Here is a 72,089-nt window from a genome sequence, read left to right on the forward strand (position 1 = left end):
ACATCATGAACCTTTAAGTTTGTAGGTAACTTTAGCTTGTAGGCTTGGTCACTCACAACTTTAACGATCTCGAATGGTCCACAATACCTTGGGCTTAGCTTCTTGTATCTGCCTAGTGATAAGTTGCTTTTCTTTGGTCGGACTCGCAGAAAAACCTTATCTCCTTCTTTGAAATTCTTTCCGAACGGTTCTTTTCTACATAAAGCTTTTGTCTATCCTGAGCTACCTAAATGTCTTGGCGAATAGCTTTAGTCTGAGGTTCCATATCTTCTAACATCTTTGTAGAGGCTTCTACCCCGATGGTTGAATCTGAGAAGTTCAGTGGGGCTAAACATTCCTGTCCATAAAGAGCTTTGAAGGGTGACATTCCAATGCTTCTGTGTTCGGAAGAATTATAAGCATATTCTACCAAAGGAAGATCTTGTAACCACTTCTTTGGCTCTTGCAAACAATAGGCCCTGAGAATGTCCTCAATGACTTGATTAACTCTTTCAATTTTCCCATCTGTCTACGGAGATACGATGTACTGAAGGCTAATTGTGACCCAATAGATTGGAAAAGAGAAGTCCAAAATTTTGATGTAAACTTGGCATCTCTATCACTGACGATACACTTGGGTAAACCATGTAACCTAAAAATTTCCTTGATGAATACCCAGCTAATATTTGAAGCAGTAAAGGTTCTCTTTACGGGTATTAGATGAGCCACTTTTGTGAGCATATCAACAACGACAAAAACAAAGTCATGTCATCCTGTAGAAGGTAATCGTGTAACAAAGTCCATACTGATGCATTCCCATTTCATATGGGGTATGTCAAGAGGTTGAAGTTGTCCTGGTAACTTGATTCTTTTGGCTTTTATCCGCTGACAGGAAAGACATTGCCTCACATAGCAAAGTATGTCTCCTTTCATCCCGGACCAAAAATAACTCCTCCTAACAGGATGAAGAGTCTTAGCATAACCTGGATTTCCATATGTAGGGCTATCGTGTGCTTCATACAGAATAGTCTTCTTTAAAGATGGGTCTCTGGGTACACAGAGTCTTTGTCTATAGTAAAGACATCCTCCCATAAGAGAGTAATATTTAGCTTCAGGCATCTTATTCTGCTGGACTAATGATACTATACGTTGGTATTCTGGATCTACCAAAGATGCTTCTTTAATTCTATCCCAGATAGGGTTATTTGGAATAGAGATAGCTCCGAGAAAAGATTTTTGGCTAAGTCCATCTGCAACTGCATTTTCCTTCCCTGGTCTATACTTTATGTCAAGATCATATTCTTGTAAACGCTCTATCCATCACCGTTGTCGCATATTGAGAATAGGTCTAGTAGAAATCCAACTTAAGCTCTTGTGGTCTGTCACTAGCTGAAACTTGCATCCGAGAAGATAATGTCTCCATAGCTTCAGCGCATGTATAACCGCTAAAAGTTCCAAATCATGAGTAGGATAATTCTTCTCATGATCCCTCAGCTTTCGTGAAGTATAAGCCACCGGTCTTCCTTCTTGAGTAAGAACTCCGCCTAAAGCAAATTTTCTAGCATCGGTCGCTACTTCAAATTCCTTATTGAAATCTGGAGGCTTAGGATAGGAGCTGAGACCAAGAATTCTTTTATATTAGCTTAGCAAAAATTGGACTCGGGCTCAATCTTCCATTCGATCCTCATTCCTTTCTTCAAGAGTTCCGTCAAAGGTGCAGCAATACATGCATTGTCTTTGACAAAAATCCTGTACCATCCCGTTATCCCAAGAAATCCTCTTTCTTCGCTGACGGTGGATGGTTGGGGCCAATCAACGATATCCTTGACTTTATCTGGGTCCACGAAAATCCCTTTGGTCGATATGAAAAATCCAAGATAATTGACCTTTGGTGAGCAAAAGGTACACTTGCTCGCTTTAGCGTAAAGTTCGTGTTCTCGAAGAAGATCGAGTACTTTACAAACATGTTTTTCAGATCTACCTCGTTCTTAGAATAGATCAGAATGTCATCAAAGAAAACCAAGACAAAATCATCCAGATAGGGTCTAAAAATATCCTACATAAGTCGATTGGAGCTTGCAAGAGCATTTGTTAGACCAAAAGACATTACTGTGAATTCGTAGTGTCCATACCTAGTGTTGAAAGCTGTCTTTGGAATATCTGATTCCTTGACTCTGATTTGGTAATATCCTTACCTTAGATCAATCTTTGTAAACATTTTGGTGCCATGGAGTCTGTCCAAGAGTTCGTCAATCCTTAGAATTGGATACTTGTTTTTGACAGTTACCTGGTTCAGTCCACGGTAATCTATGCATCGCCTTAAGGTTCCATCCTTCTTCTTCTGAAAAAGAACTGGTGCACCCCAAGGAGAAGTACCGGGTCGAATGAATCCTTGCTCAATGAGTTGCCTAAGTTGTTCCTTGAGTTTGATAGACTCTGGAAGTGACATTTTATAGTGTTTCTTTGAGATAGGTGCACATCCAAGAATAGTCTCAATCTCATGATCTACCTCTCTATGTGGCAGAAGATTCGTAAGGTCTTCAGGGAATACATCATCATACTCCCTCAACCAGTTTGGTCGAAGTTTGGTCGAAGTTTGGTATCTGATTGGTCCACCTTGTTGAGCTTTACCGCATAAATTTGCTGCCCCTTTCTCAGTCCCTTCAAAAGTCTGCTGGCCTTAACTAGAGTAGCCCTAGGTCTCCCATTTTCCCCCTGGATTAAAACATCATTACCCAAGTTATCTGTAAAAGTAAAGTTCTCTTGTGCAGAATGGATGTGGGCCTGATTTTGCTTTAGCTAGTCCATCCCTAGTATCTCATCAAAGAATCCTAAGGGTAGGGCTCGAAATTGGGCAGAAGTTGGGTGTCCCCCTAAATCAAAGTCGATTTTTCTTGCAGAGTGTTGATATACTACTTCCTTGTCGTTTGCTAACTCTACAACTAGTTTGCTTGTTGGATACTTATCTAGCTTTTGCTTCCTCACGCATCTGGGTGAAAGAAATGAAAAAGTACTACCACAATCTATAAGGAAGTTAACTTGTTCACCTCTGAGAGATCCTGGCATATGAATGACTGCGTATTGCTCGCAACCATTGGGGTTGTCAATTGCAGCATGCAAGGTTGCTCTCTCCACTACTTCATCTCCCACAGTTGGTTGTACCACTGAAGCATTCACTATGGCGGTAGCTCCATGCCCTCGCCCTTTCTTCATCCTTCCACGTCCTCCTCTTCCATTAGATTGGCCAGAGGCTTTCCAATCAACGAGCAAAGAAACCCGAGCGAAGCCAATTTTCGAGCAAATATGAGCAACACCCTTGAAAAATTGATCCAAGCATAAGGTATATTGAAGAAAATACTTATGTGATTTTAAACTCGATCAAATTATCCAGTACACAAATGGGTCATACATTTAAAATTACCAGAAAGTAGCTGCCATAATAAAATCCCAAGTCATAGAAGTACATATAAAGTGGTTAATTACGGATGCATAAAAAACAATAAAAAGGGTTATAACTAACAAACTTCCAGTAAGTCTATGAGAAGTAGACAAAATAACCTTGTAAAATTGAGAAACCTCATGCAGATCAAGAGCATAAGCATGCTTTCCTATATCATTTTCTTTGGACTCAAGCTTTACATGCTCTATGACAAAGTGAGAGGATGCAGAGAGAAATCTCCGCCATCAATGCTAAAATATTGCTTGATAGTGTCAACTTTGATCTCCTTCATGTGACTATCAAACATAAGCACTAGTCTCTGACCTCTTTGAGGGCCATACACAGTAATGTGTGCTCATTGCACACAACATTTTTTGAGCATAAAGCTGCAAACAAATATACAAGTATTATAGAGGTGGGCATGGATACTATGGCATTTTGCACAAAAGACATTGTGATAATCATTACACAACCAAAACATTAAAGAAACACTTGTCGAGTACCACATAACATAAACAATGTTTAAGATTTATAGTGACAATTACATCAAAATAGTAGAAAGTGCATGAAGCCAACAAACTCGTCAAGGAGAAAAATCCCTTGCAAAATCACCATCATATCCATAATTTAGGAAATCAAACCTAACATTTGTTTGATTTTTTTCAAGAAAACACTAAAGCTCATCTAGTTGTCACATGTGAATACATTGCAAAGGTAGGGTTTTGTTCCTGGACAAGCACTCTTTGTGTAGACCTCTCTATTCAAAATACTCTCTTTGTCTACCCATTTGTTCAATGCTTCTTTCCCATCTTGCTTCACTTGTCTTCATCTTGCCTAGCGTAGTAGGCCTTCTCTAATTATAGCTCTGAGCTCTTCAGTAGTGTCGCTCGGCCCATCATAGCCCACCTCCGCTTAGCTTTTTTTATTTTTTATTTTTAATCACAATAACCTCCTCTCCTTTTTAACCAAAATAGCCAAGGAGGCACAAAGTTAATAATCGCATGTGTGATACAACCTTCAGGTTGGAACTAACGTAGGATCACAATTATTTACAAGTAGACAATAATCGTGAGCTTACAACCGGCTTGACCAAGCACGCGATAGATCGAGGCGATAGAACTCCACATGTACATGCGCTTATTCGGAGGACAAACTCACAAGCAATTATTATCTCCAAGGGTTAATAATCGCATATACTGCAATCCCAAAGGCGATTATTAATGGCCATTGTTAATAATCGTTGATGCAGGTGTAGCCGGGTAGGAGGGGAAGCAAGGACGCTACTCACTGGGTGTGCACACCCTGCTTCTGAAGCCTTTGGGCACCTTTAGCGGACTTAGCAGCTCAGCGAACTCAAACCCTAACTGTTGTGCTCCGTCTGCTGCATCCTCATTCTACCTCAGACGCCATGCTCAGCGAACGCATAGTGATACTCTGTTCTGCGCGATTCTTCAAGCTATGCTTACCTTTCTCTTCCTGTGCTTACCTGCGTCAAGCCATGAAGCAGCAAAGCGCCAGCACTTAATCTAAAATTTTAGAAAAAGTTTGGTACCAAACTAGTGTTAAAACATTTGTTGTCACACTAAAGTATTAAAGAAATGCAACAATGAATTCTTTAGATTACAATATATTCCAAAATACTAAAGATCAAAAGTGATGGAGAGAAAAAACACTTGGCAACATCAAGTAGGAAATAGAAAAAAACAAAGTGAAATTAAATGGGGGGAAAATTGTGCCTGCCCAGTACCCAATACCCCTTTTTAAAGAGAGAGATAAACAAATGTCAACACACTCTTACAGGGACCTACAAAAAAATCCAACGCTTTACTAAAGACTACAGGCTAACGATACAAACAAAACATATCTATCAAAGACCCCATCGGCGGATATATATCCACTTAAAATAGCCAGAGGGCTAGAAGTCGTTGAACATCATGAGAAATTGTATATTGGAGCGTGGAACAGACTAAGTCTTACGCGGGGTCTTGACTCCGGGGAAGTGAAGTGTCGTGGGGGGAGTGAATTGTCGTGGGAAGCAAGACATGTTTCTGAATGCAATTATAAATGGAGCGCCATAGGGAGTAGGATGGATGAAGAGCAGGCTGATAATCCCCTTGTTCAATATGGCTATGCAATTGCAGCTTATGTTTCTACTACTAGTATTAGTGCAGGGAGCCTATTCTCTGTCCATAACATGCACGATCAGCTCTACATCCTCCACCAGCCTGGCTACAAACGTTACCACCACCAGCGGGTGGTTCTCCTGCTGCTCCACTCAAGAGCCCACCATCATTCTCGGCGGTTGCTCTATGGATGCCACCTTTTCGCCTACCATCACCACCACAGGCGTTGCTACTGAATCTACCTACTCTTGTTATTTCGTGGATACCTCAGAAAACAGCACGCCCGCACACTTGCTTGAGGAAACCATTGATTGTAGAGGGCTCGTCTCCATCGCCAGCTCTACCGCCACACCAGCCTCCATCTCCATTGATGGCAACAACTCCTGCTCTCTCAACGCCACCATCACTACTGATAACACCACGAAAGGGTTCCTCGACCTTCAATATGTCGAAGCTTTGCACTGTGTAAGCACTAATTCCACCAATATCGCTGGTGGGCAATCCCCTAAAGCCAGTACCCCGACCAGCTTCTGCTCTCTTGTGTCTACATTGAAGGACGGCCCTACTACCCTCCTTACATCGCAGGCTACCACCAATTGCACCACCGTTGTCAAAACTGCTATTAGCTCCTCCTCTCGTCTCGTTCAAAAATCTTACGGCGTTTGCTTCCTCAACAGTACTATTACCCTTGTCAACACGACTCATAAGGAGGCTTTGCTCATGGCGGTAAGCTCTCCCTTTTAGCTTAAACGTTTGATTCGTAAAGCAAAGCCCATGCCTACGAATGACATGGAGCATCTACGGTTATGGTCAAGATTGCCGCCTATCCCTGCTTGTACAAATCAATGTTCATATGCGCTAGTTCTAGTGACTCTCTACAATAAAGATCCTCCTAAGTAACTTGGTTAGTTTGTTACCACAATTATCAAAGTTCCGTATTTGGTGCTTCCTTCTTTTTCTCTCTTTAAGATGAACTTTTTCTATCGTGTATCCTTGGATCTTACCATGTATCTTAATGTTCATCTAGTGTTTTATCTAGTCTTGAGAGCTTCCTCCTCACTTTGTTAGTAGTGGAATCTCTTTAATTTTATCCAAAAAAAGAAAATATATTTTCTTCATTTCTTGAGGGTCCTTTTTTCATCCCTCTTTTACTCTCAACTAGAGTTGGTGATAGATCTCTTACTTGGGTGGACTCTAAATTTCTTCCCTTCCTAGTTTTGATGCTGCTTTAAAAGGGTGGTACAATATCAGATGTACCCAGTTTTGGCAGTTGGACACTAGGTGTGGCATTTAACATAGCCCAAACACTTGTTGATGTGTAGTCACCACTATATATGTGCATGTATGGCCAATTATGATTGAGAAGCTAGACAAAACCTTTAGTTGACTCAAAAATGTAAAAATCCTAACTTTGGCACATTCAAAACCCTTAGATCAACACTATAGATGAACTAAAGAAATCTAATCAATTGAAATGGTGAAAGATTTGCTCACCGTGCTTATTTTGAGTCAAAACCTTTTCTATGAGCAACTTGTAACTAGTGCTAGAGGATCTATCAAATCCATAAGAAAAAATATAGTTTTATTATTTTTATTTTTTTTTGCGAAATTATCTTTATTACTTCGTTAGCGTAGAAGGCAGTTTCAAAAATCTGGTTGGAGGTTTGTCCACGTGTCAAGGATTTCCAAGGGCTCCATCGTTTTTATGAATTGCACGTACGCATCACCTTTATGTAGCTTCTCTCGCATGTGTCACCTTCATCGACATCGATAGCAAGAGCACAACCACATTGCCATGGCCGGCTGGAACAAGTTGGACATAGTGCAGTACACATCTCTCTCTCTCTCTCTCTCTCTCTCTCTCTCTCTCTCACACACACACACACACACACACACACACACACACACACACACACACATATACACACACACTTGCCCAACTTTCACAAGACTAGTGGCCTTCTCGTGCAATGTTCGTGCCTTTGTAGGTGTGAAGGTGTGGTAAGGAAGCTTTGCAACAATTGGAGCGGAAGTATAGACGTGTATAATCTGACTTAGACATGAATCTGATGTCATCGTCATCATCCTTGTCTTCATTCCTATCATCATCCTCATCTTTATTGATTATTGTTGCTTCCATCTCGATCAGCTAGCAGCATCTCCATCATCATCTCAACAATCTTTAGAGTTTCCACTATGATCGCTATAGCCACCATTCCACTCTCTCTCTCTCTCTCTCTCTCTCTCTCTCTCTCTCTCTCTCACTCAAAGGTTATTTTGTGAAACTTGTATACCGATTAGTGGATTTACAACAGCTTATACAAAGGCAACAATTTCTTATTCATGATGATATTGTTAGTCAGGGATTGTTTTAAAAAAATGTAATGCTTGGTACTGCCTTGGCCGACATGTGTGCCAAATTTGGAAGGGCCACAGTGCCCTCAGTTGTTTTCAGTAGATACAAAGCAAGGGCATCTCTCCAAATGTAATCACCTATGCTTTCGTCTTAAAGGCATGTGGCACTATTTGGAATCTCGTCTTTTCAAGTGCATTGATTGTGGGATATGCCCAACACGACAGGGCTAGGAAGATCTGGCTGGCCCTTTTCAAGATGCGAAGCGAGAACATTTCTCCTGATGTAATTATCTATGCTTACATCTTGAAAGCATGTGGCACTACGTAGGAGCAACGATCACGTGTGCGAGCTTTTTGTCCGGAATGTCATCTCTTGAAACACACTGATTGCAGGATATGTTCAACACAGAAATCTCTGCAAAGCAAGAGCATTTCTCTAGATGCAATCACCTATGCTTTCATCTTGAAGAAATGTGGTACTATGCAGAACGCCAATATGGGCAACATAATTCACGATGATATTGTTAGTCTAGGGCTGTTAAATAAATCATCGTTGTATATGATAGATGTACGCATGTTTTGAGACAAGCGCCTCAACCTCAACACATATCACAAACTCTCAGCTTGAAGCTTGAAAATGGCACCTTTGTCCATCAAAATTTCTGACTAAATGATCCGCTTCTCTACTCCAACAGTCTAAAACTTTCCCTGAAAATTCCTTTGGCTCTCGTGCTCTGTAGCATCCTAACATAGACTCAACCAAATCTAACCATTCACCGCAATGTAAATACTCTTCCTATGTCCAACTTCAGTCTTAGTCTTCCTCTTGGTATATATGAGAACCCAACGTGACTTACTTTGGAATTTTCGGCCTCCAATTTCCCTCACAAAATCGTTACTGGTTTACGTAGATTCAAGCTCAAACTCAGACTTATGGTTTTGCATGGAGGAGTCGGTGTGAATGATTAAACGAGTTAGAGTTCTTCGCAAAGTTGTTGGAAGATGTTGAGATGGGTAAAAGCCTTGGGCTGTTTTCAACAGATGCAAAGCAAGGGCATCTCTCCAGATGCAATCACCTATGCTTTCGTCCTGAAGGCATGAGGCAATGCCTTGATATCCGGAATATTGTCTCTTCAAGTGCATGATCGCAGATTTATGCAATAGGGACAGGGAAAAGATGTTATGGTTGGCTATTGGAATGTCGTCTCTTTAAGTGCATTGATTGCAGGATATGCCCAATAGGGACAAAGCCAAGAAGCCCTAGCTGGTTGTCTCTAACATGCAAAGTGAGGACATTTCTCCTGATGTAATCACGTATGCTTGCATCTTGCAGGCATGTGGCACTACGTAGGGGCAACGATCACATATGCGAGATGTGGTGCTCTCGAGAAAGCACCAAAAAGTGCTTGAAGAGTTTTTTGTCCAGAATGTCATCTCTTGGCACGCACTAATTGTGGGATATGCTCAACACAAAAAGCTCTGGGCAATTTTCACCAAATGCAAAGAAATTTGGAAGACGCCGAGATGGGCAAAAGAACTCATGATGATATTGTTACTCAACGTATGTCGAAAAAAAAATGTTATGCTTGCACTAACTTAAATTCTGTAGGGCCAGGAATCCCTGGGCTATTTTCTACAAATGCGAAGCAAGGACATCGCTCCAGTTGCGATCACATATGCTTTTGTCTCGAAGGTAGGTGGCACTATGCAAGATTCCCAACTTCAGTCTTAGTCTTCCTCCTGGTATATATCGAAACCCAATCCTTACTTGCTGTGCGACTTTTGGTCTCCAATTTTCCAACTTAAGTTACAGATTTAAGTAGATCCAAGCTCAAAATCCGACTTACGTTTTTTCACATGGAGGAGTTGGTGCCAATGATCAAATGAGTTAGAGTTCTTCGCAAAGTTGTTGGAGGATGCTGAGATGGGCAAAAGTCGTGGGCTGTTTCCAACAGATGCAAAGCTAGGGCATCCCTCCAGATGCAATCACCTATGCTTTCATCTTGAAGGCATGTGGCACTGTTGCATTGATGTCCGGAATTTGTCTCTTCAAGCGTAACGATTGCAAGATATGCACAACAGGGACGAGGCCAAGATGATGTGATTGGTTGTCGGAATGTCATCTCTTCAAGTGCATTGATTGTGGGATATGCCCAACAGGGATAGGGCCAAGGCCAAGAAGCTCTGGCTTGTTTTTTGGAGCTTGCAAAGCGAGGAAATTTCTCCTAATCTAATCACTTATGCTTGCATCTTGAAGGCATGTGGCACTACGTAGGAGCAATGATCACATACGCGAGATGTGATGCTCTCGAGAAAGCACCAAAAAGTGCTTGAGGAAATTTCTGTCCAAAATTTCGTCTCTTGGAATACACTGATTGCGGGGTATGCTCAACATAAATGGATCTGTGCTGTTTTCACCAAATGTCAAGGAATTTGAAAGATGCCGAGATGGGAAAAAGAACTTACAATGATATTGTTAACGGCTGTCGAAAACTAAATATTATGCTTGCACTATGTATGCCAAATTCTGTAGGGCACGAAGCTTTGGGCTGTTTTTAGCCATCGGAAGCAAGGAGATCGCTCTAGATGCAATCACCTATGCTTTCGTCTTGAAGGTAGGTGGAACTATGCAAGATGCTGATATGGGCAACAAAATTCACGATGATATTGTAAGTAAGGGGCTCCTGAAAAGGGATTGTTATAAAAATCTTTATGCTTTGCATTGTTGTGGTCGACATGTATGCCGAATCTGGCAGGGTCAGGAAGCCATGTGCTAATCTTTAGTAGATACAAAGCGAGGACATCGCTCCAGATGCAATCACCTATACTTTCCTCTTAAATTCATGTGGCACTATGCAAGACGCTAATGTGGGCAACAAAATTCATGATAATATCTTTAGTAAGGGACTCTTGAAAAAAGAAGTTGTGCTTGGCATTGTCTAGGACGACATGTACGCCAAATATGGTGTCCTTCATAATCCTAGAATTGCTTGAGGAGCTTCTTGTACGAAATGTCGCCTCTTGACACGCACTGAAGAACACCATGTTTGGCATATATGCCATCCAAACAAGGTGTACTAGAAGCTCAGAAGAGGGCAGAGGAGATGAAGCTGGTGGTGAGAGAGGCATGTCAAGAGGAAGGATATGCGGAATAGGGGTACGGCTAGGAAGATGTGGAGTACTTCAGAAAGCATAGTAAGTTCTTGAGGGGCTGAAGCAAGCGCATCTCTCTAGATGCAATCACCTATTCTTGCATCTTGAAGGCATGTGGAAATTTGAAAGATGCTAAAGCCCTGGGTTGTTTTCAACAGATGCAAAGCAAGGGCATTTCTCGAGATGCAAATCACCTATGCCGGCACCTTGCAAGCTTGTGGCATTACACAAGACGAGAGAATTCACAGTGAAATTACTAGTGAGGGGCTATTAGAGAAAGATTATGCCTTATAAATTCTAACTCTACTTTTGGCTCTTTTGCGAGGTACACAACTCAAAATTGATGCATCACGAACTTAATGTATTAGAGATGATACAAATTAAGAGAAGAAAACATGATGTGGTGAAACGTAACAAGCTCTCTCTCTCTCTCTCTCTCTCTCTCTCTCTCTCTCTCTCTCTCTCTCTCTCTCTCTCTCTCTCTCTCTCTCTCTCTCTCCCCATCCATTTTCTTCTCAAGGGATATATACTCTTGTTGAATCTTCAAATGACAACCACACTCACACAAATGACAAGAACGCACACAATAGAGCAAGATTGAATCAAAGAATTAATATGATAAAAAAGCTAGGGACATGTTTAGCCATATCAAAATTGGGACATGAAGATCATGGTGTTGTAAACATAAGATTATGTGGAAAACAAAGCACAAGCTCTTTCTCTGTCTCTCTCTCTCTTTCTCTCTTGAATAGCATGTCTTGAGTTCAATTCTCCTCATTGGATAGATCTTTAACACTAGAATGGTAACCTAACATGACATAAAAGTGTCCTTTCAGGGTTTTGGGAAAAAATTCCAAACCATAGTAGATCCACTCATTTTGCAAAATCCTTTCATGAGCTTATAGTTCAATAAGTACTACATAAAGAAAAAATGAGAAACTTGCAATTTTTCTCATCCCTTGGTCACTACAAGCCTCCAAAGTTGATGGACCAGTGCATTTTGCCCAAAACAACAATTTCTTACGGTTGATTGCATATAAATAAGAGTGGAGATTTTTGTAGGACATGAGATAAACTGCCCGGTTAACTTCAATGGGTTGGTGACCAGAACATATGGTTGCTTTTACCTCACTAACTTTTTTTTGGGCAAAAAAATTTGTTACAAAAAAGTTGCATTTTTGCCATTCTGCGGACCTATCATCAAAGTTTCTATAGTCACGCTCAATACAGATACTATATACATGTTTTCTTAATTCCCTTTGGGCCTCTAGATTCAAAAGGAGCCATGGAGCATGTCAAAAGGATAATCGATCCCTTACAATTGGAACCTTGGGGGCAATGATAAACTGCTAAATACAGCAAACATGAAAAAACTGGGTTTAGCATTATGGCCTCTAGAAACCCATAGAAACTACTCAATATCTAGCCAAGTTTGTAGTCTATGATTAGATATGGTCACTACCTACAAAATACACACAATTGGCCTAAGAAACTAGCAATATTGATAAAGTTATACTTGCTACTCTAAAATGTATCATATTCTTCAGCAAATCAAAAAACTCAACCATCATCATATACTATGCTATATAGCATATTAGGTCTCCCAAAACTCAAGGAAGATTAGCTTTATGTTACACATTACACTTACACAATCAAAATTGAATTTGGATATCAAGAAAGCCACCAAAAAAATCATAAAGGTGCTAATTTTGCCCAAAAAACAGGATCATGCAATTCTTGTAAATTGGTCATAACTTTCAATTTTAACACTTAGCTCTCCCTACAAGCATCAAAACATGTTGAGAACTATGAAGGCCTAACCTCTAGCCATCTAAACCTCACAAACATGAAGTTTAGAGTGGTATAGTTGCCAAAAATTGAAAAAAAAGCCAAAAACAAGAGCCGTTTTTTCACACAGTTTAGGTTCAAAAATGTTGTGCAAGAGTAAGGTTAATGGTGAGATCAATACCAAAAACAAAATGCTAAGTTTTTTTCAGCTCATAAGGCAACTTGTGGATATATAGCACCTAGAGATTCATTGTCATACTCTTCAAATAATTCAAGAAAAATGGTCACTTAACAGGACACAAAAGTGTCCAAGGACATAAAAGTGTCCTGTTACCGTTCTAGTGTTAAGGTCTCTTGGGATAGTTTCCTACGATGTTAAAATACTCTTCTTCTTCTTCTTCTTCTTCTCTCTCTCTCTCTCTCTCTCTCTCTCTCTCTCTCTCTCTCTCTCTCTCTCTCTCTCTCTCTCTCTCTCTCTCTCTCCCCCTCTCCCCAAGATTTTCTCTTCTGGGTTCTTGATTTCTCGGACCCTTCGACTCAATTCAATTCCATACAAATGTGGCTAATGAAGCACTCTAGTTATTTTAAGAGGCTAAGGTTTTGTTTTACGAAAGATCTACTAAAACCTAACCGTTGAAGTTTGGATTTTTTGACATGACCACACTCCTTGTAAGTGTATCTTTCAAATCACCATAGGATCTTGCAAAATGAGCTTTGTATCTACACATATCTTGTGTAAAAAACTAGAAGTATAATCAACTAAGTATTTTAATTAGGATAATTCATAAAAATTACATACATGGTCAAGAATTCAAAATAAGCTCCTCAATATGTGCTTACCTAATGTGCACGATAACTTTTGCAATATATGAGCAATACTCACGCTCAAGTCTTTATTGGGATCACAATGCTGTAGTACATGATAGGCTAGACCAGGAGAGTCTTCATGCAAATAAAGTACTTTTTTGTGACATTAATTAAAAATCAAGGCTTTCCAATGTATTCTTGGCCATGTATATTGTGTGGGCATTGATTCTTGGCCCTCGAAAGTGAGCACAATAATGGTAGCATGACATACTACTTCTAGTTTGTGATGTTATTTGTGATGAAGTAACACCTGACCCGTTCTACCCTTAGGATCGCTAAAACCTTTGATAACAATAACATTTTTAGGTAGTTGATATTAGGTATTAGTGTTTAGAATTAGTATATATTGATTGTGATCACGGTGATAATAGTGATGCCAACACTTACGATCTATATCATAAGTACCAATGTTGATTCAGATGTTATCCGCAAAAATGTTTTGGAGGTGGTAGATTGGGTTGCATTTGTATGCGCGTATAATAAATTTTATACGTATTATGATTATACGCGAATATCCCGTATTATACGCGAAAATCCATATTAGTTTTTTTTATCAATTTTTTTTTTGGATCTAAAGATTTGTAGATCAAAAAGCTAAATCACTATAAATGCTATGCGTGTATGCTTTGCTCCATTCAAGCACACACTTTCTTCTCTATTAGAGATGTAAAGGTTTTAGCTAAAAATTAAAAAATTTTATATAATAATTTAGTCCTCATAAATAGATTTTAAGACCAAAAAAATAAAAATTAAGATAAATACATTTTACAAATTAAAAGAAAAGATGAACCTAAATATAAATTAGATGAATAAAATCTCGGTTCAACTAGTCATTTTCTTTAAAAAATCATTCTTAGAGCCAAGTCACACTCGGGGTTAGCAGAGCCAACAAGATAATTTTCTTGCCAGTTTTAAGCATGTTCATGTTGTGATACAGGAAATCCGAGACCTCTTGCAATGCTGCTAGCACTACGGATTTGTGAGGTGATAAGGGAAAGACCCATGTCACCTTTACGTTGACCTTAGTAGTCCGCATTTGGGGCATGTCTGGATCAATTGAGACCAAAAATGCATTGATGACGTTAAGAGACTCTTGTACAAGCCATCCTTTGGTCATGGTACCCTTACAGCGAGCCCTTTGGCAAACAAACCCCTTTGAAGTCTTCATAAATCTCTCCAAGAAGAACATCCATCTACTATGGACTACCTCAACAATTGCAACTTCATCGACCACATGCACAAGTATATACATTTGGATGGTAAGAATGTTTGTTGGATAATACTTCTCCACCATGCACACTACTTCAACATCATTTAAGCGTGCTCAATCGATGTTGTCTTCTCTTATCTCTTTTGAACTCATCCAGCATACCAACTCACTGATTTTGTAGATTGTTCTTCTAATGTCATCTGTCAAACAATCCTTTATGGAAATTGGTAAGATAAACTATAAAAATTTGTGCCAATCGTGGGACTTAAGACCACTAAGATTGTCATCTCTCCTAAAAGCCATTTTCAAACATCACATGCATCCAGTGGGAGTCTTGAATGAAGATATAGTCTTCTTCACTTGTTGCTCTTCTTCACGACTCAAAACCCATGGTCCTTTTGGTATAGCAAACTTCCCATTGGGTTTAGTTCGAGGCCACATCTTTGGCATTGGACCCACAGCCTACACGTCATCTCTTTGGGCCTTGCTCTCCCTTTTTCCAGTGATGGTTTTCCATATGATCTCCCCCACATTTTTAAAGATGTGCATTGGGTCGAGCAGATGATTAATCTGCAGGTCACTCCAATACCGAAGTTCATGGAAAATAGAAAATATTTTCATTCTAGGTGGCATGAAATCTCCCCTCTCTAGCCACATGTTTTTCCAATCGCTTTCTTTTAGTGGATGCATGTCATGTTTGCATATGTTTGGTCCACGTAGCTCATGTTCTTCAAGAAAATATCTACCATGCTCCTCGCCATAAATTGTCTTTCTCAAATGCTCAGAGTTACAGAAGCCAAGTCGAGGACCACATTTCGGACATGCATAATTATCCGAGTAGCTCTTAAGCCTGAAAAAGCACAAATTTAAAATATAAAAGCGTTGGCATATCCAGAACAACATGATGTGTGTGAGGGTTTCAAAGGAACTTACCTGAACACTCACCAAAGCCTGATCAATCGTGCATGGTCCACATGACAATGCATTGTACATGTACATTCCGTCATCAGATTGGTTGGGAAATATCAACCACATTGATTCTTGTCCACAAGATTTGGAGCTCCTCTATAAGTGGTGCTAGATAGACATCCATGTTCTTTGCTTTGTACTTTCCTGGGACGATCAGTGAAAACAACAAATGGCCCTTCTTGATAGCTAGCCATGGTGGAAGATTATAAGTAACTAGAAAAATAGGGCACGTGCTCCATGACCAACTCCATAATCCGAATGGGTTTACTCCGTCCATTGCCAGACCAAAGCAGATACATCAAGGCTCATTCTTAAATGTAGACCAACTTTCCTCTATGTGATTCTATGCACGAGAGTTAGCAGGTACCCACATCACATCATCTGTCGATCTAGTATTTGAGCACCATGTCATCAAAGCGGCTATAGAATTGCACTTGAACATGCTCTTTATTCTTGGAATGATAGGAAAATGTCGAAGGACTTTGCAGGGATAAATTTTCCTTGTGTTCCTCTCTATACCTATTTGATCCACAATTGGGACACTGTTCCAAATTTTCATACTTATTGCAAAAAAGTATACAATCATTAGGACATGCATGTATTTTGTGATAATTTAAACCCAAATAGTAAGAAGCTTTTTAGCGGATGAATGGGTAGGGGGCATGTGATTCCCTTGGCAAGATTTGCTCGTTGAGCAACCTATCGTTACATGAACACATCATCCCCTTGATGTATTGAATTGTAGCTTGCAATTGAACATGCTTAGGATACAATGCATTTACCTGAAAAGCTCTGTGATGGAGGTGTCGGACCACCACCCGTAGACAGACTACAAATTAAGCATTTCCAAAGCCGTACGGAGAACTAAGATTTTTGCACCATTGTAAAGCGGCATACATGCAAGAGTTTGCATCATCTCTCCCTCTTTATCATTGCTATCATGCCGTCGATATGGATGGGATGGCTGAGGTTGGTTGGTAGTATTGCCTTGAATTATGTTGTCTTCTATGTTTTCAATGATGGGATCCATGTCAAAGAACGCGTCTAACATCTGCTCCATCTCTGTTTCTTGAAATGCCACATCAAGTATTGGTCATCTCTTCAAAGACATCGGATTCACAATTTTAAATCCCGCCTACCTACCCGATATTGTCGAGGTCATTGAATTTTGTGTGTGTATTCCCTGTTGCACTCATGCAACTATGAATCCGGTGCGGATACCCTTGCATATGTATTCCGGCCACCACCACTAGATATTGTGTGCCTTCATGCTGAAGTTGCCTATAGAACCCTGGCCCCCCTTGTATAGGCCAATTGCATGAGCATGCAGTCATGCATGACTGCATCGAGGAAAACAATTGAAGGCCACAGCGTGGGACGGGCAGCTAGTATTGGACGGCGCCCAACTGAAGACGACCAAAAAACGAAAAAGAGAGAGAGAAAAAATGAAAAGACCTGCAACCGCCATGGAAGCTTTGCGTGGAGGGAGAAAATTCGCTAACGAGGACTTCTGCTGCAAATTGGGACTCGGCCCTGTGTCAAAAACTGGTGGTCTACGCCTTGCGCTCCCATCGAATCCGCCTGCGGTGAAGGTTGAGCTTTGCTCCCTCCCCGCTGCAAGCGGCCTTACACACGGGTTCTCCAAGCATGATAGGGTTCCCTCCCGCGGTCCTCTTTGGTTCTGCAAGGGCAGTTTACCACAACCATTGACATAGCCTTGAAACTCATGTCCTCCATTGCCAAGACAAAAGTCATGCTTCGACATCCTAACCCTCCCGAACGAGAGAGAGAGAGAGAGAGAGAGAGAGAGAGAGAGAGAGAGAGAGAGAGAGAGAGAGAGAGAGAGAGAGAGAGAGAGAGAGAGAGAGAGATATGCACAAGCCATGCAAGACCCCCTTCCTCCATAGCTCTCCTCCCCTGAGCTCTAATACCAATGTTAGACAAGGGGAACTAGAACCTAGGAGTCCACCACCCAACCACCCACTATATAGCATGGCCCCTAACCCTTTGCCCTAGTTGGACTCCCTTTCCACATTGCCTAGCCCGGCCTTGCCTTTGTCTAGTCCAGCCTTGCCGGTGTCCTGACACATCGCATTTCCTCTAGGATACATGGTAACTTATTGCACCATATCAATCAAGGTCACACTTAGTAAAATATTCTAATCGCCTCGAAGTCCTTAAATTAAATAGAATAGACAATTGAAGATAAGATGAGAGAAAAATGAGAGAAAGAATAACGAATAAATTAATCCAATTTCTATATCACAAAACTTTGGGTTTTTGAAAAGTCTACAAGTGTCTCGAAAGCTTCTAATAAATATTAATGGCTCTGACATAATACACTCGATAATATCCATTGTGACATCCTTCCACCAATGGATCATTGTTATCCCATTCCTTGAGTATATCGGATGGGTGATCCCAAAAATCCTTTTGATCTCTCGCTGGAACATTTCTTCATTGGCATGTGAGTCATAACATTCTTGAGTAAGGAATTTTTTTGTTAGAAGTACCCCCACTTTGGTGTGAACAATCACCTTTCTGTACCCAAAGTAATTATCAAAGTAGGCATATTCTTTTGGAAACACATCCGATGTGTCCCATCCAACTGAGATGTGTATATTTGCACAATTTGCAAGGCATTGAGATCAGCTGTAGGAATTGTATAAAATTTTAACATGGTGAGGATTGTAGACTAGTGAATTTCCAAATAATTCAAAGAACAACTTCTAAGGTACAAGGCTAAAGGAATGTCAGTCGTTGGTTTTGCATTGACGGATCCATACATTAAACATAACAATGCCGAAGCATCCTGTAGCCATTACTAGAGGAAGTGTGTTCCTGGCCATCCGCGTTTTCTTTGTCGGTCTTAGGATAAGTTCATAAGCATTTATGTACAATATTTGATTAGTTACAACAATCTCCATTCCCAACTTGGATTGTATCCACTCGATACTTCCAACAACATGCGAGGATTTATGCTCAGATGGTCTAAACTTGGGATTCCCTGCAACATAATGATACCAAGCTCAGAAGGTATTAGGTACAATAAAATCCGTATACATCAACCTTTTCTTATCTTCCCCATTAATGTGGTAGTGACAAGCCTTTGCACTTCCACTGTAGTGTGGAAATGCTCTTCCACCATAAGGCGGGAGAGTATATCCGCCCATATCCCTCGAGGTAAGATGTGAGTCATCTACACATACACCCCATCACTCAAGTTAGTTAGAATGATAAAACCAAGATTCAAACTCAAATATTATATCCTCAAAACAGTATGTGTTATATCAAAATAAAATTATAACTGCAGAAGAACAAAAAGGTACATAGTGTTTCTACGGAGATACATAAATACGAAAGGGTCCTATGAACCAATTCTTGGTTCCTACAATCAAGGTCCTACCCCTATATTTGTTCACATCCCGAGTATCAAATTTTAGCACTTCAACTTGTGCATTGAAATTCATGTCTTCCTTTTCGTACCATTCCTCTCCTCGTGATATATCCGTGGGTGGTAATCCATTAAAGCAATTTACAAGAGCATGCCATTCATTTACATTAACTCTGTAGAAATATCTACTCGATTTCACTGCCATTGGTTGTGCTTGGTCAGTCACTAATGCACCTTGGTTTCTCGTAGTCATCCAAGGTAACAATAACATTGTGAGGGTTGTATTTGACAATAGGTCCATAGACTCTATTGAACCAATCCTGGGGTACATAATAGAATCAATTTCTGCCATTTGAATTCTTCCATACTCTGATTATGACCTTCTCACAAAATCCGTATCTTTGGTTTAGCATAAAAACCTTCTTACTAATTATGAGTTCATGACTTGGTATGTCCAAAAGAGAACATTTGTTAAGGTAGAGAACATATCCTTGCACTTTAACATCGCCTTCTTGGATCTTTTCCTTTACCCAAAGCTGTGGATTGGTCATAAACCTATCAGGCACTTGTGTTCGATGTTCAGTTTGAGCTTCAACATATAACTCTGATGCTACATAAGTGCTGGGTACGAGGAAATCTCTAGTCCCCTTTGAAACTTAAACCACTTCAATTCCCCAATGGAGACTGAATCCAACCGCATAATTGAAAAAGACTCTTTGCACAAAGTCACTCGGGAGTTCATCTAGACAATTTAGAAGATCCATTTAAAGCAAGACACGGAGAGAGAAACTTAATACACATGTGAACCAAAATTGAGTCTACGCTTCTTTTATTCTTCAAATTTTCATATTTATGATTTCATTAAAATATATGGGTTTCTTGGAGCTAATTCTCCAAATATTCTTTTAACTCTCATAAGAGGGTATTCTCTCAGACCTCCTACACGCAATAGTGTGGTCTGTAGTTATCCACTAGCTTCTCTTTTCCTATGACAGCTTCAAGAGATTCAAACTTCTTAGCAACTTCGGAAATCCTTAACATTTGGGAACGCATTGCCAAGTAATAGAACATGTCATGTAGACCTAACCATATTTTGAGTTGAAGTAGTCTGAGGTTGGCAAACCAATCCCTTGGACTGTAGTCAATATAGATGCAGAATTTACGGAAGGGTTCTTGGTGACGGATAAGGTAACTACGGTCACCACTCTTCCAACAAGTTGTGCTTCCTTGCATGCCAAAGACTTTGGTCCCAATTTCTAAGTAAAAGAGTTCCTGTTCATCCCTGGACAACGGTGTCACTATATGGACAACCATGTCACCTTATTGTTAAACACTATGGCCAAAACCTCATTTCCCCTGGCTAAAGCATTCAGACGTCACTTTGGGAGCCATTTGGTACTACAAAACAAACACCATTCTTTGAACACTTCAACCATAACTCAAACCAAACACTTCCACTCAAGAGGACAAGTCAAACAAGTATCACCAACCAATGTCACTTATAGATGCATCATGAATACAGTATATTTTCTTGAATAGCATGCTTGAATGCGTGCACAACGCATAACTAACTGGACTAGTATCATGATCGCTTTAGGCTATTTCCATAACTTTAAGCATTGTCTCTAGTATCAGGTGAGAGATACTCCTCCCTGGGGGTCTATGCACAATATATACAATTTACAGGCTTTTACACAATTTTCAGTATACATCAAAGTTTTGGAAGCATTTGCATAGGGGAGGAGTTCTCAGCACCCGACCAAGCATGGAGTTTAGGCCATGAGACAAACTACATACATCCATACGTAGCTAGCGACTAGTGCTACCCCTAAATGGGTGTTATGAAAATGAAAGCGTACTCAAGAAAAAATGTGACATTGTGGAAGGTGAATATATGTGTACACTACGTTGCGGGAAGAGAGAGAGAGAGAATATAGTGGAGGATAAAATAGAGTGCATAGAGACATCAGAAAATGACAATAGAGAATCTTTAAATGCGCTGTCTAAATGAAACAGGAAACCATGTATTAATGCAATGACAAAATCTGGGTATACCATAGCATAGAAAAGTTTATGACAAAATAACTAGTAGAGCACCAGACGTTGTGTAGGGATCGACCGGTCCCCCTATCGACATTCACTCGACTACAAACAGAAAGAATTTCACTTCGCCACACCTCCAACCTACCCAAGCCAGACATAAGCTGAACTCGTTTCGCCTCCCTCCATGAACCCGAGCTCTGAAAGGATCCCAAGTAACAGTAGGTGGTGGTAAAATATCAACACCAACCATACCAATTTAGGCACCATGCCTCTTCGAAGCCCAACACCGGGTGTTTAGGAAAACCTAAGGCTAAATCCCCGACGCGTTAGCCGTGTAAGTCATTCAACCCTCGATGCACTAACCGTGTAGATGAGCCCAACAAAAAGAAGAAGACCTAGGCAGCAACCCCGATCTAGAAAAGCCCTAGGGCAACAACCCTTTAGTCTAAGGTTAAGCGATGTAGGTGATCCTAGTCTTGTAGCGACACTGCCATGAGAAACATAACACATGAGTCCAATCACAATAGCACTTTCCATATGCACAAACAATCTTTTCCAAGCAGTTAGACTGTACATGGTCTCTACCCTTACACACCTATCGTAAACCATCTAGATCACTTCATGATCCAATCCCAAAACCATAAACCATAAACCAATCACTTCACAGGGGTGAGCACTCCACCCAACTTGGGTGAGGCATGACCAGTCCTACATAACCACTTTAGAACATAACATGGCTGCAAAATTTTTGGCATCATAACCATATCCAGAAAAAAGCAATGAGCCACACAAAATTCTACCATAAAATCACAACCATAATCCATGAGGGAATCTCAGTCCTTAACCATAAATCATAATCACACTGAATTAACTTCCACACTTAGAGTTTGACATATCCTCTGCAATCAATCAGAGTTCATACACATAGGACTCTTAAGACATGATTCTTTTATGCATAAAAAGAGTCCTACAAGCAACGAATCATGATATAAAAATTTAATTTTGACAACATCCAACCATGCAAAGTTGATGCATCACGTCTGCACTTTACCTCCATAGCACATAGAGCTAGTTTTAATCTAGAAAGGTGGAAAGAAATCATAACCATGCATATGAGGCATCCATATCAATCCATAAGTTTCCATATATCATATGATAACATTTCATCACCATAAACATGCTGCAAAATAGCTCCGACCTTTAGGTCAACCATAAATCATAACTTCACACATATGCAAAAACAACTTTCTGGTATTTTTGGGAACGTGCATAACATGAAAATGAAAGTATTTGACCTCAAATTAATGAATCAAGCTCAGCTCCATAATATATACTATCACCCTATCACATCACTTCACCCATATGGTACTCACACAACAAACGGTAACCCCAAAAGAAAGTCACTTTAATCATATCTGCCTATGTGGTTCGGTATGTCTAACCATATACCTTTACATAAGTTTATGGGCATATAATAACTGAAATAAATTCACCAAAAAAAGCATAAATCATACATAAACAGCTTGGTTAACACTAGAATGGTAACAGGACACTTTTATGTCCTTGGACACTTTTGTGTCCTGTTAAGTGACCGTTTTGCTTGAATTATTTGACGAGTATGATACCAAAGTTTGATACCATAATTTTGCACCTTCCCTCAAGACCAAAGGAAAGGCCCTTAACTTAGTAGCTTCGTCATCCCTTCCCGATACCAGAAAGGCCATTTCCAAATTATCCAAAAAGTCTGGAGCAACCTCCCCAGGATTACCATAAAAATTAGGGAAGGCCATAAGTGAGAGAGTAAACAATTACACAAACAGCTCCAATTTATTTTAAAATAGAGTATGGTAATTACAATTTGGAGTTTTAGCACAACTTAGCTAAAAATAAGATGAAGATCGACACATCAAAGGAATGGTAATAGTCCAGTAAGGGTAGAATGACAGGATGAGGAGAGCGCAACATTTCCCCAAGTCTCTCGGCTCCAAACAACAGGGATATTCTTTGCTGATAAAAGATTTTTCTATCAATACAAATATTCACACGGATATGACGCACAAAATGGAAAGAAAACATGCGGGGATCATCATTCTCATTATTGGCATCCATACTTACACACAAGAGCCTAGCTTAGTTGCACCACCTTGGGACCAATGAGCCTGATCAGCCACAGAAGGTCAGCACCTCGAATCACTTCGACTCTTCCTGATGCATCTGTGAAGACGTAAGGCGTGATGGCAACACTTTGTACAATGCTGAGCCTTTTAGCAAGCAACAATTGGATGCTATTACCATAATCAGCATCACGAATGAAAGTGACACCATTAATGTGCAGCACATCATCAACTAAGATAGTTTCCTTAGATTGAGATAGCTTCTTGAAAATTAGCAGCAAAGGTAGGGCAGGGAGGCTTTTCACCCGGTCTCCAAAGCACTTAGGACAATATCCAAAGTGATCTTCACGCGGACAAGAGGTTGGCTTGGGATTGGTGGTGTCTGGATTCACAAAGTGCACTGGGAGCACTCGCAGACGGGCGACAATCTTGTAGGCAAGCCTTCGCCTCTTTGCTTCAGGAGGATTTAGGGGTGAGAGTCGTGGTTGCAAGTTGGAGGTTGAAGTTTGTTGCTCACTAGCCTTTTTCTTGCTTGTAGTGGTCATGTAATCCCTTATTAATGAGATTAAGCCAAATGTTACCTTACGCTTGAGCACGCGCTGCGGCCTTGGGCTACTTAGGTGTAGAGGTGATCTTCCTCCTCTTAATCGGCTCCTCAGAAAAGAGAGGTCTGGTGATGCTTTCTCTTCCCTTAATGTGTGTCACAGTACCTTCGTGTATGTTGATGTAGAATATTTCAAGCTCGTGTGTGTTGGAGGTTTCTAGAGCACTCATAGGTTGAGAGGAGAGGTATATCAAGCTCTTCTTCTTACTCTCCTTCGTTGGCGACGATCACGAACAAGGCATGTAGAAGTACTTACTTCTTGAATTTCACTGCAACCTGGTAACAAGACCTCGATGAAAGCTTTTAAGGCCTCTAAAGCCTCCTCCTCTTCTCTTCTCCAATTTGCAAACTCCTCACGCCATTCGTCCATGTTGTAGATTGCACATCTTCATTGCTTGTGGACTGAAGGTCTGTGTAGCCCTCCTCCGTGGGGGCACCAAAATGATAGCGGGAAAAAGAGCAGTGCAATCGGGTGGCCTCTGTACTCGTGCATACTCCACAAACCACGCCTCATGCAAACAAGCAAAGAACAAAACAAAGGGGGGGCACCACCCTAAATTAAGAGGTTTAGGGACCTCACACATAGTGCACATAGGCAAGTGAGACTTCTGGCATTATCATGGCATCAAAACATATGGCAAAACACATAGAAACGAAGTTTAGGGACCTTATGTAGCATATATATACACAAGACATCAGCTTAACAATACAACGGCATCTGATCATACATAACAAGGATATAGAGAAGCAAGCCAAGGATGGCATAATCCCTTGTCAAAAAAAACAATCAACCCAGCAAGGAGGTATGATCCTACTAGCAACACATCAATACCTTAGAGAATGATGGCGAGGATGGTGGCCATGGAGCATGAGAGAAGACTCCTTATTTAGGTTTTAGGGCTAGTAATGTAGCATACTAGAGGGAGAGAGAGAGAGAGAGGGAGAGAGAGTAGAGCTCCATCCATAGCTCCTCGTTGTGAGCAATGTCGTCATAGCTTCATTGCTTGGTGAAGTGGGTGAAGTGTTTTTTTGAGTGAGAGAAGGCCTCTTTATATAGGTTTTTGAGAGGGTTTAGGATTAGGGATAAACATGCTTAAATCCGCTGATTGGGGTTACTTTTTTCTTAGGGTGGTCAACAGATTGAGGTCACCTGATATGTCACCATCAAGATATTCTCTAGAGTGATGTGAGAGGGGAGGGTGAATGCTGATTTTTCTGATTGTGACACATGGGGATAAGGCCTTGACTAGCATTTAAGAGCAGGTAAGGTGGCTGTTGAAACTGGAGGTTCTGCACATGTCAGGGGGGGACTGCTGGGTCCTCCTGAATATCAAATTCTCAAAAAAATCTCAACCATGGCTTCTTTTGACATGTGTTCTTTGAAAAAATCAGCATGTCTCTTTTCAACTCAAAAGTCTTTATCCCTGTTGACTCACCTTTACCATAAGATTTTCCCCTTTTCTCCTCCTGTAACTGCATTGTTGATGCCCAATCACTGCTTCTAGTAACAGTGAACTGTTACCTACCAAATACTTATGGTGCAGTAAAAAATATTTACCATGGGTAAAAAAGTTACTGTAGGTAAAAAGTGATTTGTATTTACCATGTAGGTGAAAAATATTTATTGTAGGTAGAAAATATTTACTGTGGTAAAAAATATTTACTGTCGGTAAAAAAGTGAAAACGGAGTATGTTGTGCTGTAAGTCCACACGAACATCCTCATGTAAATTTCACTAGAAACTCACACCTAGAATGGGCTATTCTGTAAGATATAGGTTGTAGGCATGCATAAGAGCTCGTTCCCACGTATCTTCTGTCCATGGCACTTTTTACTCTTTGGTGCTTGTGAAGTAGATTTTTCTTCTCTTTCGAGATCCCTTGGACTAGAGTATCCTCATCTCCCCAACAACTGACTGTGCCTTTATTGCATCTTCAGAAGGGGTCCTAAAAACCATGCATCATATAGCCCTCCCCCTTAAGCTAGAGGTATTTGATGCCTCTAGCTGTAGGTTGTGCTACAATAGGGTTCTCTTGAATACTTACCTACCTGGTACCAATTGAATTTTCCATGTTAGTGCTTTCTTGGCTGATGCACCCTGTTTAGTCCTTTCTGATGAATAATTGTATCCATCCATGACTAACAACTGGTCTCCTAGACCCTTGAAAGCCATACCCCATCCATTGTCAATATCCTCTTTCACTGGTAGCATTCTCTTTTTTTCTTTTTTTCTTTTTTTCTTCTCTTTTTTTCTTCTCTTTTTTTCCTTTTTCCTTTTTTTTTTTTTTTTTGAAACGACTATGTACATGATTGTTACCTTAGTTGGAGCTCAATTATGATGAGCTCTCCTCTGAACCATCCTTAGCATTGATTTCACCAGCATATGGCTGTGAAAGACAACATTGGTAGGCCTTCAATCGCCAACCATTTACCGGGGTCTGATGTACCTTACCATCTAGGTCACGTAGTTGGTAACTACCATTTGAGAACTTCTGTATCACTACAAAAGGGCCTTCCCACTTAAGCAAGAACTTACCATCCTTCCTGCGATCAAAGCGATTGTCGTATCTGAGCACTAAAGAACCTTCCTTGATACCTTTCTTGACAAGGTTGCGATTGAACTTCTTTCGTTTCTTCTCTGCCTGGGCTACATGGTACTTCACTGCTGACTCTCGATCTAGCCCTAACCTCTCCAAATCGATGATTCTTCCTTCCACATGCTTCTCTTGACTATCCTCTTGATGTGCTTTTAGAACTCGGAGGCTCGCTAGCTCCACTTCTATAGGCAATAGTGCCTCTTGCCCGTAAACCAAGTGAAAAGGTGTATACCCCAAGGATGTTTTAAAGGATGTTCTGTAGGCCCAAAGTGTTGCATCTAGGTGTTTGTCCCATGTCTTAGGATGTAAATGCACTTGCTTAGTGATGATTTTACATATAAGACCATTTACCTTTTCCACAAGACCATTGCACTGAGGGTAGTATGGTGTAGAGTGCCTGCGCTTGATTTTTAACTTGCTCATCAATTGCCCCACTAAATCAGCTCGAAATCCCGGTCCCCTATCGGAGAGAATCTCCAAAGGTGTGCCAAAACGGCAACAAAGGCATTCAAAAATGAAATCACTCACGTCCTTGGCTGTAATGCGCTTTGTGGGACGAGCTTCTGCCCATCTGGTCATGTATTCCACCCCCATAATGATGTATTCCTTCCCTGATTGAGTGCAAGGTAGTGGCCCTATTGCATCTATCCCCCATTTTTCAAATGGCCCATAGGTTTTGATTGGATGCTGATTTTCATGGGTAAGACGCCTTGGTCCAGCTTTTTGGCAAACCTCACATGTGCGGCACCAATGTTGTACATCTCGATGGAGGCTTGGCCACGTGAACCCTGCTTGTAAAATCTTTCTGCTAGTAATCTCTTGTTCAAATTGGCCACCACACACACCTTCATGACAACTAAACAAAATATCCTTTATCTCTTGGGATGCAGGAACTCTCCTTAAGACAACATCTTTCCCTCTACAATACAAGTCCTCATTCACTAAGCTATAGCTGGTAGCCTTTTTTGCCAACCACCTATGTTCACTTTTACTCATACCAGAGGGTGCTTCACAATGCTCAAGAAAGTAAAGTAAATCATGCAGCTCCTCCTTTCCCTGGTATAAAGGACTTTTCACAAGGATAGCACCTACTATGAGAGTTTGTAGTTCTTCACCTGCTAAGGCATCTGCTTCTCGATTTTGATCTCTAGGTACAAAGTGCACTCGAACTTCTTTAAAACCCTTCAACAAGGCCTTTGCTTCCCTCATCTTAACAGACAATTTGTCATTTTTACAGGCCCATACACCAACCATTTGCTTAACAATCAACATGGAGTCACCAAAAACATTTAGCTTTGTGATGCCCTGAGAAAGACAACATTGCAACCCTAAAACAAGGGCATGGTACTCAACCTCATTGTTAGAATGAACCTCTTTTAGATGAAACCCTTTTGCAAAGATCTTCTCCTTCTCTGGACCTAATACTACTATGCCTGCTGATGCCTTGTCTTTGGTCCTCTTGTAAGCCCCATCAAAATATAGACTGTGTGCTCCCAGTAGAACTTCAGGCTCCGGGATAGGTGGTACCTTACTAGGTGCCTCTTTCTTGGCCTTCTCATAACACCTTTGTGTGAGGACATTTACCAAACAAGCATGGGTGGAATCCTCTACTTGTAGTGTGTAGTCAAACTCTTGAAGCTGCACCACCCACTTTGCTATTCTTTGAGACAATTCCATGTGTTCTAGGGCATATGGAAAAACCTCCTCAGTTGTGATCACCACAAATTGTCTCGGAAGTAAGTAAGCCCGAAACTTCTCCACTGCAAACTTAAGAGCTAGCACCAATTGCTCCGTTGCGCTGAAACCCTTTTCAGCAGCTATCATCACTCTACTAGAGAAGTAGACTGGTCTCATGAGAGATGTCTTTGGGTCTTTTTGCATCAAGACAGCTTCTGGACCTACACTAGGATTTACATAGAATAATTCACCCCATGTGGGTTGTAGGACGATAGGCAATGAGCTCAAAATGGTTTTAACTTCTTGAAAGCACCTTTCACCCTCCTCACTCCATGTCAATGTAGTGTGTTTAGTGAGCTGCTGCAAAGGATAGATTGCCTGATAAAGGAGATGTATGAATCGTCCCATGTAGCGAACCTTTTGAATGAAGGAGACTAGTTGCTTCACGTTTGAAGGAGTAGGTAAAGCTAACAATGTCTTTACCTTTTCAGGGTCAGCCTCAATACCCTCTTGAGACACAGCATGGCCTAGTAGAGTGACCTTGCTCTCACCTATGTGGCACTTGTCTTTATTCAATTGCCCACCCAATTGGGCCAGACGGGTGAAACCTTCATCAACCTTGGACAGATGTACTTCCCTAGAGCTGTAAATGCAAAAATCATCAATGAAGACTCGTATGGACTTACCAAAGTAAGGTTGAAACACCAAGTTCATAAACCTCTGGAAAGTAGCTAGGGCATTAGTTAAACCAAAAGGCATAACTCTGTAAGCAAAACACCCCCAAGGTGTTATGAAGGTAGTCTTTCTTTGGTCTTCATCTGCAATTCTGATTTGGAAGTAGCCTGAGTACCCATCACACACTCTGTACCTTTCATGACCAGCCACTTCATTTAGTATTTCATATTGAAAAGGCAAAGGAAAATGGTCCCTTTTTGTGGCTGCGTTTAGAGGCTTGTAATCCACACATACCCTCCACTTCCCATTTTTCTTTGGTGCTACCACAACTGGAGACACCCACTCAGAATCTTCCACTGGGTAGATAAATCCTACCTTGAGTAATCTTTTTACTTCTTTTAAGAGTGCATCTTGTTGCACTAGCCCTAATCTCCTTAGCCTTTGCACCACTGGTTTGACACCTTCCTTTAATTGGATATGGTGTTGGGTTACTGTCACTCCTTTAATGTGCTCGTAATCAGTTATAAAGAGGCCAGCATACTTCTTTAGTACCTGCAAATAGGGTTCTCTCTCTTCTTCTAGTAGGTCCTTAGCTAGCATCTCCTCTAAGCATGTGGCTTATTCCTTGTTTAGAGAGTCTTGACCACCTTCTCCTTTTGGGTTTCGCAGTATTATACCCATGACTTCCAAAGAGCTAGCATCCTCCTTAGATGACTCATCCTCAGATGAAGAGTAGCTGCTTGTGCTCCATTCATCCATAGAAGCACTACAAGAGGCTATTCATATTAGCGACGCTCACACAGCGACGCTCAAAAAAACAATTCCCGACGTCGCTATGAGCGTCGCAAATTTCTTTGTAAATTTGCGATGCTCATAGCGACGCCGGCTGGGCTAAAAAAATAACCGAGCGCGCCCAAAAACTCAGATCTCAGATCTGAGTTTTTCGGCGCCCTCAAGCAAGGAGCAGGTAACGCTCTCCCTCACTCTCTCTCTCTCTCTCTCTCTCTCTCTCTCTTTTTCTTCTCCACACACACACACACACACACACGAGGAGAGGAAGGAGAGCCAGGTATGCTCCTTCCCTCTCCTCATTCTCATGTTCCCTTCCCCTCTTTCTCTCTCCCTCTCTCTCTCTCTCTCACACACACACATACACACACATAGTGTTTTTGAGAGAGAGAGAGAGAGAGAGAGAGAGAGAGAGAGAGAGAGAGAGAGAGAGTACAAACAAAAACAAAAACGCACACACACATACATAAACAAAGAATGCACACACACATTGAGAGAGAAAAAGAGAGAGAGAGCATGCATAAACAAAAAACGCACGCATTGAGAGAGGAAAAGAGAGAGAGAACATGCATAAACAAAAAACGCACACATTGAGAGAGGAAAAGAGAGAGAAAACATGCATACGATCCAAAAAAACGCACACACATTGAGAGAGAAAGAGAGAGAAACTAATTTAACGTCGTAGGAAACTAATTAAAATTAAAAGACCTAAAGATCTAGCCGACGAGGAGTTGAACTCAAGACCTATTATTCAAGAGGGAAATGGCATAATCAATCTATCATACTTGGCATGGGTGATAGAAAGGTTATACCATTTATCTCTTTTTATTGGCACACACATCCACACACGCGCACACACACAAGAAGAAGAGAGTTATAACGTTGTAGGAAACTATCTTAAAAGACGTTAAAGATTAGGTTATATGTAGACTTACATTAAATTAGATTTAGGTTTATTTTTAACTAGATTTACGTTTATTTACGCTAGATTTAGATTTACGTTATATTAGATTAGATTTAGGTCTCCATAGACTGCGATGCCTGCATGAAGCGGGTGAAGAAACCCCTCAATGGAATATAGGGTATTGCTGCCTTCACTCATGGTGGGCTCCGTCGATCCAAAAGTACTGGTGAAATGTCTTCAGAAGATAGGGAAGAAGGTGGATCTTCAGGGCGGCAAGAGTCACTACATCCCCGACACAATGACCATCTAGACAACCTCTAGTCATTCAACAGCAACTTCAAAGTTAGTAACAAGAGCAAGAACGGTCTAAAGGGCCAATTGCTGTCGTCAGATGTGGATGGAGATGAGGCAGCGTCACCGCCGGAAGTTAACTCTCACATCTTTAGTGATGAGAATGCCAACTCTTGCCGAGTTATGTGAAAAATTATGTGTTAAATCAGTTTTAAGGTTCTTATAATCCCTGTTAGTTTAGTTCTTTGTTTTTAATATAACATAATTTACGTTAGATTTAGATTTATGTTATATTAGATTAGACTTAGGTTTATTTAGGTTTACCCACACACACACACACACACACACAAGAAGAAGAGAGTTTTAACGTTGTAGGAAACTATCCCAAAAGACGTTAAAGATTAGGTTAGATGTAGACTTACGTTAAATTAGATTTAGGTTTATTTTTAGTTAGATTTACGTTTATTTAGATTTACGCTTATTTACGTTAGATCAAGTCCACGCAAGAATTACTTACGGTTTAGGGTTTAGAGTTAGACGAACAGTGAAAAGATCTACTGTGAAAAGATGTTAAGATGCTGTGAAGTGCTTCAGCTAGAGAAGAGGCAAAGGGGTTTTGTCCACTACATGCAGTATCATGTAGACGTGGCTTTGTAGATTTCTTGTACCCACAAATATAGGTATTGACCAATAAAGACGAGATTATAACCCGGTGGTTCTGATCTCCGTGCACCTCTAGACCGAGGTGTGCGGGGATTGGACATGACTAGAGAATGTGAGGTAAAGAGAGAGAGAGAGAGAGAGAGACAGAGAGAGAGAGAGAGAGAGAGAGAGAGATAAGACGAAGAATGCCAATAGAATATTAAATTTGTTGTCCAGGTTATAAGTTTTTTATCCTCATTATGAGTAGCGACGAGGATGTGGGACCGTTGAACCAAAACACCTATCTCTCAACGAGGGTCTTATGTCCTTGTAATCAATGCAAGCATGCTGTGCGACGGACAAGACGTTGCTGTTCGATCCATCTATTATAGATCAAGTTGTTGCCAATTATAACTCGTCGGACTCTGACGCTGGCCAACAAGAAGCAATCTTGCAACCCAATAGACGTGTTCGCAGCCGCTTTGGTCAAGCAGCATATGTGAGGCCACAAGATGTAGCCTCTGACAGCTCGGGGGATGATCATGCAGAGCACATTCCCAACGAGGCAATGTTTGAGCCCGAGATTGATGAAATGATCGAGACAATCATGGATTCAGAAAGGCTTATCTATGATGATATGAAAAGTGAAGCCGATACGCCATTGTATAATGGAGCACGTATGTCTAGATTGAAAGCACTCCTGGTTCTTCTCAACATGCAGGCAAAGTTTGGATGGAGTGACACTAGCATCACAGTGCTTTTCAGGTGATCTATTACAATTAGTTTACTTTAATAAAATTCTAAATGTATAATAATCTGATAGATTTTTACACAACTGTATCATATTTTTATGTTGTGTAGATTGCTGAAAGAGCACATACTACCAGCTGACAATGTGATGCCAGATTTCCGAGATGACATAGACATGGAGAAGTGTCCGAAAGATATCGAGTAGATCTCCACGGGACAAAAATTCCACAAAAGGTTTTGCGACATTTCCCTCTGCTTCCTTGCATCAAGCATTTCTTCGAATGTAAGTCCATGGCCGCCCTAGCATCATGGCATGAGGAGAATAAATCTTTGGATGGTGTGCTACGAATTCCTGCAGATTGCGTAGCGTGGAGACATATAGATGGAACATGGTCGGATTTTGCCAGGGAAGCTCGAAATTTGCGCTTAGGCCTGGCTATGGATGGCGTAAATCCATTTGGTCAAAGATCAACATCTTACAGTGTATGGCCCGTTGTCATCATCAACTACAACATTCCCTCGTGGTTGACTACGAAGAAGGGGCACCTATGGCTAAGCTTGATTGTGCCAGGGCGATATAAAGTGGGGAATATGGATGTGTATTTTCGTCCACTATTGGAAGAGCTACAACAATTGTGGATTGGCATAGAGGTGGTGGATATGAGCCGACACACAAGACGATGGAATGCTTTGATCAGAGGCATTCTAATGTGGACCATGCATGACTATCCCGGGCTAACAGAATGCTCAAGTGATCTATTGACACTCCTCACTTAGACACTGTAAATCTTGTTTTTTCCCATAGTTGATCTATTATCATGTGTATACATGCAAGGCTTCAAACAAGCGGATACAGAGCATGTGTCACATGTGGACCTAGACTGAATGCACATAGGGCACCCTCACTGAAGAAGCAAATCTACGAAGGTCATCAAGCGTATCTTCCAGAGAATCATGTGTTACGCGACGGCTTTTTGGGAAGAGAGCCACCAAGGATGTCTGCACAAGCATGGTTAGAGCAGAAGGAGATGTGCGATGACGGATTGCCTCCAGGGATGAAGAGACTATCTCTATGGTACGAGTTACCATACTGGCCCCGACTCATGATCAATCACTTGCTCGATCCAATGCACATATTCAAGAATGTGGGTAATCTACTATGGGACCATCTGACCGGCAAGAAAGATACTTTGGGAGCCAGAGTTGACCTTAGAAATGTGGATCGTATGGAGCAATATTGGCCGCAAACAGCGTTTGATGGATCGATAAAACTCCCTAAAGCACCATGGATTTTCACAGGAGCCCAAGAACGCAAAGTAAAAGAGACCATTCGATCTTTGCGGACCCCCACTGGCGTAATGCACTCGCTCCGAACGTGTTTTACTAAAGAAGGAAAGCTTACCGGTTTGAAGTCACACGATTGGCATAAAATGTGTCAGGTACGTTCATAGTGGACTTTAATATCATTGCATAAAATGTGGACTTTAATATCATTGCTGCACATACTTTACAGTTTATTTTACCGGTTGCCATTGAGGGATGTTTGTCTCTCGACATCCGTAACACAATCTACAAACTTGCAAAGCTGGTGCAATGGATCTCACAAAAGGAGATCAACGTAGACTCCATACCATTCGCCAAACTAAATGCTGCGGAGCTTGTGTGCATGTTTGAGAAACATTTTCCTACTACAATGCTAACCATTCAGGTGCATCTTCTTGTTCACATAGTTGATGAGGTGGAAATAGCTGGCACAGTTCATTCCAGATGGATGTTCTTCTTAGAACGTTTCATGAAAACGCTTAAGGGATATGTGCGTCAAAAGGTACATCCGGAGGGTAGCATGGCAAAAGGTTGGTTGGTATCAGAGTCCCTAGTGTACATTGGAGAGTGGCTAGATGGATTTGATAAATCCCGGGACACGCTATGGCGAACCATAGATGATGAGCGCATATCTGGGATTGTCATGTGCAATCTCGGTGTTGAGATGAAGATGACGGAAGATCTAGAGACTAAAATCAACCGATTTTGCATGCTTCACAATCCAGTGATGCAAAAGTGGATTTCACAATATGAGGATGCAAAGCAAGAGCGACAAAGGGCACGAATCGAGTGGAGACGGGGAAGACGACCACCGATGCACTATCCAGCGGTTCTGGAGAGCCTACCAACCTTCATGAGCTTAAGATGGTTGCACAACCAATTGAAAAGCGCACAACAATGTGGTGACGAAGTGACTGAAGAAGAGTGGGAGTACTGTCGGGGTTGCGCGACCAAGGTAAGTTTGCAATGTACGACTAGCAAGTGACTTTATTTATAAACGTTTGAACGGCCACTCATAATCTTTGTTCGTTGTAGTATAAGTCATACACAGCAGCATGGTGTAAAGGTCGACATTTTAGGGTGGAACGAATCGACAAAAAGCGTTTTACTCAAGATTGTGGAATCATGGCAAAATTTGAACAGTCTAGTCGACGACGTTCCTCTGATGCAGATCCTGTGGTGGCGGAACTCACTTACTTCGGCACGCTGCAAGAGATTTTGAGGATCAATTACAGAGGATTTTTTGTCGACTTGTTCGACGTGCAATGGTTCAAGATAATCATGGAGGGTCGCAACGCTACTGTGCATAGAGGAGAGTCTGGTTTTCTTGAGGTGGATTCTACTAAGAAATGGACTGACCTAAGAGACACTTTCATACTACCCGAGCATTGTGAACAAGTAAGTATGTAAATAGTTAACATCCCCCTTTTACAAGCTATGTGCTTGAAAGCTCTCATGTAAGTTATATGGCTCTGGCAGGTAATATTTCATCCTACAAAGTCTACATCAAACTGGTGGTACGTCATAGAGGTAGCTCCTCGTAGTGCAAGGACGTATGAAGGCTACCATGTGCCAATCACAACGGCATCAATGGAGGAGATCAGAGAAGATTCTCAATCAGAAGCCGCTACGGTGGTGCCAGACGAGCATCAAGATGCTACTACTCTATATGGGGTGCATGCATAGGAGCTACAAAATGAAACAGAGGATATGTGTTTAAACGGAGAGCTCTATATAGATATAGGAAGTTATGCTAAGTTATGCGAGGATGAGAGAGAGATCTCTTAAAGCTACAAATATTGTATTTGAACAATTTTGCTCCGTGTTGTAAAAGCTCTGGCTCTCTAAGTACCTTCCATGGTGTATAACGCTCTTTTCTACTCGCGCTCACATCTTTTGATTGAAAATTCTGAGTTTTCGACTTGCCTCTTCTATCACTCAATTCATTGCGTCATTGTATTTATATGCGTCATTACGTCATTGTATTTAATGGTCTTTGCGTCATTGTCTACTCTATTCATTCAATATTAAGTTTAAATATTCGTGTGTTAATGCAGGTATGGATGATGAGGAGTTTCTTTCTTCTTTGTCACCGCAGCACAGACAGTGGTACGTGGAGCGTCATCGCTCTGGCGCATCATCGCGCGTTCCTACTCCATCCGCATCTCCCTCTCTTTTGGAGCATTTGGCGCGCTCCGAAGCTTCGGCGTCGACGAGACGAGCTTCACACTTGTCTAGACACCGGCGCTCTAGTGGTGGCGGTGGCGGTTGTTGTGGGGATTCTGCCACCGATGCCTCCACACCGCGTCGTGTTCGACGAGGCTCTTTACCCTCCCCTTCTTTGCCCGCCCCCACACCAGCCACAGTATCGCTATCTATGCCAGGTTTTTCACGGCTGACTGTTCCTAGAAGCTACACACCTCTACCTACTCTGCCAGGAGCCACCCCACTCGACACTCCTCGCTTCGGGGCTCAGACGCCGGTGGAGACACCTGACGTCCGTACCCCCATCGACACGCCGCTAGAGACCCCTGCCTGGACACCCAGGTTCACGCGTCACCGGCCAGAGGGCTTGTCTTACTCCATCGACTTCAGCGGCGGCATCATCATGGATGATGACGGCAAGAAGGTGATCTCGCGCATGCGTGGTCTTTGCTCTCAGCTGTTTAGACACTACATACTAAACAAATGGAGTGAAGTACCAAGTGATTTAAAAAACAGAGTCATCAGCATACTTCATGATGAGTTTCCCGTTCCAACACGGGATCAGCGCTTCAATGAAGACCTGATGAAGATTCGAATGCGCGAATACTGCAAACACAAGCGTTCCGAAGTGCAAAAAGCAATCAAGAATGGGTGGAACAGGCCAGATTGGCTGGCCAAAGAAGATTGGAAGAATGCGAAGAAAGCAGCGCGCGAGAATCCCGACAAGTGGAAGCAACAAAAGGATGCAGCCAGAGCGCGAGTAGAGGCAGGGAGCTCGCACCACTTGGGGAGTGGTGGATGGGCATCATTTGAGGCCGATTTTGTAAGTGTTTTCACATTGCTCTTTATGTTCGATAGTTTAGGGTTTATGAGTTTTTTAATTCTAACATAATGAAATCTTTGTATGTTTTTACAGTGGTCGATGACAGGACGTGATCCCACACCGTACGAGCGTGAGTACGCAGGCAGGAAGGGCTTAAACGCCCTGATGGACATTCTCAGTTCTCGCGGCGGCATGGTTAGTATTAGGGTTTACTCTTTTTTATTTTTTGTATTGTTTTATAAATGTCGTTATATGTTTATACTTACTGAAAGCTGTCTTATTGTCTTTTTTTGCAGAATCCGACAGATACGCCGCTTGGACGCGATGAGACGTCTGACTAGACGACGTCAGTTTAGCCGTAGCTAGATAGCATTAGTTTAGGGTTTCTCATAGCTTATGTATCATGAGACGGATTTTATACGTCTTTTTGAACCATGTATATTATTACATTTGTCACCGCAGTTCCTTTTGCCAATCAATTCTTTATGCCTATGATGTTGTACAATTGTCATTATTACATTTGCCAATCAATTCATTTTGCCTATGATGTGTACAATTGTCAATTTTGCAAACAATGCGTCTTGTGGGTGACTATTTTGGGTCTATTATCTACCCTTGCACTTTTTTTAAAAAGTGAATCAAGTACAATATGGTTGATGGGTGGCAGGGCATTCAATGCCCTGCCACCAAAAAAAATTTCTCTCGGGCGTCGCTATAACCGTCGCTATTTATGGCTCTGTAGCGTCGCTATGAGTGTCGCTATAGTCTTCTGTGTAAACGTCACTATAACCGTCGCTATGACCGTCGCTATGAGCGTCTCTATATAGAGATGCGTATAGCGACGCATATAGAGACGCTCCCATAGCGATGCTCATAGCGATGATTTTAGCGACGCCGGGGGTTATAAAAACCCAGTGTATTTCCGTCGCTAACAGCGTCACAAGAGCACACAACCTCTTGTAGTGAAGTCTCCATCTCTAGGTCTTGTTGTCTACCCTGCTTCATGTCATACACAATTTTTTGTTGCTTTCCACCTACCTTATGATTTGGTCGCAACTCAAGGGAACCTGTCTCCCAATCTTGCCTAGCTTTCATAGCCATAAGCCAAGGTCTTCCAAGGATTAGCGGATAGCCCTCCCCCTTAGTTGGGATCACATAAGCATCAATTGAGATTGCGACACCAAAAGCTGAAACCTTCACTCCATTAACCTTTCCCACACAAGCCACCCTTACATTATTTTCCATCTTAGCTTGTAAGGAAGTTTGCTCGTTTACTTCCAAACCCAACCTGTGCATTAATTTCTCTGTCATAACACAAATCTCGGCTCCACCATCTACGTACACATTGGAGAATCGCTGACTCTGAATCTCTGCATCAATGACTGGCACGATATCCTTCATGCCTCTTGCACTAATAGACCCAACTGACTTTGCCTTAGCCCTCCGGGTGCTGACCATCTTAGACCAGGTTCTACGCATCTTTGGGGAAAGGTGGAGAAGTTGCTGCCATGAAATCTTTGGTCCTTGCTTACTCACATCTGCTACCAGGTCGTAAGGTATGGATCCTACCCCAAGTGGAAAGTCTTCTACTCCTATGTGCCTCCTTGACCTACTCTTCCTTTTCTTGTCTCCTATCACTTGGGAGGAACCCTCATTCCCTTTATCCGGCTCTGAAGCTTCCATTTCATCAGTTCTTTGTCCCCTAACTCTCTTTATTGGCATGGCAACAGCTTCCTCCATTTTTTCTTTCCCTTTATCCTTACCATTGTCAAGACTTATGACAGAGACAGCCCTGTCCTCCCCTCCCGATGGTAGTGGAGGGATCTCTGCTGGTGCTTGTGGTGGTGGAGAAGGGGTCCTCAATATTTGGATTGGTGGAGCCACGTGTGCATTTTGTCCATTTAGTGGCCTAGCTCGAGGAGGAGTGACTTGCTGGCGAGGAGGGCCGTCTTTGATTACCATTTCCTTGATAGCGTCGTGGATGGGGGCAATAATACATGCCATGACCTACCTCTCCACAGTTGTAGCAAATGTACTCACGTGCTTGCCTTTGTCCTTCTTGTCTATTTCGTTCATTTCCTGGATGGGGAGCCCTTACACCTTGAACCAGATTGATGGACAGGCTCTCTAGTTGATTGGTGATTTGTTGAAGTAATTCTTGTTGAGAGGACTCTTGGTCTGTTGCTCCTGTCCCTGCTACTACCCTTGCCGTAGGTTGAGCTAGCGGTGGAGGCTCCATTCCCCCTTGTAGTTGAGCTTGGAATTTTAACTTCCTATCCTTCTCCCTTGCATAAGTCATCGCTTTATCAAAGGTATTTAGGAATTTACCTTTTACCTTTTCTCGAAGGATCGGGTAAAGCCCTGCCAGGAAACAGTCCTTCTTTAGGCATTCTGGCGCCCTTTCTCCTTCACCTAGTGATGCACACCATTTCTCCCACAGGTTGGAAAACTTTCCTTCATAGCTTCTATAGTCATTGGGTGATGTTTGGCGTAGCTCTAAGATCTGTCTCCATATCTCCTCTGGAGGCTCCTGGCGGCGAAATTCTTCGATGAAGACCATCTTTAAGGACTCCATCTTTAAGGCTCCCAGTCTCTCTTTCTTCAGGTGCCAAAGTTTGTACCATAATTTTGCACCTTCCCTCAAGACCAAAGGAAAGGCCCTTAACTTAGTAGCTTCGTCATCCCTTCCCGATACCAGAAAGGCCATTTCCAAATTATCCAAAAAGTCTGGAGCAACCTCCCCAGGCTTACCATAAAAATTAGGGAAGGCCATAAGTGAGAGAGTAAACAATTACACAAACAGCTCCAATTTATTTTAAAATAGAGTATGGTAATTACAATTTGGAGCTTTAGCACAACTTAGCTCAAAATAGGATGAAGATCGACACATCAAAGGAATGGTAATAGTCTAGTAAGGGTAGAATGACAGGATGAGGAGAGCGCAAGATTTCCCCAAGTCTCTCGGCTCCAAACAACAGGGCTATTCTTTGCTGATAAAAGATTTTTCTATCAATACAAATATTCACACGGATATGACGCACAAAATGGAAAGGAAACATGCGGGGATCATCATTCTCATTATTAGCATCCATACTTACACACAAGAGCCTAGCTTAGTTGCACCACCTTGGGACCAATGAGCCTGATCAGCCACAGAAGTTCAGCACCTCGGATCACTTCGACTCTTCCTAATGCATCTGTGAAGACGTAAGGCGTGATGGCAACACTTTGTACAATGCTGAGCCTTTAAGCAAGCATCAATTGGATGCTATTACCATAATCAGCATGACGAATGAAAGTGACACCATTAATGTGTAGCACATCATCAACTAAGATAGTTTCCTTAGATTGAGATAACTTCTTGAAAATTAGCAGCAAAGGTAGGGCAGGGAGGCTTTTCACCCGGTCTCCAAAGCACTTAGGACAATATCCAAAGTGATCTTCACGCGGACAGGAGGTTGGCTTGGGATTGGTGGTGTCTGGATTCACAAAGTGCACTGGGAGCACTCGCAGACGGGCGGCAATCTTGTAGGCAAGCCTTCGCCTCTTTGCTTTAGGAGGATTTAGGGGTGAGAGTCGTGGTTGCAAGTTGGAGGTTGAAGTTGGTTGCTCACTAGCCTTTTTCTTGCTTGTAGTGGTCATGTAATCCCTTATTAATGAGATTAAGCCAAATGTTACCTTACGCTTGAGCACGCGCTGCAACCTTGGGCCACTTAGGTGTAGAGGTGATCTTCCTCCTCTTAGTCGGCTCCTGAGGAAAGAGAGGTCTGGTGATGCTTTCTCTTCCCTTAATGTGTGTCACAGTACCTTCGTGTATGTTGATGTAGAATATTTCAAGCTCGTGTGCGTTGGAGGTTTCTGGAGCACTCATAGGTTGAGAGGAGAGGTATATCAAGCTCTTCTTCTTACTCTCCTTCGTTGGCGACGATCACGAACAAGGCATGTAGAAGAACTTACTTCTCGAATTTCACTGCAACCTGGTAACAAGACCTCGATGAAAGCTTTTAAGGCCTCTAAAGCCTCCTCCTCTTCTGTTCTCCAATTTGCAAACTCCTCACGCCATTCGTCCATGTTGTAGATTGCACATCTTCATTGCTTGTGGACTCAAGGTCTGTGTAGCCCTCCTCCGTGGGAGCACCAAAATGATAGCGGGAAAAAGAGCAATGCAATCGGGTGGCCTCTGTACTCGTGCACACTCCACAAACCACGCCTCATGCAAACAAGCAAAGAACAAAACAAAGGGGGGGCACCACCCTAAATTAAGAGGTTTAGGGACCTCACACATAGTGCACATAGGCAAGTGAGACTTCTGGCATTATCATGGCATCAAAACATATGGCAAAACACATAGAAACGAAGTTTAGGGACCTTATGTAGCATATATATACACAAGACATCAGCTTTACAATACAACGGCATCTGATCATACATAACAAGGATATAGAGAAGCAAGCCAAGGATGGCATAATCCCTTGTAAAAAAAAACAATCAACCCAGCAAGTAGGTATGATCCTACTAGCAACACATCAATACCTTAGAGAATGATGGCGAGGATGGTGGCCATGGAGCATGAGAGAAGACTCCTTATTTAGGTTTTAGGGCTAGTAATGTAGCATACTAGAGGGAGAGAGAGAGAGGGAGAGAGAGTAGAGCTCCATCCATAGCTCCTCGTTGTGAGCAATGTCGTCATAGCTTCATTGCTTGGTGAAGTGTTTTTTTGAGTGAGAGAAGGCCTCCTTATATAGGTTTTTGAGAGGGTTTAGGATTAGGGCTAAACATGCTTAAATCCGCTGATTGGGGTTACTTTTTGCTTAGGGTGGTCAACAGATTGAGGTCACCTGATATGTCACCATCAAGATATTCTCTAGAGTGATGTGAGAGGGGAGGGTGAATGCTGATTTTTCTGATTGTGACACATGGGGATAAGGCCTTGACTAGCATTTAAGAGCAGGTAAGGTGGTTGTTGAAACTGGAGGTTCTGCACATGTCAGGGGGGGACCTGCTGGGTCCTCCTGAATATCAAATTCTCAAAAAAATCTCAACCATGGCTTCTTTTGACATGTGTTCTTTGGAAAAATCAGCATGTCTCTTTTCAACTCAAAAGTCTTTATCCCTGTTGACTCACCTTTACCATAAGATTTTCCCCTTTTCTCCTCCTGTAACTGCATTGTTGATGCCCAATCACTGCTTCTAGTAACAGTGAACTGTTACCTACCAAATACTTATTGTGCAGTAAAAAAGTCACTGTAGGTAAAAAGTGATTTGTATTTACCATGTAGGTGAAAAATATTTACTGTAGGTAAAAAATATTTACTGTCGGTAAAAAAGTGAAAACGGAGTATGCTGTGCTGTAAGTCCACACGAGCATCCTTGTGTAAATTTCACTAGAAACTCACACCTAGAATGGGCTATTCTGTAAGATATAGGTTGTAGGCATGCATAAGAGCTCGTTCCCACGTATCTTCTGTCCATGGCACTTTTTACTCTTTGGTGCTTGTGAAGTAGATTTTTCTTCTCTTTCGAGATCCCTTGGACTAGAGTATCCTCATCTCCCCAACAACTGACTGTGCCTTTATTGCATCTTCAGAAGGGGTCCTAAAAACCATGCATCAACGTAATCATAAACTCATCATGTGTATTAATCAGCATGTTAAACATGATGAAATAATCATGGGGCAAGTTCATACGTACTTAGTTAATCCATACATGCACCCGTATACGAAAAAACAATCACCGAGAGGGTTACTACTTAGAAAAACGACGTAGAGAGAGATGATGATGGCTATGGAGTTTAGAGCTTCTCACCGTGCTTTGGAATCGATTGGGGGCTATTGAAAGGCTTCTTGCTTTGCAGCAAGAGAGCGGTGATGAGAGTTATGTAGAGGTATCCGCCACGAAAGCTTTTGAAGAGAGCTTATTTTAGGAGCTTCTAAGTTAGAGATTTAGAAAATATATTTTAGTCGTTTTAGGTTTGGGTGGAATTTGGCAAAATCTTATTGTTGTCCAAAGTCGTTTGACCTCCCAAAGTCATGAGACTTTTCATCTCTTTATTATCAACCTTTGGTTACTTTTTCAATCCATGCTATACCGTCCAATTTCCATAGCTTCCACTTTTTGAGTTCCCATTCCACCTCTCGATGTTTTAGAGTAAAGTAATAATTTTTTTTTTCTTTACAAGTTTTGGAGACTTATTTGACTCTTAATAACAATCAGTCTACTCCCCTTATTTCATATGATATATTTTCAAGCCAAGGGAAACCTAATGATAAGTGCATTGTGTTTAAAATCTACATAAAAGATTTGAGCCAAGGGGTCCACCTTTCAAAAATACCTACAACACGTGCATTCAAGAGTTATTTATAAAATGCCTCTACACACACTTCACCATGAAATAAAAGACCTCGATTTCATCAAGAACTTGTAACTTTTTTTGAGTTTTCTATTTTAAATCCCTTTTGTTAATATAGCTTTGTAACTATTTGATATATTAAAAACCCCTCCGAGTGAACTCACATGCTACACATACATATTTTGAGGTGGAGTCCCCAAGGGATTGGAGCTCAAGTGTTGATCGAGTGGATGATACACATTGAAGCTGGTAGTGGGACATTGAATACAAATGTCCATAGAATCCATGATTTGATAGTAGCCTTGATTACAAAGTGTAAAATTGTGAGGGATATATTGAGTCCATATATGTTGACTTTCACAATTTATTAACACAACCATATTTTCATACACTCCTTGTTTTAAGGGGAAACATAATCACTAAGGTTAGAGTCATCATCACTGGTTTATTTAGTCTTTTGTCCATAATATGTAGCATAAGGTGGTTACAAAGCAGTTTTGCCACCTCCAAAAAGACCAACATCTAGTTGGTAAAGGAATAAATTCTTTGTATAAGTAAGGAAAAAAACTATAATGGAGATCTAGTGTGTGAAGGTTGCAAACAAGGGGTAAGAATCAATTTCCAAATAATTCCACAAAAATCCATTTGAGCAGATAGATATGGTATAAGATTGACATGCTATTTTCAAGATCTACCACCTAAAATCACTATGGGATGGATATCAACATGAGTCTTCCTACACGTCTCTACTTTGAAAGGAAATGGTATGAGAAAAATCATTATCTAGCTAGTTGTAAATAGATTGATTTCTCTTTTTGAGGGGTCTTGGACTTAATGCAAATGACTTATGGTGGTAGTTCTTCAAGGGATACTTAATGACAATAAATATGTCAATTATTCCTTCCTTGAGGTGAAAAGGAATAATTCAATCACTAAATTCTTGTGAGTGCTACTAACCCATTAAATCTATATTGTGGTAGATAAGTTCTCAATACTCTATTATTTCTTGAAATTTATTTTTTGTTTGTGTGTTGTGCTTGAGGACTAGGAGGGTTAGGTCTAACCACTTCTCTTCTATCTAATTCACCCTCCTTAATTTGACGAGTAGAGTGACCCTATCCGGGATACCTTATAATTTCTATAGAACTTCAAAGACTCTACTGGTCAATAGTCTTTCATTTACATTCAAAGTATATTGCACCATTAACTAGTCTACATTATTCCAGCAACAGATATCCTCATCTTACAAATGTGTCAGCTTGGATATTTCCTTTGTTGTTCACCTAGAAATAAGTCAACTTAGAGTTTTCATTGTAAGTCAGAGTACCTGAAGTATCAAAGGAAATATGAGGTTACCACTTTGTTTCTCTTCCTTAGCACCTTACAAAACCCTAGCTTGGAGTTCTAGAATTTTTTCATTCATTTTAGCCTCCTTACAAGAAGAGCTATACTTTGTCAATTATACCCCAAACCATCACCGCTCAATCCTATTTCTGATTGAAATTGTGATGATATCTAAAGAGGTGCCACACCAATATTGGCACTACTACCCCCTACTTAGGTATAATAGTATATGTGTATGCATGTAGATACGTATCTATGTGAGTGAGCGTGTATGTACATATCTATACAAGTGCTCATGTGTGTGTATATGCATGTATCATTAGGGAAAATTTGGACTTTCAAAGGGGCCCTATAAGGACTTTTGACTTTCTCTCTCTTGTCCAAAATGGGCGTATGGTAATTTTTTTACAAATGAAATCAAAACTTGTCGGAAGTTTTGGATTTAGAATGTACTCATTGAGATCCATCCATTGATATATAGCATGGCATCAGATTCCTCATATTCTAGAAGATTCTATTTTTTGATGTGACAACTCTGTCTTATAAATGGAATCTCTCCCTACATTTCAACTTTAGTGGGGAGGCCATAAATTGTACAAATAAACTCCAAATTTGTTGAAGTTTGGGTATTTATAACCTACTTTCTAAGATCCTACTTTCTCCCTACATTTCAACTTTAGTGGGGAGGCCATAAATTGTACAAATAAACTCCAAATTTGTTGAAGTTTGGGTATTTATAACCTACTTTCTAAGATCCTTCCAATGATAGGCTGGTTGATAGGGTTTTGACAAAGCGTTCATGGACTTCACCGGGCTTCCCACTTTGGACAAGAGAGACAAAGTGAAACATCCTTATAGGGCCCCTTTGAGAGCCCAAACTTTCCATAATGGTAAGCACTAAGTATGATTCTATATACATATCTATATGTGGGTGTGTGTGTGTATGTACATATGTGTGTGTGTGTGTGTGTGTGTGTGTTTGTGTATGATAGACCTTGCATGTATACATCTAATATGTCTCTCTTTGTAGAATAGGTGTAGATTAGGTATATGTTAAGGTGGAAAAGAGCTTGCATGTATACATCTGATATACCTCTCTTTGTAAACTATGTGTAGCCTTCATATGTATTGACCCTTTAAAAAATATATATGTGAATATAATTCATCTTCAACCATTATTGGGAACAAAAATAGGCATCAAGCATGAATTGCCATTCCAAGCTTAAAATGGGGATTTGTAAACAAAAAGATTAGACTGAGTAGTACAGGGAATTGATGCATATGAATAACTCTTTTCAATAGAAATGGTGTTATTTAGTCTAGTTTATATGGATCCCCATCAAGGGACATTGTGAATTTGTTTTTGGTGTGTGTTTGTCAATTAAGGCTAGGGATCCAAGAAGTCAAAGTTCCACCAAATTAGGATATAATTGTGATGTGTTAGGCTATGTTAGCTGATACTAACGTGATCGCACAAGGTTATATTTCCATAAAAGCCTTACAACTATATGACACCAACTTCAAGGTTCAAATTATGGGTCATAAATATCTTTGTGTATGAGGCCGGATGGCGTATAGAGTGATAGCTAAATATGAACTCCAGCTTCAAAGCCTATATAGGTAGTCTCAAGTTTCTTGGATGCACAATGGTGGGGTAGAGAATTATAGCTGACTAAGGTTGAGAGCGGACCACCTGCTAACTATAAAAGTGTCTATCAATACGCTTTCAGGTAGATTTCAAGGTACCCTATATTTAGAGAGCCACTAAATTGGTTGATAATTAGTCCCGTTGTTTGTTATCCGGTGGAGAGTGTGTGTGTGTGTGGCCCTCCCCAAACCCTAGGAGAAGGCCTACATGGTGGGAAGTAGCTCCCACTATGTGGAACCCTACAACCAACCAAGTGTGAACAAATGAGTGAAAAAAATATCCAAGTGAATAGTATAAAGTGCTCAAAGAGGTATTTATCATATGTAGAAAGGTTACCATTTTGGAAATGTGATGCGAGTATAGATTATATATAAGCATCAAATTCATAGAAAAGCCCAAGTATACATTGTCAAGTACTAAGTAAGAAAGAATCTCTTACTATTCTTCACCATAGCTGAATTGAATTATGTTCAAGACAATAGTTTCTGGTGTTTCTATATGGAATGGTCCAATACCCTGAAAAAACACTACATATTAGGTTCATATCTTTAGAGGTAATCAATGACAAAAAACTACTTCTAGATCTGTATAGTTTTACAAATTTGTATATGTATATTAAATACATTTGAGAAGGATCCAATATGATATACAAAATTGCTGACCATGTCAAGACAAGGGTCCTACGAGGCAAGGCCCAACCTAGGGGGTCAGGGACCTAGGCCAAGGGCTTGGACTGGACCAGTGCGGATTGGGGATCCGCTTAGGGCAACAGCTAGGAGCTAGGCCTATATAAGGGGCGGTAGGGAGGAGGATCCTATGTCTCAGCTCCCTAGGTCTTACACTAGTATCACAGCAAGGTGGAGACGAAGGGGGAAGGTGGAGCCATGGTGGAGAAGAAGGCATGGAGCTCTCTCTCTCTGAAGCGTGGATCTCTCTCTTTCTCCCTCTCTTTCAAAAACTAACTCTCTCTCTCTCTCTCTCTCTCTCTCTCTCTCTCTCTCTCTCTCTCTCTCTCTCTCTCTCTCTCTCTCTCTCTCTCTCTCTCTCTCTCTCTCTCTCTCTCTCTCTCTCTCTCTCTCTCTCTCTCTCTCTCTCTCTCTCTCTCTCTCTCGGGGGGCTTGGAGCTCATGGAGGCCGTGTGAAGAAGCAGGGCCGTGGGCATGGCCCCTTGAAACCACAACCCGAAGAGGATGAAGTAGGGCCGAGGGAGCGCATGCTTGCCCGGGATTTTTCAATCAATGACCTGCACAGTTTGGCTTCGGCCTTTCTCCAAAGAGGAGTGCCATGGCCGTCTCACCAGTTTTCTTCTCTTCATCCTAGCCATCCTGGCAAAGGAGCGCCCGCTGCAACCACTTTCTTCGTCTCTCCGTTGCCGCAACCAGAACGCCATCGCTGCAGCAAGTTTAGGGCACATATTTTTTTAAGAAAAACTTGGGGCAAGTGCCCACGGGAACTTCACTACACTCCGACAGGCTTTCCTCATCTTAGGGAAACAGAAGGGCATACACATTAAACCTTTTGGAGATGCGGGGTATCGATCCCCATACCTCTCGCATGCTAAGAGATCGCTCTACCATCTGAGCTACATACTACACTTCGACCCCACCCTCCGATACGGAATCGAAGCATGCAAGGGGAGATGTGCAGCTACCATGCATGAAAGAGAGTTGCAAGGGTTGCCTACCTCGGCATGGACAACCTTTCAAGGAAAGATGGCTGCATGACGGCATCGCAAAGATCGATTTTTTCTCACAAATTAGATCTTTTCCAACCGCGACAAAGACCAGACTGGATTATAAGGTTTGAGCTTCCATATTCTTTTGGTTTTCATAGTTTTATGTATACTATTGCATTGCAAGAACAATTCATTCGGTAACATGTTAATCTTGACCATGGTACACTGCGAGATTACCTACGAGATGGGTATGGCCATGATCAATGCAATACGTCCAATTTATATCTGGGCATTATCGTGATTTGGACTAAGGAGCAAGGCTCCAATAAAGATAACCGATGATTTGGACTAAGGAGCATGGATCCGATAGAGATAACCTTTACACAGGGTTTAACGAGGCACGATTGTCTAGTAACAGAGCCAACTCAGGCATGCCCTATGCCTTATAAGGTATTGATGATTGTCAAGGCCGATTATTCTTTCAATTCTAAGCAGCGGGCAATTGGAAATAGTGAAGTTGAATCCACAGTGACTGTGTCTACTGAACCAAACATTAATATCCGGCAAATCACTTCTTGGTTTTCTTCTTGCTGGTGACTCATTTGATTCTTCCCACAGAAATCTTCATCAATAAGTGTACTGGATAAGGTACGCAATTGATTTTTTTTGGTTATGCAGCATCTGTTTGTTGATAGCTACGATATGCACTAGACGTGCATACAATATGCATACACTTTAGGCATGCACATCACAAGCATGGCCTGTGAAAATTACTATAAGTACCAAAACGTGGATTTGTTTAAAGATTGGAATGAAGCATGGGCACAATTGCAATCTTTAAACAGACATGCATGGCCTTTTACTGCACCTGTTTTTGAAGGAATCAAGGCTTCAATTTACCACTCTTACATTAAGCTGTTTCCTGTTTGGGGTATGCTATGAGCACACGCCCTTGGGAAAGTTCTCCCTATGCATACAGTATATTTCACGCCAACTTTCTCTCGCACAATGGAGACGAAGATCTACAATTGAGCAAGTTTTTTTTCCCACATCTCAAGACAACTGGTTACAGCAGGCTGACCAGGCTAGACCATGTTCAATATTCTTTCTTTTTTCCATGTTTATACATTTACATTGGAAACTAATGCTTGTGTACAAAGCAAAGTTCTTTGACAATTTTTCATGAAGCAAGGCTTCTCCCTTGTGCCAAGGTACTGCCCAATGCCTCGGAATCACGAGCAGTGGCACACAAGATTGACAAACTAGCAAAATAGGGAATACCACCTCACAAAAATCCCTACCAGTTTAAATTGTGCAAGGCACTAATGGTTTTGTCTCTCACGTTTGAGGCCATCACTCTCGCCAAGGGCTTCACAATCTGTATGCATGGCATGCTAACTAGGTGGCAAAAATTCCACCGCTTCAAGATTATGCTTCCGCTATCACACCAGGCACTCTGTCACAGACATACTAAGTTCTGGATAGTTTAAATTTATGGTTGCTGTCAACGCACACTACCACTAAATGGAACCTAAATCTACGACATATTTCATAGGCGAAGTGCCATTTTAAGTCATTTTTCTGAAGTCACGACCCCATACATGGTAAGAGGGTCAAGCTCTAGCTTGTGTTTTTTGTCCCCTCTCTCGATGAAAGCATTATACAGACCGATTATTGCATGCTTATAGGATAAGCTGCCAGTCAGGCATAACATGTCTAAGAGCACACATTTTGGGCACACACACACTAGCAATTTATGAAAAGTTTATCAGCCCAGCATAAGCTTTTGATACATATTCTTCTCGGAGGCAGCTTGAGCCAAGGTTCTCTAACTCACAGCTGGCACGTGGCTAAGATGCGACTCAAATTATTCTTCATCGGTTCGTCGATTAAACACTGTTTTTCATAAGGGCTATGAGACAAAAAGGCTAAGAGCCGTTGTCAGGTCAGGGGAAAGGCCCAACTATTGGCATTCTTTGAGTGATTGTTTTCAAGATATACTCACAGCAGCTGATCTCTACAAGAAAGTATAGATGCAGCAATCAATTGCGACAGCATGGCTGTCCATAAGAGCTCGGAAATTCAATTGTGTGGGTCTTCTGCTCTCTCTATAGCACTACGGAGTGTCTATGGACATACTGGTTTGGGGTAAGACCCGGCGGGTGATTCCATAGGCATTAAGGATCACACTTTGATTTGCATTGAGGATCACAGTTGATCTCTCCCAGTTATACTTTCAAGGAAAGAATTCCGCAATCTACCACACGCAGTAGCGAACGAAGAAACTTTTCAAGTTGATTCCAATCATTCTGTACACGGTTGACTATGTTGCTTACCGTTATCTGCTAGTTAAGCAGTTTCTACACAGAGTCTTACCAAGGGGTTTGACTACGTAGATTCTAATCCAAGGGCTTGGATTGCAAAGGCAACACCCAGGGTTTCCAGTGCAATGCTATTTGTTTTTTCAGGTAGGGGAGGTGCTCCTCTCCATTTGAATACAAGTAAATGTACATTACGTTCAAATCTCCAGGTATGCATCTATTGATTTGGCGTTATTCCATTTTTAGTATGCTTTGCTTGGTTTTTTAAGACGTCTAAGTACGCTTGAATGTTACAGAGCCATGCCAAGGGCATGTCGGCAAAAAGTATTATGGGCCAAGTGTCCAATCTATCTTTCTGTCTTATGCTGTTACGAACCTCCTTGTAGGGTTCAATTTGGCACATGTTGTCACATGGGATACAACATGGTCTAGGAACTGAAGGAGTTCAATTTAGCCAGTGTGGAGCAAGATAATGAGGGTCCCTCTCACTCTTGTCGTAGATTATTTAGTGTTACCTCCACACACAAGTACATCTTGTACTTGAAGGATGTTCTTTTTTACACATCCTTACATGAGACATATTCCACATGTGGAGAATATGAGTCTCTGGACTGACACTGGCACCATTATTTCAATTATGTGTCACGACAAAGTCCCTAGCTGCTAGTCACATCTGTTATCTAGACCATTTTTAGCTCGACGTATCAGGAGCAATTTCGTGGCCAGAAATTGGCGGATACTTAGAATGACTTGTTAAGGTACAAGTACTGCTAAACAACATTAAAGATGTTTGTTTATACATATAGCAAGGCTATAAGTTGTTAATGGAAAAAGTTTCATTGGCTGTACCTAGAAGTGATCAATGTTGCACCTTCTATTATGATTTAGTCGTTTCAGCAAGGCTTGCAAAAGATTGCAACTAAAAGTATTTAGTTTCTTTTCAGAACTATTTACATTACTTTTAATGCGTGCTAGGCGCATCACATTTGCCATAAGCATTGGCAAGGATCATTGCGGATATACAGGTTTGGGTTATTTTTTGATGAATGCATGCACACTAGGTGTTATGGGCCCTAGTGTTTAGCAAAGGCTAATTTGGAACGTCATGCATATTCCTCAGGTTGTTGCTTATGAAGCATTTTGCACTCTATGTGCACTATCTCTATGAGATTACTTTTGGGTCTACTAATCACCAATAGAGGTCATGGCTTGGTTTGGGCGTTTGTGGATTTTTTCAAGTTAACCACGATGGTTATTTCAGACATTGTTGATTCCTCACCAATGTTATACATTACTGTGATTCCCCGTTTACCAGTCATCTGGGACGACTGTCTGTAAACCGTGCGGAAAACACACCTTAGTAATGTCAGTTATCCAAGGGGATAGGCAGATTACAAAGAGTAATCTTGTGCTAAAGGATCTGCTAAGAGCATACGTTAGCACAACACATTTCTGAATAGATGATTTTCTCCCTATTCAAGAATTTGCTTAAGTACGGTTTTCGACTTTGAACACCTGTTGTGGTGGGGTTGGAGATTGTGTCAATACTTTCATAAGTCAAGGACTTACCAGGTGTGGTGACAAAGTATGTTGGAAAGTAACCTTCATTAGGGATGACATGTAGTTCTTTGTGTTCCAAACTATTCAGAATTCTAACGCGAGGACACTCCCTATCTATGAACTTTCCAAAATACTCAGGCGAGTAGAAAATCTGGCTCACAACTGCATGGAAAGTTACGCCAAGGTTTTCTTGCATTATTCAAGTACCTTCAGAAGATTTGAAAACTGGTTATGCCTTTGGACAACTCTTAGTTGTGGTTACTCCTTTACAGTACTCAAGTGAGTTATAAATGGAGTTACCATTTAGACCCAAGTGGTTGCAAACGGACAACAATGTTGAAAATCAAGATGTTGTTCTTGGTTTCATTGAACCTTCTCATTGCACCAATTATCGGTCATACAAACAACTGGCTCACTTATGGGACGTCAATAAAGAAAACATCAATATTCTTAAGAAGATATTACTACTTGTGTTTTCGAGGACGAAAACTCTTCCTTAAGGGGGGAGTAATGTCAAGGCAAGGGTCCTACGGGGCAAGGCCCAACCTAGGGGGTCAGGAACCTAGGCCAAGGGCCTGGACTGGACCAGTGCGGACTAGGGATCCTCTTAGGGCAAGAGCTAGGAGCTAGGCCTATATAAGGGGCGGTAAGGAGGAGGATCCTACGTCTCAGTTCCCTAGGTCTTACAGACCATATTCTAGACCAGTGAGATAAATTGTGTACGCCTGGTAGATAGTCTATTAGAAATATTCAATCTAAGGTAAAAGAACTATCTGTTATATGTGCTTGATCAAATTAGGAGTTGTGGCCCAAACCTCCTCTCTTGGATTAAGTGGGTCAAGTCAAATATATAGCTAGTCTAGACCCATTGTATGGTACTAACCCGACCAAAGGCTAGCTGGAAATAAGTATGTGTGTGTTTAAGATTAATTATCTAACAATAGTTTAATTTCACAAACTATTGAATCATACAATGGAACTAGAGACAAGACAGTGCCTACGTAATAACCAAAAACTTTGTCTACATTAGATAGAGTAATCTTTAACCATGATAGAGATAAGACTACATTTGACATTTCAACTTAACATTGATATATAATGTATCACTTGTGAATATTTAAAATTATAAAATGAAGCGTATACAAGGTCTATATAACAATCATAAAAATAGTCGAATGATGGGTGATCTTATATTATTGTTGTAGTTGACATCGTAATCCCAAGGAAGGAATCTCTTACCTACCACCATTTAAGAAACAGAAGCCGATCATAACGAGCATTACATGGGAAGACAGGTGTCAATGACCCATTCCCTTTGTTATCAGTGGTCAAAGATTACAAAGAAAACCACAACCAAGTAGAGATCAAGTAACTATTGTTTGAGAACATAATCATATACATGAAAGCATTTCAATATTGGCATTACATGGGAGGATAGGTGTCAATCACTCCTTTCCCTTGTTATTCGTGTCAAAAATTACAAAGAAACTCACTACTAAGCAAAGGTCAAGCAACTTTATTAGCAGTCGCATAGATTTTATTTTTTTGAAAAATTGGACAAAATTGCGTTTATATTTTGAGAAATGTTTCAAAAACCCAAATAACGGCAAACTTATAAGAGACCCTCACTGAAGGATTAAGGCTATAATGATAAAGAGACACCTAGATGAATGTGTTCAAAGTAGAAGCAACCATAAACCAAGTAGTCCATGCCTTGTCTATCCCAAGTCAACTTTCAAAAATTGTATATGATAATATCAAAACTATAGGTGAGCATGAGTGTACTTGTGGAGCTATGCTAGCAATAGTGGTCACTAACATGTCGTGGGTCTAGTCGATGGAGGTGGATCCACCATTAGTGTAGATAAAGTATCCTGATTTTGGGAAACCCAAAATACAATAGTAGTAAGCATAATGAATGCCAATCCTAAATAAAGTGAAAAAAATTATGGGAGGGTCATATATACCATGTCACACGTAGCGGCTATAGTATGCTCCTCTCCGTGTGGGCTAGCAAGTGGTGCAATATGTAACAGTGCCTAGAAAAGTAAAACATTAAAAAAAAAGAATTACTAGCCACTCTGCCAACTAAATATTTGTAAGTATAGATGCTTTAAGGTACTTGAGAAGGGCCTTTTGACTGTGCAAACCACTCAACGCGGTGGGTGAGTGTGTCACCCATGGATCGGACCTCTCGTCCTAGCTATGTGCCAAGCCCATGGACTCAGCTCCAATGAATGGCAATGGCTCTACCCGGTGCCGGCAAGCCGGATGACCTATGAACTCTATTAACCCTGAGAGCCTTTGTTGCTAGGCCAGCCTACCAAAACCGTGACCCCTCCTGGTTGTCTATCATACTATTCCACATTGAGCCCAAGAACAAAATCTACACATAGTTGGTAGTAGGAAAAGTAAGTAGGCACCCCCAAATGGTGGGGCACATCACCATAGTAAATCACGTACCACATAGTGGCATTCTCTCTCATGCCAGGGTGAAGACGACCCTCTATGAAAAAGGCTGCTCGTGGCACTAAAGGTCCTGGACTAGGACAAAACTATTGTGAAGTGAGAGAGTGTATTGAAGGAGGGGACTCTACCTCATGGCATGTCAGGGTTGTACCCCCTACATGTTGCATGACCTCCCACTCCTATAATGCATAGGGGTTGCTCATTATCACAAATGTAGCCGCAATAGCCTCCATGGCCTCTATTATTGACCTAGACTCTCAAAATGTAAAAAGACTATGAAGGTGCTCTGCACCACAAAACAAATCTTGCGCCAAAGTGTGTATGTGCAATAGAGAGGGTGTAGGGACGGGATGCACCTGAGCCTGCTCTCGTGGTTGTGATTGATGTGGAGGAGTAGGCTACTGAGGGGGCTCTAGCTATTGTGGGGACCACCATGTATCTCATTTTGTGGAGTCTTGTGAAACCTATCAAATGTATTCAAATGTGCGTGATCTTGATGGATTGCACCCTACTTACCCATTGGCCATGCACTATAAGTGGGTAGTAGATTTGGTTATAATGCCATTGGGAGTATGGCAAATGAGATACTAGTGCTTGCATGATAAGGCTTAACTAACGAGGTTGAAGGTCATTCTCTAAGAACAAAAAGCACAGAATGCATGTGTAAGTTTCTCTTGGAATATGTGATTAGCCGTTGTGGCTGTGCTAGAAAAATAATAGTAGATCAGTTAAGTTGGATGCTGACAAAGCTACGGATTTTTTCTCTTGGTTGGGCATTAAACTTCCTCTCAATATAGCTTACAATCTTGAAGGAAATGGTAAATCAAAGCATGGGCATCCTCCTATCATTAAGGCTTTGGCTAAGGCTAGCGAAAGGTAAACTAGGGGAGTGGCCTACGTTATTTCCTTATGCTTTATGGATTGATCATAAAACTCATAGCTCAATATTTAGTTATTTGCCTTTTGAGTTGATGTATGGCCAAGAACTTGTAATTTCAAATAAGGATGTAATTTCATAGGAAATGCTTTACCTTGGCAGGATGGAATGAGCAAGGAATACCTTCTTTCTTTTCACATACAATATTTAGAAAGAAGGCCTCAAGATATTTAGATTACAATAGCATGATTAAAGGGTGCAAGGTTAAAGATAAAGATAGGTTTGGTAGGAGACATAGGCTCAGAATTAAAGCTATTTAGGAAGGTGATTGGGTATTGGTGTATGATAGTAGTCTTGACAACCAACATTTAACTATAAGAAAGCTTTCAAAGGGATGGTTTTTTACTTATTTTCTTTTATAGGCTCAAACTTAAAGCTATTTAGGAAGGTGATTGGGTGTTGGTGTATGACAGTAGTAGTATCGACAACCAACATTTAACTATAAGAAACCTTTCAAAGGGATGGTTTGTTCCTTATGTTCTTAAGCATGTGAATGGGAATTTAGTTTTCACATTGCATGAGTTGCATGGGACAAAAAGGAAGATTTCCATTGCAAGAAAAAAAATCAAGTTGTTCAAAAGAAGAGGTGACGAGATCTCTTTGACTCTCACAAGAAAGTCAAAAGAAAGTTTATGATGGAAATGATATGGATGAGAATGAAGAAATAGCGGACGGTGTGCTATATTTTATTGAAGATGAAAATAAATGAGATTGAAATGTATGTTGACTTAAATGAAGACTAAACATGCAAAGAGATAGGTGTGGCACACACCCAAGGATGCAAATGTTTAGAGGGAGTGGATGTTGTGCCATGGCATGTTTATAATGTAAACTCTAAATGTTCACCTCGATTTTGATGCACTTGATTATGTGGGTCCAAATACTACAATCTACATGATGTCTTATGTGTGAAAATGGTTTCCACAGTAGCAATTGCATACATACCTTACTAGGGAGGATAGTCCTTGGCTATGGCACTATTGCAAATCTTCTCATATTCAAAAGATGCCTAATCTATCTTAGAAATGTACATATTCTAGTGCATAGAGATGGCACACTTATTTTGCCTACAAAGTTCAATGTGGGTGATCTCAACCAAAAATAACAGGTTTCATGTGTGGCCGTAAAAGATGCATTTAAAGTGCAAGGAAGAAAATAAGGTTGATTATGTAGCTGGACTTGAAAGGAATCTTTCCACAAATTCAGGAGCTTTCTTAGCTCATTTGGGCTTTTTACAAACAAAACATGACATTTTTAGGCTAAAATGGGCTAAACATATCTATAAAATGATACCTCAACAATAGAATAAAATATCTCAAGATGTCACAGCAATGAAGGTTCCATCATTGCTCAAGCTAGGGAGGAGTTTCTAGAGCCAAAAATGTGCTTCTTTGGACATCTAATGAAGGAGATACATCACTTTCTATGGAAGGTGCTAGTGCAGTACTCCCTGTTGTTTCCACCCTGTGTTCGAAGGTCTAAGGACACTAATTAATATTTTCTCTCTTAAAATAAGCAATTGGGATTGCCTAATGGAGTTTTGAAGTTTCCATGAAATGGTGACGATAAATAATTGAAGTGTAAATTTAGGGTTTTCAAAACAGGGCAAAAGAGCACCATATTTGTGCAATTGGAAGCGAGGATACACCACAATATCACACATACAAGACTTTTGATTTGATCTTGGTTATCTATTAGAGTGAGTCATTCATGGCTGGAATTCTATTCTTTTCAACGAAGTCCTTTGCTTCAAAGGTTCTACAATCCCCTTAACTTTGCTCCAAATGCTCATCGTCAAAGGTTCGATGATTTTCTAGCCGCATTGCATGTCACGGGAATCGAATAATAGAGATAGATAGCAAAACAGAGGAAGAAATCTTTGTATTGATAGTGTTTGATACAACAGAGGAGCAAAATATATGGGCGCACTCCGTTGTACGGAGCTCGAACCTCCCGACCACCCCCGAGCTTCAATTCCCTTGCATGCAGCGTCTCACTCGCACTCGCAGAAGAGAGATCGGTGAATCCCCCCAAAACGCACCACCCGTCCTTCTATTCTTCTCCAAAAGCCTGCGACCTCTTAAAATAGCCGCTTTTCTATTTTTAGCATTCGGTCGACTCGACTTGTGCGCCAATATACCTACGAGAACAAGGTAAAAAACATAATCGCGAAGCGATCCGTAGAGGTTAGATTTTTTTTTTCAGCTGTCTTCAACTGAACATAACTCCCAAACGGAGCCAAAACAGCCCAAGTCCGTCTCACACAATCTTGTTGCCCTCGCTGCGCTCTTCGACGACTATGTGATGGAAAATTTCCATAGCCTGGTCTGATTTGCTGAAAATCAACCTGCAAAACAGCATTTTCTACAAAAACGATGCAAAAACAGCAAATCCAACTTTTTTCTTAATCTTTGGCCCTCAACGAGCATCAAAACATCAAAATCTCTAAAGACTCAAAGAACCAAAGTTGTTCCTTATAACGCAGGCTTCAATCGCTTCATACATCACTTTTTCAAAATCCCACGTTAACACCTTCGAAAATGCCCCAGAAAGTGCCTTCCGGATCAAAAAATTTTATCAGACGAAAACAATCCACACATCCTTTTACACAGTGGACTAACTTTAAAACGACCAAAACTTCCTAGAAAACAAAATTTATTACTAAAACACCTCAAAATCAAGTCTTGTTACATTGCATACTTCTTTACAACACTCATATGAAAGAGAGGAGGATAAACATTAGCAATATTAAACTACAACCTTTTTGGGTCCACTTAGTTGAGGAGGAGGAGGGAATACATAACTGTTTGTCCCCCCCTTCCTTTTCACTAGAGATAAGCATAATGTATTTAGAGAAATAACCATGTGCAATAACAACGTGAAAGTTCACTACATCCTACATAAGGCTATTGAGAGGGATTTAAGAGAGCTATTTGTGAGAAAGAAAATGAGAAAGTGGCACAAGTAGCACTAGTCTTGTAGTTGGAAACTTAAGTGTCCTGAGACACTAAAGTGTCGTGTTTTTCTGTCAAAGTTTTGGTAATTTATTTGTCAAGGTAGAAAGAAGTTTTTTACACCTTGCTTCTACCATAGGTTGGCTATGAGGGAAAGAAAACATTGGATTTTTCTACATATCAAAATACAAGCCTTCTGGAAAGAATTATGGTAAGTTCTAAGTCATAAATTTTAGTAAAATTGCAAGTTGTTTTGCCAAACAAAATCATAAAATTATTATATCTTTTTGTAGAGATGACCTTTTTTATGTTTGTAAATTGTGTTAGTACTTAGTGTTACAAAACAATAATGGAATACCCTTCAAGGACTAGTTTTCAAGACACTTGCAAGTTATAGACATGATTTCATACTTGCGTATGTTGGGAATGGGGAAAGGAAAACACACCCGACGCACAACCAACACGCCTCTCTAGAGCCCAAGATATATACATCATCCCTAACCACTAGAGTTCACCTTCAAAACTTGACAACCTTACATGCAAAACATTGTTTTCACATTACCGTATGCACACGCGCGATGCAACATCACGAATAGAGCCTAACCATCCTGTATAGTTCTATTCATGGACTTCTACTCACACACAACCTCTCTCAATCCCTTTGTTCACAAAAAACTATCGGGGGGAGGGGGACATATAAGCCGTCGACACACACATATAACCATATGCACACAACAAATAAGAGAAGAAAAAAGGGAGAACCAACACCAAGTACATCAATGATGGCTTCACTTTGCAAAACATGACCAATTACACAAGGCTCCAAGCTGGCACACCCTTGGCGAGCACTAAACATCAACAGTCCTCTGGCTCCGCACAAACTCTATAGACACAATGTGGAAATCCCTGGCTCAACGCTCAATAGAGGAGCAAAATGGCTCTTCCAATGAAAAATGGCCAAAAAGCCCTTCAAACTGTGTGTGAATCCCCTTTTATAAGGCTTTTACAAAACATAAAAAATCAAAAAATGGTGTTTATTGGCTCATGCAGGCTACTAGAGATTCATTTGGAATTTCTTATGCATTGCCCACAAGTCGCACCCTTATTTTCTCAACCTTGCATGTGCGACACACCTGAAAATCATTCCCTTTCAATTGCTCATGAACCACGACTTATTGGATCCGATTCTTATTTTTTCTCTCATAGCACAGGCACCACCTCTTGAGGGGGGCAATGATGGTGCCGTCGTTGCTCATCCATTCTCCTTCAAAAAACTTTTGGCCCCTTAGGGCATGTGAATAGGGCCTCATCGGCAGCCATGTCATCATCTCACCCGAACATCGTAACCAGCCAGGGCAGACAGAACCGCCCAACACTGGTAGCGCCACCCCCTCCTTCTCTGTCCAAAACCACCAGATCGTCTCCATGCAGGCGATGCACAGAGCTACCACACCGACGCCATCCCCACCATAGTCCCAAGCTCTCCACACCTATAGATGCCTCAAAAGGGCACCCTATCTTGGATAAATACCATGCATTTTTGACCCAGAACTCACCATGTGGGTTCATTGCCCAGCTCCATGTGGAGCTACCTCAAGACATTGGCCCCTATGGCCTCCAAAACCCCACTAAAACTTGGAAAAAAAATCCATTTTTTTCCCCCAACTTGCACTGTCTGTTAGATGGTGCTCACCGAACCGAATGCTAAGTTGTAAATTCACACAAGTGGTGGTCCTTTCCGGCTATGAACCTCCCCGTCTGGGGTCCTTTTCAAACTCAGTAGGCACTCTAACAAAGCCAACCAAAAGCTAGAAAAACCTCATGGTACCGCACTGCCGTCAATTGGCATCCAACTTCAGTCCGCTATATCTTGGTCTTTGGAACTCCATTTGACATGCAGTTTCCTCTTATTAACTCCATATGCTGCATAGAACAATCTAGAACCTAGTTGAGCCTCAAAAAACACCAGATTGCTCGCTCTCCAAAGCATTCAAAGTGGCCCAAAATCGATCCTCGTCAAACCTTCATCATCAAATATCTCTCTCATCCTCACCCTGATTGTTGATCTAAAAAGACCAGTAGGATCCATAAATCAAGTACTACATATCTATAGCTTAAAACTGACTAGGACTACCTGTCATCACATACCCCATCCTTCTCGGATTTGCAATCATCTCCAACTTCAAAGGTCCATATCTTGCACACCGTGGCTCCGTTTGATGATCCATCTGGACCTTTTCCTTCAACACTTCAATCTCTATATATCCATGTAAAAAATTACACCTTCAACCTCCTTCATTTGCCACCATAATTGACCCTCTCTAGTGTCCTTTAGATCTATAAAACCGCCTTATCAAACGCTCCAAGATAGCACACCGTCAGCAAGCACAAAACATCGATAGGCAGCCCTCTGGCTACGCACAAACTCCATTTTTACAACTTGAAAATTTCCGGATCGACGCTTAATATGGCTCTTCATGTTACCATATAGATGTGGTAGTGATGTGTGTGAACACAAAGTTAGGACCACCGGGGCACTTTTTCCCTCACTAGGAGGTTTTTCCCCCTGTGCATTGTATATATACTGTCGGTGGATATGTGTTCGCAAAGTGGACCGGGAAGGCTTGGGGCCTCTAGCTATGAGAGGTGGTTGAGAGGAAGAATTAGATACAGAGAGATAAAAACCAATAAGATACCCGAATGAGCACTATATCATCAAGAACTAAAATAAATTGTATAAGGCTTGGTCAACTGGACTACTTATAATCACTTAAATGATAAACAACAATGGGTTAGGTCATTAGATTCAACAATAATATCAACCTGAAACCATTGCTTCCCTCCCAATCATATCATGACATTGGAATCATTTCGAGTCTAACCCCTCATAGCCGCATGCGCTTGAGCTCCTCAATGAATGGAGATAGGGTCAAACAATGGCAATTGTTTAGCTGTTGTCGAGCTCACCTTCGTTTCTCCAAAATCCTTGAATGCACCCTTATCTGAAGAAATCTTCCGAGGCACCTTAACTTGTATCTTTCATCAATTTTCTTGCTTAATTATCCTCAAGATATAGCAAAATAGGAAAAAAAGTTATAAAATATATTTACATGATATTTATATAGACTTAGAAAGTATGGCTAGAATGAGAGCTTAAGAAAGATAAAATGGATTGATCAGCATGGGTCCTTAGAGCAAAGTAAATTGAAGCTTATGTTGGCAAGTTATAGAGCTTAAGCATAAGATAGTGAAGCATAAGATAAAACTGGAACGAGAGGGAGAAAACCTTAATCGTACTTAAGTTAATCGGATTTCCTTGAGCGAGAAGAGCTATGGATATCCGAAATTGAATGATACTTATTATGGATTGAGGGAGAGCGAGAGATTAACGGCTATCATTGCTTGATTGAGATGGCTCGAGAGAGTTTGTGGGCTTGATTGAGATAGCTTGTGAGAATGTTCATTAAGTATTAGGGGGAGAGAGAGATTACCTTCCTGTAGGTTTTGATTCTCCTCCTTTGAAGCTCCCCATCATCCATGGCATCACTCCCTTTTGTATGCAGCTGGCACATCAGCTCTCCTTCATGCTCGCTGCACCCTTTGCAGCTCCGAAGCCACTCACCTCAGTGACCACCTCTTCTCCTTCTCTCAAATGCTCCCCACTGTGTGTTGCTCATCCCTCCCCTTCTATTGCAAATTTGACTTCTATCTCCGACACCTTGAGGTCGTGCCCCCCTCTGCTTATCTTACGGCCCTTGGCCCCCAACTGATGGCGCAAACTCCCCTTCCATGCCGTTGACGGCCTCCGGCGGCTCCTCAGACTTGGCACCTCTCCTGCCTACTATCGCTCCCCCTTATGGCCTCTCTCTTTACATGCCCTGGACGACCTCCCTCCTGCAAGTGTCACCCTCCAGCCCCCTTCCGTTTGCTTCTTTAGCGCTTCTCCTACATGCATATAATGCCAGCGGCTCCCAGTTAGCGCCCGTCATGCAGTTGGCGGCACTCCTTGTATGTCAATCCTATGTCAGCTGCAGTGTCGCCCTTTTTTCCTCCATGCACTCGTGCTCCCCCCTTCGATTTGAAGTAGCTGGCGGTCCAACTCGATGTCCTGCATGGCAGCGCTGATGGGCCATAGCTTCATAATTTAATTCAATATGGTATTAAATAATCTCGTATAAGTCATTGTTCCCACTGCCTTGAGCTTTGGACAGGGATTATACTCCCCCAATGAGCGGTCACCTTTTCTTGGGCAGCTCTTTGACCTCGTCAATGAATGGCCTCACATCTTGAACGGCCATAATGGGCTTACATGTCCGCCATTGCTTAGCTCAACATTTATATCCAATAAGCTCCATATCTTGACCAACAAGCATTGGTATGCACAAAACATGTCTCCAATATCCATTAATTAGCATGTATACTCGATCAAAACATAATTTTCTCCTCTGGCTGCATTTGGTGGTACATAAAGCTCATCATATTTGGCAATCATACTCTAAAGAATGCCGCATTTGGCTTACTTATCAACTATGGCAATGTTGAGCATGATATCAAACTGTATTCACACCCGACCTTTGAACACACTTCATCTGCATCTTTGGTCCTGTTTCCCACCGTGGAAGCGGAGCTACACGACAATGCCCATCATTCTAGGGCTATCCATTTTTTCATTGCACACTAAGTAATACACTCTCTATTGTGTGCCTTGAGCTTCCTTCGTCTTCTCCAAAAGCTGTGTGTGTTTTCTTGTAACTCTAATTCCAATAATTGGTATCAGAGCAGGTTGCATCCTCCGAGGCTTAGTCATCAGTAGCTCCAGCAAACGCCTGTTCACTTTCTCCGCTTTCAGTGAGCTTTAGTGAGCATTCGCACGTCGAAAAATAATTTGGGATAGCTCTAAGAGCTAAGTCTGGTCAGATTTCTGATTTGGGCTCATTTTGGCCTCTGTTTCCACTATAAGCAGTACTGCACAGGCTATTTTGTCATTTCATGCAAAATTTTTATCAATGTAATTTTTTGCATAACAGGTCTCTTCCAGTCTTCTACGGTTTGTGCTATATGGCACGTGATGTTCCCGCTTTCTTTGTCCTCGTTTTGGGTAGTTTCACATCACGTGCAATATTTACCATGGCTGATAACAACACATATGTGTTCAAGATGTTTGCTGATGAGGAAAGATTGGATGGGGACAATTACCCTATGTGGGCTTATATGATGCAACATGTTCTTGTGTCAAAGGGCGTTTGGGATATTGTGCAGGGCATTGATATACGTAATGGTTCTGAGGATACAGGCAATGTTGAGGATATTGCAGGTCTTGTTGCTACAAGGATTGTTGTTGTTAGAGTTTTTTTGTCTACGATTGAGCAAGTTTGTTGGGATGTAAAAGATGTGCAGCCTCATGCATTAATTGTGTTGTCTGTGAAGCGCACTATGACTCCCCACATTCATTCAGAAATCTGCAAAACAGGCTTGGAATACTTTGGCTAGTCTGTATGCAAGTCATAATGAGACAAAAATTGCATTCATGCGTAAAGACCTCGAGTCAAAGATTATGCATGAGGAAGATGACATGGACACTTTCCTTGCTGGTGTCAAGGATATCAATGAGCAACTTATTTTTGCAGGTGAAGTCTTTTTTGATAGCTTCCTTGTGCAGACTGTTCTTTATGCCTTGATAGATTCTTACCAGACTTTTGCTAGTACTTAGAGACTTATGACCCAAGGAAGTCCTGAAGTTCAAGTTTGATGCAAAATGCCTATTTCTATTGCAGTAGTCACTTTCCACAAAAACAGGACTAGATAGTGTGCAATTGAACATGCCTTTATTATAGCTTAAAGAAAAGGTGGTAACAGCAATGTAGCCACTTCTCATGGTTCTTCTGTGAGTGGTAAATCACCTATTCCTAATTCTTCTGCTCGCAGTAATTCGTCTGGGAATTATGCTCAAAATACTGGTGATAATGCTAAAAAGAAGATGCATTTTCATTATTGTAAAGCTAATGATCACTTGATCAAGCAGTGTCCTAAGTTGAAGGCCAAAGAGGCTAAGAAGAAAGAGTGTGGTTCCACTAGAAATGAGCTATTATTGATTCTTCTATGAAAGGAGACCGTGATGCTGATGTTGATGCAGATAGGACTTTTAGTGCAGAGTGTACCTATAATCTTGTTGTACATGATGCATGCATGCCAGATGCTGCAGATTCATATGTGTGTTATTTTGACAATGGTGCTACAAAGCACATTACCTCACATCGTGATTTGTTCACCTCTCTTGAGTCTGTCCCTCATGGGAATACAGTTATTTGTGTCAAAATGCCTCTTATCCGGTTCACGGAGTTGGAAATATTGTGCTTACTGCTGCAAATGGTAGTTCTTTCATATTTGTTGATGCATTGTATGTACCTAGGAGAAAGAAGAATGTTTTGTCTGTATCTGCACTTGCTAGACTTGGACTTGTACTCAAATTTGTGGATGACAGATGTACAGTACGTGATCTTAGTTTCGGTGATGAAATTGTTGCATCTGGCATTTTATGTCGTGGGCTATATAAGATCACTTTATATGACAAGTATGTGTTGAATTTTGCAAATGCAGTTGTGGACTCAAAGGCTATTTCATATGCAAAACTCTGGCATGCAGGTTTTGGACATCTAAATTTTACCAGTTTACTACATTTGGAGAAATTTGATCTGGTTGCTTCTTTTCTGCCTCTTGAAGCACCTGTCAAACATGTTTGTGAAGGTTGTTACCTTCATCTACTAATATCTCTCTCATCCTGGCTTCAATTGCCAATCTAAAAAAACCAACAGGATCCATAAATCAAGCACTACACATATGTAGCTCCAAACACACTTAGACTACTTGGCACCACATGCCCGATCCTTCTCGGTTATGTAATCATCTCCAACTTCAAAGCTCCATATCTTGCACATCGTGGCTGCGTTTGACGAGCCATCTAAACCTGCTCCTTCAGCACTTCAAGCTCTACATATGGAGGCAAAAAGACTCCACCTTGAACACCCTTCATCTGCCACCATAATTGGCTCTCTTTGGTGTCCTTTAGGTCTATAGAACCGCCTTATCCATACACATCAACTGTTGCCTGTCTACCCAGGATCTTTGTAGCTGCTCCAACCCATTTTCAATATGCACCTGCTGATTTGCACATGCTTGTTTGTTCCATCTTCTATTGTCGACACACTTTGCCTGCACCAATATACTGACTTAGAGCATAATTTTGGCCTTCCAAAGGTCCTCTCATGAAATTGGGGCTATTCTCGTAGAACTTGACAACCACAAATGACTCTATACGGTGACTCTATTTTTTTTTTTGGCTCCTTAGCTCGATTAAATCTGCCTAACTTGAGTCCTCTACAATAACATTGAGACCAAGATTTTAGATGTCCCAATTGTGTCCATTCCACCTAGTTTGACACATTTAGTTGATCTACGTGAAAATTTTGAAGTTACTTGAGGTTTTGAATGCTTATGTCTCAAGAATTAAAAATCAATGTTTCCCATATGCAGTTTTGAATATTTGAAATGATCCAATAATTGTTGATTACCAAAGCACTTCTACTTGCCACCTTGAGTCCTCAATGGAGAGGGTAAGATATGTATCACTTTCTAAAAATCACAAATACATCAAAACCATATTTTTATTTGTATACAATGATATGCTTGAAATGGCCATCTCAAAACACGTAAAACTTTCTATTATTTTATATACTCTCAAGTAGATTTTTTTACACATGAAACTTGCAATTATCTTAGCACAATTGTGCAAAAGTCATGTAAAATTTTTAGGAGGTCTCTTCAAAAAAAATTTAGCTTGTAAAGTCAATTTTTTCAAATTATCAATCGCACTTTTATGACGATCCACTTGATGAGTATAGTTCTTGATCATAATGGATTCTAAATTACAAGGTTATATTTTCAAAAGACTCTCTAGCTAACATGTTTAAACATATCAAGAGGGTTTTCTTAAATACAAGGTGTGATGCAAGTAGCACTTAATCTAAAATTTTAAAAAAATATTGGCACCAAACTAGTGTTAAAACATTTGTTGTCACACTAAAGTATTAAAGAAATGCAACAATGAATTATTTAGATTACAATATATTCCAAAATATGAAAAATGATGGAGAGAAAAACACTTGGCAACATCAAGTAAGAAATCGAAAAAAACAAAGTGAAATTAAAAAAATACCCAATACCCCTTTTTAAATAAAAAAAGAGAGATAAACAAACGTCAACACCCTCTTACAGGGACCTACAGGGAAGATTTTTATCCCTAGCTTGCCATGTGCCATCAATATGCAAGCTTTAGCCAGTGGTCCAGAGATGCACCCAAAATCCAACACTTTACTGAAGACTACAAGCTAAACGATACAACAAAAGATGTCTATCAAAGACCCCATCGGCTAGAAGTCGTTGAACATCATGAGTAATTGTATATTGCAGCGTGGAACAGACTAAGTCTTCAGTCTTACGCGGGGTCTTGACTCCGAGGAAGTGAAGTGCCGTAGGGGGAGTGAATTGCCGTGGGAAGCAAGACATGTCTCTGAATGCAATTATAAATGGAGCGCCATAGGGAGTAGGATGGATGAAGAGCAGGCTGATAATCCTTTTGTTCAATATGGCTATGCAATTGCAGCTTATGTTTCTACTACTAGTATTAGTGCAGGGAGCCTATTCTCTGTCCATAACATGCACGATCAGCTCTACATCCTCCACCAGCCTGGCTACAAACGTTACCACCACCAGCGGGTGGTTCTCCTGCTGCTCCACTCAAGAGCCCACCATCATTCTCGGCGGTTGCTCTGTGGATTCCACCTTTTCGCCTACCATCACCACCACTACCACCACAGGCGCTGCTACTGAATCTACCTACTCTTGTTATTTTGTTGATACCTCAGAAAACAGCACGCCCGCCCACTTGCTTGAGGAAACCAGTGATTGTAGAGGGCTCGTCTCCATCGCCAGCACACCATCCTCCATCTCCATTGATGGCAACAACTCCTGCTCTCTCAACGCCACCGTCACTACTGATAACACCACGAAAGGGCTCCTCGACCTTCAATATGTCGAAGTTTTGCACTGTGTAAGCACTAATTCCACCATCGCTGGTGCGCAATCCCCTAAAGCCAGTACCCCGACGAGCTTCTGCTCTCTTGTGTCTACATTGAAGGACGGCCCTACTACCCTCCTTACATCGCAGGCTACCACCGATTGCACCACTGTTGTCAAAACTGCTTCTAGCTCCACCTCTAGTCTCGTTCAAAAGTCTTACGGCGTTTGCTTCCTCAACAGTACTATTACCCTTGTCAACACGACTCATAAGGAGGCTTTGCTTATGGCGGTAAGCTCTCCCTTTTAGCCAATAGATGTAGCCCATGAACTAGGGAGTGAAGTAGTATTACATGATTCACCACTAGTTCACCCCTAGTTCTCTAGGTTTATTGAATGGTCAAGATTGCCGTCTATCCCTGCTTGTACAAATCAATGTTCATATGCGCTAGTTCTAGTGGCTCCCTTCAATAAACATCTTCCTAAGTAACTTGGCGCTTCCTTTTTTTCTCTCTCTCTATCTCTAAGACGAACTTTTTCTCTCATGTATCCTTGGATCTTACCATGTATCTTAATGTTCATCTAGTGTTCCATCCACTTTTATCTGGTCTTGAGAGCCTCCTCCTCACTTTGTTAGTAGTGGAATCTCTTTAATTTTATCAAAAAAATAATCTTTTGTTTGAATGCAATATCAAGAGGGGTTTTCAAGATCCTTTTTTTTAATTTATCAATTAATAAAAAGGGCCCATTTTCTTCATGAAGATATGTTAAGAAAGATGTTCTGTAATAGCCCATGAATGTATGTTATATATGTGGTTTCTTAATTGTACATCTCCTTGAGCTGTGTATCCTATTTCATGCAAAAGAACACTCTATCGAGAATCGGAGAAACATTGACTTTTCCATGTGGCTCTATACAACAAGATTAATCCAATGATCCACAATTTCTCACAACAAGCTTAAGTCAATGGTCCAAGAGCGTTTTAGGCATTCTCAAACACTAGTTTGGTAATATAAAAAGACATAAAATTGTCCTTTTTGGGCTTGGAAAAAATTCAATACTCCTTCTATATGTATGAAGTTTTAAGCATCTTTAAACGAGCTTGATGCTAAGAACCCATTCTACATTTAAAAAAATAATTATCATATTTATTTCTTGATTCCTAGGTAATGAAAAGCTTCCAAAGCCAATGTAGTGTTGCATTTGACTGAAAAAACATATTTTTATGATTAGCCCAATGCTACACCATATAGAGAATTTTTCATGAAGCCAATCTATTTTTCTCGTTAACTTGAATGGATTCCTAATGTAGGTATTGATAGACATTTTTTGGCTATCCCTACCTTTTCCATAGTGAGCTACCTCACCCTACCAAAATCACCTAAAAATCGTGGCTATCCCTATCTTTTCATTGTACGTAGGCGTGTGTGAGTTAGGGAACTTTTCCCGTATGTCCTTAAAAACCCTCACTTAGCTAGTCGTTGGGCTAGTTGAGCCAAAAAATAAATAAAAATAAAATCCAAAGTATATTATGACCCTTTGTTGTATAAGTATTTCATTGTAAATAGGGCCTAAATATAAGGATTTTATTATAATTATTTTGGTATTTATTTAAATATTTTTATCTATGTGTGTATTATCTATTTAAGTATGGTATGTACATTTACTCACCATTACCATGATCTTTCTTACCTATGTATTCTATAAAAAATCATTTTATGCAAGCTTCTCTTATTTTTGGTGTGAATCCACTCCAGGGAAAAATTTCAAAAATACCTCTCACCATCAGTCATTTCATCCCACTAAATTATTATTTCTTATAGGTATTATTTCTCAGCTCTTGTAAATAAATATACAACAATAAAAACAAATGAGGATCCTCCTCATTTGATTCCCTATATTTTCATATATATATATTTTTTATATATATAGCTAACACTTTTCTAGATTTCATGAATTGTTTATATATACTAACCTATTTTCTTCCATCATATCCATTTATTTTATTTATGCATAATCCACAACCATGCATATTTTCAAACCCCTAAGAATCTATAAGATCAGGATCTCATGCAAGGAGGGTCTCACTCTTGGAGGATTATGCAAATTCAACAAAGGGGGCCACTAAAGACTTTTCTAGGAGAAACAACTGGCATTTTGGTAGGATTTTTAGCGTCCACCTCCATTCCAAATTTGAGGCTGTGACCAAAATGAAAAATGTAGCTCACAAGCTGAATAATCACCTCAAATGTTTTCATAATTTTTTGAGCTGCCACAGGTGATCAGATATGATATTTTTTGTGGGAGCAAGTCTGTGGACACTTAATTTCTCACAAGTCACCTTAGTCTTCTCTCACCTCCATTCACTTCCACACACACTCACACGCACACACTCATTCCTCTCCATCCCGCACTCAAACCTACACCTTCCATGGTTTCTCTCACCCTCTTCACCATTAACCTCCCCTCTTACTTCCATAGAGCTCTCCCGTACGAGCTCTACATGTACTTACACCATCTCTATGCCTCTCTCTATTACCTCTAACCACAAATCCTTTTACCTCTTCTCTATATACATAAAATCCAACATATAAAACCATGATTAATCTCTACTAATTGAAAATTATTATCAACCATTTCATCATGGTGATTCAACCTTGGCGACGACAACGCAAGAAGAGAAGAAGAAGAGGATCGACAGTCATTTTGAGAACCTATCCAAGTAAGTCGAAAACCTCTTCAAGCTTCACCATTGAAAGAATTTCCTCACTATATACAACCATCTTACTTCAACCATCCACCTCATTCTGCCCATTGTAAATCTATTATTAACTTTTTAGTGATTAGTAACACTAACTACTAGCATACTAGCACAAAATAGCCATTGACCTAACCATAAAAGACACGTCACGTCAAGACATGTGCATAGTAACTCTCTCTCTCTCTCTCTCTCTCTCTCTCTCTCTCTCTCTCTCTCTCTCTCTCTCCTTCCTTAAGACTCTACTTTCACCTTATCTACCATCAATAATGCTTTTTTTAAATCCACATCCATGACTCTAAGCAGACAAAGAAGGCCCGCAATGTTTTGATATTAAAAAGAAAACATAATCCTGATTTGTTAGCTTGTAAATTAGAATTTCCAATAATCTTAATGAGAGGTCTCCAACCTATCAATGAGCCCCTCTCATTCTTGTAAATCATCTCCAATATCTCACATAGCACCCCAACACTTTATTTGTGATGAGAGACTTAGGCATAGCAACCACTTTGTGAGCTTCACCTTTGGTGTGAGAGAAGCCTTCAAGCTACAAATTGCAAGTGAGAGTCTGAGTTTAAAATCTCAAAAAAACTATTGTATATGTTTCTCCATCATCAATAATTGAGGTTTGGTGCATCAAAGGCGTGATTCGACGTTCAAAGCTTTGTCCTTCCATTTGTGCAATACAGCTTGGTGAATTCAAGGTGACTTGTGTATTTTAAGTTTCTATCATTTGATCTTGTTTCAGAAAGTGTTTTAGTGTGTTCTTCATTGCCAATTTTGTGTCCATTGTAATAGGGTATTGTGGTGAGAGGTCTCCCACACCCTAAGATAGTATGTGTGTGTTGGTAATGTTTAACATTCACTAAGCATTGAGTTAGCTTTGTATAAGCTCTACGATAACATCATAACAAACCATCTCCATTTGAAAGTAACCACAAAGTATTACACATGAGTTCCATTCCTCTCTTTTTGCCCTTTGCTCTGACTCTCTCTTACGCCATTTGGTGTGTGTCTTTGTGTGAGATTTCTTATGTGCGTTTTGTTGCACCTCCTCTTGGTTGTGACAAAATCTCTCTTACATCCTAGTTCACATTCCATAACTAGGTGGTGCCTCTATCTTGTTTGAATTTGGCTGTAAGTTTGTTGTTGTATTGTGCTTGTGGTTTCCCTAGCCCCAATTGAGCAGCACGAAAGCCTTGAGGAGTGTTTAGAGGTCTCCTCTCTTATTGCCCACCCCAACCTACCTCAATTTTGGTTCTCCCACTGAGGAGGAACTTGTGTCGATTGTTGTTACATATTGTATGAATGCGTAGCTTTAGCATAATCAAGTAGATTGCATGAATCACGAGAATTTTTTTGATCCTTCCATTCCCATTTCAAGGCAAAAGCTACACATCATTATTAGTACTAAGTTGCAATTTCAATGTGTAATTCGTAGAATTTTAGGTCCCCGTAGGTTGACTGAGATAAATGCTTCTGTAAATCCTTTTATTTTGCCTATCATTAGGTACGACCTTAGTTTGGATGTCTATATTTTTGTTTTGTTTCAAGCACTAGGGCATGCATAGACCATGGATAATGGCCAAGGAATAGAGGTTTTTCCCTTCCATTTCACTCCACACATTAGACTAAATATTGCAATTAGCAAAAAGATCCATTTTCAACAACGTATGGTGTTCATGTTTGGTGCCCAAAGAGTAGAAAAAATTCTTGCATCACCAAACCCTGTCATCTTGCCTCTTGTTGACTATCATAGATCATTTGATGTGCATATTTTTTTTTTGTTGTATAATTGATTGCAATTTAGAAAACATTATTGTGTAAATTTTTTAAGAAAGAAAAAACGTGTTGTCACTTTGAATGGAGGTCCAACGCTAAATGTCAAGATATCCTCTCTTTTTTGGAGAGCCTGGCGAGGATGCCAAGCTATTTCTAGCAAATTTCAAAATGGCTTGTTGCATAAAAATAGTGATAGGAGATGAGGAACGCTTATAAATGTTTGAGGTAGTTCTGACGAAGGGTGCTAGCACTTGGTTTGACTCTCTATCTCAAGAGGTTAAGGGAAACTATAACAAAGTTGTTGATCATTTCAAGTGATACTTCTTTGACCCCAAAACACTCAAAAGCTATGGCAAGATATTGTTTCTCACAAGCAAAAAGACTTAGATGACTACTATATGTATAAACAAGAGTTTCTACATCTTTGGGCTATAAGGGTGAGATATGTTGATAACCCTGGTGATGGTGCAGATCTCCTAAAGAAGGAAAGGTTCATAGTTGGTCCC

Source organism: Adiantum capillus-veneris, chromosome 15 (assembly GCF_014529385.1).
Source record: "Adiantum capillus-veneris isolate H3 chromosome 15, ASM1452938v2, whole genome shotgun sequence".
NCBI classification, from domain to species: Eukaryota; Viridiplantae; Streptophyta; class Polypodiopsida; order Polypodiales; family Pteridaceae; genus Adiantum; species Adiantum capillus-veneris.